General features: G+C 36.1%; 1 protein-coding gene across 1 annotated transcript; it reads left to right on the top strand.

The window, feature by feature from the left end:
• Positions 1-38,854: 38,854 nt before the first annotated feature.
• Positions 38,855-64,506, top strand: LPL (lipoprotein lipase). The gene is made up of 10 exons (XM_030312484.2): positions 38,855-39,163; positions 46,408-46,577; positions 51,029-51,208; positions 52,710-52,821; positions 53,579-53,812; positions 55,043-55,285; positions 57,248-57,368; positions 58,568-58,750; positions 60,545-60,648; positions 63,013-64,506. Exons 1-9 carry the CDS (start codon positions 39,076-39,078, stop codon positions 60,609-60,611), a joined length of 1,398 nt encoding a protein of 465 aa, XP_030168344.1. The 5' UTR covers positions 38,855-39,075; the 3' UTR covers positions 60,612-60,648; positions 63,013-64,506.
• The last annotated feature ends 7,583 nt before the right edge of the window (positions 64,507-72,089 follow it).

The following is a 72,089-nucleotide window of genomic DNA, read 5'->3' as shown; positions in this document are numbered from 1 at the left end:
AAATGTCTATACTTCCCAAAGCCGTCTACAAATTTAATGCAATTGCTATCAAAATACCAGCAGCATTTTTCACAGAACTAGAAAAAACAATTCTAAAACTTGTATGGAACTACAAAAGACCCTGGAATAGCCAAAGCAATCTTGAAATAGAAAAAGCAAACCTAGAGGCATCACAATTCTGGACCTCAGGTTATATTACAAATCTGTAGTGATCAAGAGGTATGATACTGGCACAAAAGCAAACACAGATCAATGGAACAGAATAGAAAACCCAGAATGAACCCACAGCTATATTTCAATAGATCTTCAACAAAGCATTCAAGAATATCCAATGGGAAAAAGTCTCCTCAACAAATGGTGCTGGGAAAACTGGACAGCAACATACAAAAGAATGAAACTGAATCACTTTCCTACACCATATTCAAAATTAAATTCAAAAGGGATTAAAGAACTAAATGTGGAACAGGAAACCATCAAAATCCTAGAGGCATTTATTTACATTCAAGGTAATTATTGATAGATATGTATTTATTGTCATTTGTTACTTGTTTTGTGTTGTTTCTGAAGATTTTCTCTGATGCTTTTTTGTCTTTCTTTCATGGTTTGACAGTTTCTTTAGTGATATATTTGGATTTCATTCTCTTTACTCTTTACATATTATTAGTGGCTTTGATTTGTGGTTAACATTAGGTTTGTATATAACCTCTTCAGTGTATAGCAGTCTATATTGATGTGAGTTTAAATATGAACACATTCTTCACTTCTCCCCTCCCCACATTTTAGGTATGTGGTTTCAAATTTTACATTTATTTTGTGAGTTCCTTGACTGATTTTTTACAGAAAAATTCATTTTTAGTCCTTTGGTATTGCCTACTTTCAAACTGTCACTCTTCCTTCCACTTGAAGCATTCCCTTTAGTTTTTCTTACAGGATTGGTTTAGTTGTCATGAACTCCTTTAGTTTTTGCTTGTCTGAGAAAGTCTTTATCCCTCCTATTCTGAATGTTAGCCTTGTTGGATAGATCTTGTAGTGTCCTGCAGTGGTGCTTCAGTGGGTGTCTCCAATATACACTGCATGTGCTCTGCCTATTGTGTCCTGTCTGCTTTATCCTCCAGGCAAGTGATCTGAAGAGGCTCTTTTTGCCTGTTGTGGGCAGTGTTTTGTACTTGGCCTGGATGTAGTAAGTTTTAACTAGGTGTGCTCTTTTCTGCTTGTGAAATGAGACCTGTTGCCACCACCACTGGAAGCAAAGTTCTGCAAAACTCCCTTGGGAGTGTGGGCAGGGGTTTGGGCTGATCTTCTGAGGGAGGGGGCCTGCTTGTACTGGGACTGAGAAAGGTATGACTGGGAAAGGTAGTTTCACAAAAGCAGAGAGTGGGGGAGGGGAGGGCTTGCTCTAAGCATGTTAGGTAGCTAATGAAATAGTTGTGCTGTTTCCCACAGGTGGCTCTGTGTTTATGCTGAGGGGTGGGGGAGGCAAATGGTGCCCACCAGTTCCTTTGTTTCTGGAGGGCTCTCTCTGAATTCTGCCTTTCTGGGACATGAACTGAGAGCAACAAAAAACCTCCCTACTGTGTGTCTCAGCTGCTCTTGAGATTGCTGTCTCTAGGCTGTGTGTTCCCAGGCTGTTTTCCCTGCTTTCTCTCTCAGAACAATGTCCTCCAGGCCCTCTCTGAGCCAAGCTTACTGACCTTTAAGACTCCAGGCTTTAACCTCTGCTCTCTGCCAGAACTCACAAACTTTGGCCCCTTTCACTTTCCAAGCCAATTTCTATGGATAATCATCTATTCTGTGCACTTCTTTGTATGCCACTCTGTCTTTCATACTTCTCCACGACTGCAGCTTCCTCCCCACCACAGTGGCCATGATTCATTTATTTCCCAAACTGTGTCTCCACACTTCTGACCCTCTTCAATGTGGCCTCTTCTCTACTTGCAGTTGTAGAGTTTGTTTGTCAATCTTCAGGTTGATTTCTGGGGAATTTGGGATGATTAGATAGTCACCATTTGTATTCATAGGGCAAGGTGAGCCTAGGGTCTGCCTACTGCACTGCCATCTTCTACTCCTCTCTCTGTGTCTTTTCATTGGAGTTTTTAGTCCATTTACATTTAATTATTGATAAGTATGTACTTATTGCCATTATAGAAAAAATGTTTTCTCGTTGTTTTTATGGTTCTTCCCCCCATCCCCTTTTCTTCTTCTATTGCTTTCTTTTTGTGATTATAGAAATGTTATAATGTTATGTTTGGCTTTCTTTCTCTATATATTTTCTGTATCTATAATAAGTTTTGGGTATGTGGTTGCCATAAGCTTTGTATATAACATCCTAAGTAAATAGAAGTCTACATTAATCTGAAGGTCATTTGGGGTTAAACACATTCTACAAACGTTTTTAAAAGAAAAAGGAATAAAACAGGAACAGAAAAAAAAACCTTCTTTTTCTTTTCCTCTTTTCTTTCCTTTTCACTCCTCTCCACATTATATGTATAAATTGTCATACTTTACATCATTGTTATATTTTTTATGTCTAATAGTGGGCATTTCTTTTCCACTTAAATTATCCCTCTTTACATTTTATGTAATGCTGGTTTAGTGGTGGTAAAGTCTTTTATCTTTTGTTTGTCTGGGAAACCTTTTCTCTCACCTTTAAATCTGAATGATACTCTTGAGGGTTAGAATATTCTTGTAATCTTTTAAGTACTTTGAATATATCATTCCACTCCTTTCTGGCTGGCAAAGTTTCTGCTGAAAAATCAGTTGATAGCCTTATAGGCTTTTCCTTGTAGGTAACTTTATTTCTCTCTTGCTGCCTTTTGTTAATTTGTTTGTTTTTCTAATTGACTTTTTTGTTGTTGAACACTTTAAAGTAAGAATAATGCTTTGACCTTATGGTTTACCTTTTAATTCTCAAACCATCAACACCTGCCTGCCCTGGAAACAAGTACATTTCTCTAGGGGAAACAATCATAGAGAGTATTATATGATTTAGTCATGGTCAAACATAATTTCAGTGGCTAGGGAGGCATAGCAGGATATATAACACTATATTTTTACACGAGAAAATATCCTAATGTTTTTTTTGAAAATTTGACATATATTGTTATTTGCCAATATTATAGTTCTCAGTGTAAGACTTTAAAATGTATTTGAATAGCTGGTGTCACACTGTTATTATAAATTGATATTTTACACCTTTATATTTTTCCATGTTAATAAAAAGCTTGCCATTATATCTTTCTTTTCTTTTTTTCCAAGAAACTCACATATAATTTTGAACATTTGGCAGATTGATTATTTGATTAGATCATCTTCTACCCTCTCTGTCATTTTCTTTACTTTTTTTTATTATGATAAGTGTACTTTTTAATACCCATCACTTATTACACTCATACCCTCACCACCTCTGCTCTGGTAGCCATCAGTTTGTTCTCTATAATTTTTTCTTGGTTTGCCTATCTGTCCATCTCTCTCTCTTTTTTCCTTTGCTATTTTAACTCTGAAATTCCACATATGAGTAAAATCATGTGGTGTTTTTTTTCTCTGTCTAATTTCACTTAGCATTATACTTTCTAGCTCAAACTATGTTGTTGCAAATAGAAAGATTTCATTCTTTTTAATTTCTAAAAAATGTTCATTTACTTTTGAGAGAGACAGAAGAGCGAGTGGGGGAGGAACAGAGACAGAGGGAGACACAGAATCCGAAGCAGACTGCAGGCTCTGAGCTGAGCACAGAGACTGACATGGGGCTCAAACTCATGGACTGTGAGATCATGACCTGAGCCAAAGTGGGATGCTCAACCGAGCCACACAGGTGCCCCAAGATTTAATTCTTTTTAATGCTGAATAATATTTATTATATATCCATACCACTTTTTCTTTATCCATTTATCCATTGATGGAGAGTGGAGTTGTTTCAATTGTTTGGCTTTTGTAAATAATGCTGTAATACACATAGCAGTGCATGTATCCCTCTGAAGTCATGTTTCTGTATTTTTTGGATAAATACCCAGGATTTGTGATTACTGGATCTGCTGTTTTTAATTTCTTCAGGAACCTCCACATGGTTTTCCAGTGTTTGCACCTGTTTGCATTCCCACCAACAGTGCAAGAGTGTTCCTTTTTCTCCATTGTTTTGTATTTTTGATTTTGGCCATTCTGATAGGTGTAGGTGATATCTCATTCTAGTTTTGATTTGCATTTTCATGATAATGAGTTATGTTGAGCATCTTTTCATGTGTCTACTGGCAAGGTCAATGTCTTCTTTGGAGAGATAACTGTTCATATCTTCTTCCCATGTTTAATCATATTATTTCTCTTTGGGGTTTTTAGTTGTATTGGTTAATTATATATTTTGGATACTAACCCTTTATCAGATATGTCATTTGCAAATATCTTCTCACATTCAGTAGGTTGTCTTTTAGTTTTGTTCGTTGCTTCTTTTGTTGTGTAGAAGCTTTTAACTTTGATGTAGCCCCAATGGTTTATTTTGCTTTGTTTCCTTTGCCTCAGGAGACATATTTTAAAAAATGTTGCTAGGGTTGATGCAAAAAAAATTTACTACCTATCTTTTTCTAGAATTTTCATACTTTTAGGTCTCATATTTGGTTTCTAACCCACCTTGAATTTATTTTTCTGTATGGTCAAAGAAAGTGGCCCAGTTTCATTCCTTTGCATATAGCTGTCCAGTTTTCCCAGCACAATTTGTTGAAGAAGAGTTTTTCCCCCATTGTATATTCATTCCCCCATTGTTGGAGATTAATTGACCATATCGTTATGGGTTTATTTCTGGGTTTTCTATTCTGTTCCATTCATTTATGTATCTATTTTTGTGGCAGTACCATACTGTTTTGATCACTACAGCGTTGTAATATGACTTAAAGTCTGGAATTGTGGTGCTTCCAGCTTTGTTTTCTGTTTTCAAGATTGTTTTGACTTTTATGGGTCTTTTTTATTTCCACACAAATTTTAGGATAGTTTGTTCCAGTTCTGTGAAACGTGCTGTTGTATTTTGATAGGGATTGCATTGAAAATGTGATTGCATTGGGTCATATAGGCATTTTAAGAATATTTCACCCATGAGTATGGAATGCTTTTTTATTTCTTTGTGTCATCTTGGATTTCTTTTTACAGTGTTTTATGTTTTTCAGACTGCTGGTCTTTCACCTCCTTGGTAAGTTTATTCCTAGATATTTTATTGGTTTTGGTGCAGTTGCAAATATGATTGTTTTCTTAATTTCACTTTTTGCTACTTATGCACTTACTACAACAAATTTGCACATTGATTTTGTCTCCTGCGACTTCACTAAATTCATTTATCAGGATGCTATATAATAATAAATTGGACAGCCAGACAAGAAAATATAAAAATTGTAAATATTTATGCACTAAACGTTACAACTCTAAAACAGTTTACAACAAATATAAAGAAAATTATGAATAGTAATATAATAATAGTAGAAGACTTTAACACCCCACTTACATCCGTGGTCAGATCATCCAAAGAGAAAATCAACAAGGAAATAGTGGCTTTGAATGACACACTGGACCAGATGGATTTTACAGATATATTCTAAACATTCCATCCTAAAACACCAGAATACACATTCTTGTCAAGTGCACATGGAACATTCTGCAAAATAGATCACATATTAAGCAAGAAAACAAGTCTCAACCAATAAAAAACAAAAAATCAAAGTCATAGCATGCATCTTTTCCAAACACAACAGTATGGACCTAGAAATTAACCACAAGAAAAAAATCTATAAACACCACAAATACATGGAGGTTAAATAACATGCTACTAAACAATAAATGGGTCAACCCAGAAATCATGGAAGAAATAAAAATTACATGGAAACTAATGAAAATGAAAACACAACAGTCCAAAATCTTTGGACTGTAGTTACAAAATGGAAGTTTATAGAAATACAGGCCTACCTCATGAAGCAAGAAAAAGCTCAAATAAGCAACCAAACGTTCCAGCTAACGAAGCTAGAGAAAGAAAAACAAAAAAAATAAAAACTCAGTGAAATGAAGGAAGATATAAAGTTTAGAGCAGAAATAAATGATATTGAAACTAAAAATATAGTAGAACAGATTCATAATACCAGGAGCTGTTTCTTTGAGAAAATCAACAAAATTGATAACTTCTAGGCAGACTCATAAAAAGTTAAAAAAAGGAGAGACTCAAGTAAACGAAATCACTAATGAAAGAGGAAAAATAACAACCAACACCACAGAAATACAAACAGATGTAACAGAATATTATGAAAACCTACATGCCAACAAATTAGACAACTTAGAAAAATGGATAAATTCCTTAGAAACATTTAACTTAACAAAATTGAAGCAGGAAGAAGTAGAAAATTGAAACAGACCAATTGCCAGCAAAGAAATTGAATCAGTAAAGAAAAACCTTTTAACAAACAAAAAGTTCAGGACCAGATGGCTTCACAGGTGAATTCTACAAAACATTTAAAGAGGAATTAATACCTATTATTCTAAGACTATTCCTTTTCAAAAATTAACAAGGAAGGAAAACGTCCAAATTCATTCTATGAGGCCAGTATTACCCTGATATCAGAACCAGATAAAGACACCCTGAAAAAGAGAACTACAGGCCAAGACCTATGATTAACATAGATGCAAAATATTCAACAAAATACTAGCAAACTGAGTTCAACAGTGCATTTAAAAAATCATTCACCATGATCAAGTGGGTTTTATTCCTAAAATGCAAGGTTGTTCAATATTAGCAAAACAATGTGATCTGTCCCATAATATAAGAAAGGATAAAAACCATACGATTCTTTTAATAGATTCAGAAAAAAAAACATTTGAAAAAGTACATTGATTCATGATAAAAACCCTCTGCAAAGTAGGTTTAAAGGGAACATACCTCAACAAAATAAAGATCGTGTATAAAAAACCCATAGCCTACATCATACTCAATTGTGAAAAACTGAGATCTTTTCTCTTAAGGTCTGGAACAAGACAAGATATCCACACCCGTCACTTTATTTCTTTCCTGTTGCTTTTAAGACTCTGTATTTATCCTTAATCTTTGACGTTTTAATTATTATGTGCCATGGTGTGGACCTCCTTGGGTTCATCTTGTTTGGAACTCAGTGCTTCTTTTACTTGGATGCCAATATTCCTCCCTATTTTATAAAAGGTTTCAGTTATTATTTCTTCAAATAAGTTTTCTACAACTTTCTTGTTTCTTCTGGGGCCCCTATAATTCAAATGTTTGTTCACATGATGTTGTCCAAGAGGTCTCTTAACCATCCTCATTTTTAATATTTTATTTTTATTTATTTGAAAGAGAGAGAGAGAGAGAGAGAAAGAGATAGAGAGAGAGAGCACATGCCAAAGTTGGGGAGGGGTAGATGGAGAGATAGAAAGAATCTTAAGCAGGCTCTGTATCAGTGCACAGCCTGTCACAGGGCTTGATCCCACAACTCTGAGATCATAACCTAAGCTGATCAAGAGTCAGGCACTCAACTGACTGAGCCACCCAGACACCCCAATTATTCTCATTTTTAAAGTTCTTTTTTATTTTTGCTGTTCACCATGTGTATTTTCCATTACCCTGTTTTTTAGAATGCTGATAAGTTTTTCTGCATCCTTTAATCTATTATTGATTCCCGCTAGTGTGTTTTTTATTCTAGTTATTGTACTCTTTAATTTTGATTGGTTCTTTTTACTATTTTCTATCTCTTTATTGACAGACTCAAAAAGATAGATCTATCTAACAGCTTATCTCTGTTTCATTTAGTTCTTTTCCTGAGATTTTTTTCATGTTCTTTCTTTTGGAGCATATTTCTATGTCTCCCCTTTTGTTTGACTTCCTGTGTTTGCTTCTAAGGATTCAGGAATTGATATGTTCTCTTAAACTTGAAAGAATGGTCTTGTGTTTGGTGTCCACTATGTAGAGTGCATGTGCTTGGTGACTTTTGCTGTCTGGCTGGAGCTGTGACTGTATATGATACTTACTCTTAAACTTTGGCTTTATACAGAAAGAAGAAAATAATAGTAGTAATAATAATGATAATAATAAATGAAAAAAGAATAAAATAAAAATAAGAGAATAAAAAGGTTTCAAAAAATAAGAAAACAGCCAACTAATCTTTGACAAAGTAGGAAAGAATATTCAGTGGAATAAAGACAGTCTCTTTAGCAAATGGTGGTGGGAAAACTGGACAGCGACATGCAGAAAAATGAACCTGGACCACTTTCTTACACCATACACAAAAATAAACTCAAAATGGATGAAAGACCTAAATGTAAGACAGGAAGCCATCAAAATCCTTGAGGAGAAAGCAGGCAAAAATCTCTTTGACCTTGGCCACAGCAACTTCCTACTCAACACGTCTCCAGAGGCAAGGGAAACAAAAGCAAAAATGAACTATTGGGACCCCATCAAAATAAAAATCTTCTGCACAGTGAAGGAAACAATCAGCAAAACTAAAAGACAACCAACGGAATGGGAGAAGATATTTGTAAATGACATATCAGATAAAGGGTTAGTATCCAAAATCTATGAAGAACTTATAAAACTCAACACCCAAAAAACCAAAGAATCCAGTGAAGAAATGGGCAAAAGACATGAATAGACACTTCTCCAAAAAAGACATCCAGATGGCCAACTGAAACGTGAAGAAATGCTCACCATCACTCATCATCAGGGAAATACAAATCAAAACCACAATGGAATACCACCTCACACCTATCAGAATGGCTAACATTAACAACTCAGGCAACAGCAGATGTTGGCAAGGATGCAGAGAAAGAGTATCTCTTTTGCACTGCTGGTGTGAATGCAAGCTGGTGCAGCCACTCTGGAAAACAGTATGGAGGTTCCTTAAAAAACTAAAAATAGAACTACTCTATGACCCAGCAATTGCACTACTGGGTATTTATCCAAGGGATACAGGTATGCTGTTTCAAAGGGGCACATGCACCCCAATGTTTATAGCAGCACTATCAACAATAGCCAAAGTATGGAGAGAGCCCAAATGTCCATCTATGGATGAATGGGTAAAGAAGATGTGGTGTATATATACAATGGAGTATTACTCGGCAATCAAAAAGAAAGAAATCTTGCCATTTGCAACTACATGGATGGAACTAGAGGGTATTAAGCTAAGCGAAATTAGTGAGTCAGAGAAAGACAAATATCATATGACCACTCATATGAGGACTTTAAGACACATAACAGATGAACACAAGGGAAGGGAAGTGAAAATAATATAAAAACAGGGAGGGGGACAAAACATAAGAGACTCTTAAATATGGTGAACAAACAGAGGGTTACTGAAGAGGTTGTGGGAGGGAGGATGAGCTAAATGGGTAAGGGGCATTAAGGAATCTACCCCTGAAATAATTGTTGCACTGTATGCTAACTAACTTGGATGTAAATGAAAACAAAATTTCATGCCATGTAAATTATATCTCAATAAAAACTTAATGGACTTGAAAAAAATAAGAAAACAGGAAAGAAAAAAAAAGAAAAGAACAAAACCAAAAAGAACACAAATTAAATAAAACAAGACAAAGTTTAAAAATAATAGATGAAATAATGTAAAGAATTTTTTAATTTAATTAAAAAACAAACAAAAATATGAAAATACCATGGCTTATATTCTGTGTCCCAGCACCACTGATTTTATATAGATAGATAGATTAGATAGATAGATAGATGTATAGACAGATAGATGATAGTGGCAACTGTGTAATGGTAATGTAAATGGTGTTAAATGTATAAAGGAAACATAGTATCTAGGATTCAATTCATATGAAATTAAAGATGGGTGATGCCATATCTGTTTTGTGCAGTGATTCATCATATAGTAAGATTCTTTTTTAAAAATGTTTTTATTTATTTTTGAGACAGAGAGAGTACTAGTGGGGGAGGGGCAGAGAGAAAGGGAGACACTGAATCTGAGGCAGGCTCCTGGCTCTGAGCTGTCAGCACAGAGCAAGGTGGGGCTCAAACTCGTGAGCCGTGAGATCCTGACCTGAGTGGGAATCTGATGCTTAACCAACTGAGTCAACCAGGCACCTCTAGCAAGATTGTTATATTAGGTTCATACACAACACTACATGTATAGGCTAAAAACTAGAAAGAAATTACTAAGCTATTGGTAGATTTGCAAATATCCAGATATTTAATGTTATGTAGACAACTTATCTGAATAACTTCTATAAACTCTTGTAATGTAAACAAATTAGAAACATGAGGTGCTATGTTACTGAAGAGTTATTTGTCTCCCAACTACAAAACAAACCAATAGCACAAAAATAATAGATTTTCTTATAGATACCCAGGCAGTGAAATATATTACACAAAAACAGGTTCTTTTTACATCTTTCTATAATATGTCTTCCCAAAACATGGGCTGATCCCCACTGAGACGTAACAAATTATAGAGACTTCACAAGATCATTTATCCAGTTCCCTATCTTAAGCCAAAACACTGTTAGTGGAATTTTTAGATTAAAATTTTGACCATTAAAAAAATCAACCCTGGGGCGCCTGGGTGGCGCAGTTGGTTAAGCGTCCGACTTCAGCCAGGTCACGATCTCGCGGTCCGTGAGTTCGAGCCCCGCGTCAGGCTCTGGGCTGATGGCTCGGAGCCTGGAGCCTGTTTCTGATTCTGTGTCTCCCTCTCTCTCTGCCCCTCCCCCGTTCATGCTCTGTCTCTCTCTGTCCCAAAAAAAAAAAAAAAAAATCAACCCAAATTTGTAACATTTAGGAAAATGAATCCTATTTGATTACATCTCCAAGGGCAAACATTTTTATAATAAAAAATTTTAAGCATAGAATAATTTCATAGGCATAGCAAAACAGCAATAAAATATGAGTGCTCTTTGTAAAGCTCAAAGAATGTAAAACCAAAACCTAAACCTAAAACAACAACTAAACAATCTTACTGCCTGTTTAAACAAATCCGTAAATGTACATGCAGTGCAAACTCTGCTTACCGCAAACTAAAAAAGCAAAGACACAAAAAATTGAGACCACATTATTCGCATATAACATAGTCTTCACTTCTTAAAAATGATGCTATATTCTAAAATCAACAACACAAGAAACAAGTGTTGGTAAGGATGTGGGGAAAGGAGAGTCCTTGTACACTATTAGTGGGAATGCAAACTGGTGCAGCCACTCTGGAAAACAGTATGGTAGTTCCTCAAAATGTTAAAAATAGAACTATCTTTCAATCCAGCAATTGCACTAGTAGGTATTTACCCAAGAATTAAAAAATAGTAACTCAAAGGGCTACATGCACCCCAATGTTTATAGCAGCATTATCTACAAGAGCCAAACTATGGAGACAGCCCATATGATGAATGGATAAACAATGGAATATAGAATGGAATATTACTTAGCTATAAATGGGATGAAATCTTGCCATTTGCAATGTTGCAGATGGAGCTAGAGAGTATAATGCTAACTGAAAGAAATCAAAGAAACACAGATACCATATGAGTTCATTCTTATGTGGAATTTAATAAACAAAACAAATGAGCATATGGAAAATATAGAGAGAAAGGAAAACCAAGAAACAGGCTCTTAACAATAGAGAACAAACTGATGGCTCCCAGAAGGAAGTTGGCTGCAGGGATGGGTGAAATAGGTGATGGGAATTAAGGAGTGCACTTGTTGTGATGAGTACCAGGTGTTGTATGGAAGTATTGAATCACTATATTGTATAACTGAAACTAATATTACACTGTATGTTAACTAACTGGAATTTAAATAAAAACTTAAAAAAATGATGCCATATTTCTAATGGAGAAAAACATTAAAATTCCAAACAATTTTCTTTCTCTGTCTTATTTAAAATAATTGAGATGTTTAATCTTAGAGGCTAAATAAGCACCCAGCAAGTATAGATGATGTTGAGAAGAAAAAAAATAGATTTGGGAATAGAGTACATTCCCACTTTCTAGGAAATCCTCTTAGCTGTGCTATCCTACTTGAGTTTATTCTAGAAATTTGAGGTTTTGATTATTTGTATTCACCAGTTACTTTTCAAAAAAAAAAACAAACAAACAAACAAAGGACGGAAAAATAGCAATGCTGTAACATGTTCAGCCACATCATATATGCCTACAATGTCCTGGTATAGGATTCAATCCAGGGAATGCCACCTGTCACTTAAATCCAGACCACTGGACATTACAATTTGAGCTGCCAGGAGCACCTGAGTGGCTCAATCAGTTAAGCATTCAACTCTTGATATCATTTCAGGTCATGATCTCACAGTCATGAAATTGAGCCCTGCATGGAGCCTGCTTGGGATTCTCTCCCTTTCCCTCTGTCCCTCCCCTGCTTATGCTCTCTCTCTCTCTCTTTCTCTCCCTCACAATAAACAAACAAACAAAAACAAAACAAACAAAAAAAAGAGAAGTTGATATTCCAAAGCATTAAAGAGACAGAGGTTACAAACTGGTTGTCAAATAATTCTATAGTCTTCACATTTTCAAATAACATCTAAGCATATGCCCTTCAGAGCATCTTAAAGAAAATATAAGTAGGAAGCCAAACATCAATAAAGATTGTTTCCTGATTGACTCTTCTAAAATAACACAAAAGTATTAGATCAAAAGGAATAGCTCTCCTATAAAACTTCAGGCTTCAGGAAATTCACAAACACAGAAATATAAGATAAAAAACATGAACATAAGGGAAAGGAAGCAAAAATCATATAAAAATAGGGAGGGGGACAAAACATCAAAGACTCTTAAATATGGAGAACAAGCAGAGAGTTACTGGAGGGGTTGTGGGAGGGGGGATGGACTAAATGGGTAAGGGGCATTAAGGCATCTACTCCTGAAATTATTGTTGCAGTATATGCTAACTTGGATGTAAATTAAAAAATAAAATAAAGTAAATCACACAAAAAAGTAATAAAATAGCATGTGCATGTCCAAAAAGAAGAAGAAGAGGAAGAAGAAGGAGGAGGAGAAGAAGAAGAAGAAGAAGAAGAAAGAAGAAGAAGAAGAAACAGAAGAAGTGGCAGAAGAAGAAGAAGAAGAAGAAGAAGAAGAAGAAATGTAAGAACTCTGGGGTGACTAACAAGCAACATAATGCATTGTTCCTTCATTTTCATTGGTAAATTCCTGTGCAGAGAAGTGGCCTTGGGATCTAGATTCTGAATTCATGTTCTGGTGCACTTCTTAGAGCTATGACTTTTGAAAGGTAAAGTTCTGAACGTTAGGGAAAGTTCTTACATGTTGCCATAGTATAAACTAGGCCAGAACAATTCTGAGTTTGCTTTTCACTAAGATGTCAGTACAGTTTCAGAAATACCATCAATTTGAATAAACATAATGTGAAACTTATTTCTTGTTATTACTTTTAATTATTAGCTTTGAAAGTTTACTTTTGAGGTGCAACATAACATTTCAAAATACTACTATGTTATACTTTAGAAGGAAGGAACATCAAGAAGCTGCAAATAATCCCTAAACTCAACACATATATAGCACTCTTCATTTTACAAAGTCCTTTAAAAATGACCCCATTTGACTTCAAAACACCCCTATGAAGGGGGTAGGATAGGTACTGTTATCTCGTTTTTACAGATTGAGAAACTGAGAGTCTCATACTGTTTAGGTAAGTTGTCAGCCCCTAGTTCATAATGTAAGTAGAAAAATAAGAACTTGAAATTTACCCCCTTAGCAGCATGGAATATCAATGATCATTTTATCTCACTTTCCTTATTAAATAATAATAGGAATAGCAATAGTAGTAGTAGTAGTAATAGTAGTAGTAGTATAACAATAATAATAACAATTTTAAAAATAATAAAGCCTTTATACTTGACCTCTGTTAGCTTTTCTTTTGGTTCTCCTAAGCCACAACTAATTTTAGACTTTATTTAGTGCAGGAAAATTATAATTTCCCTTCAATTCTCATTAAAATATTGCACAGAAAAGCTATTATCAACAGAATTTTTATTGAGGATTTGTGATGTGGTCAGTAATGGGATAATAAATGTTTAAGATAACAAGCTGAAATTTTCCATTTTACTTATGTGACAGTAAATATTCATATATATAAAAGTATGTATAATGTTTGATACATTTATATGCATCAAGATATGTAGGTGAAACACACAGGCAACTGGATCTTTCACTTTTTCTAGATATTTTGGCATTTTACAGAAAGATTAAAGATTTAGAAGAAAGAACTAGAGAGATCCAAGATCAAAGGAAAAAAATAAAACTACTATTTTGAATCCTCTGTTCTTCACTGTGGATATTGTTCTAATGAGAAGAACTCTGGGCTTCCAGGCAAGAGAGACAGATGGTAGTACCAGGTCCACCCCAATAAATGTCTTTAGGAAATTCATTTAGTTTCTCAACCTCTGAAGTTGGTAAATGTAAGTATGGACTCTTATCTGGAGGACAAGTATGCTCAACAATCTTAAAAAAAAGGCACTAAAATGAAGAAAGTTGTTAAGGGTGAGAAATCAGTTGGGATAGGGAGGGATTTTGAAAGTAAAAAAGAGTGAAAACAATTGCACTTAAAACAATGCAACAGAAAAGGTACTTCACTTTCCTTCCATGGGAGATCCCAGGGTCTTGCCTCTTTGTGACCAGCTCCAAGCTTAGCTTCTCTGGATGATAGGGATTTTTATTGTTGTTACGTCCAGATATGTCTTCAAGGTCTGGTGACTAGTGACTAAAAATAAATTTGATTATCTTCACTCATCCTGCTTCCTCCTCAACAGACACACACACATACACACACACACACACACACACACACACACACACACACTAATATACCTAATCTATGCAAGAAAAAAAAAACCTTCAGTGACAATTTACATTTGGAAAAGAATAATAGGAAATGTGGAGTTATCCTGTGTTTGACTTCATATAAACTGCTTGACGGGAATAGCAAGGACTCCCTGCTATGCTGATAGAGACAGCTTCTTGGTCAGCTAATCTGACTACTTTCTGTTCTGCTTTCTTGTCTTTATTGAGATATAACACAAACCATACCATTCACACACTTAAAATGCAAATTTAAAATTTTTTTTTCAACGTTTTTTATTTATTTTTGGGACAGAGAGAGACAGAGCATGAACGGGGGAGGGGCAGAGAGAGAGGGAGACACAGAATCGGAAACAGGCTCCAGGCTCCAAGCCATCAGCCCAGAGCCTGACGCGGGGCTCGAACTCACGGACCGCGAGATCGTGACCTGGCTGAAGTCGGACGCTTAACCGACTGCGCCACCCAGGCGCCCCAAAATGCAAATTTTAATGGTATTTTGTATATTCACAGATCTTGCAACCATCACTACAGTCAATTTTAGAATATATTTATTGACTCAAAAAGAAACTCTGTACTCTTTAGCTGTCACCTCTCTTTGCCCTGCCCTCTCTAATCCAAATGTCTTTTGGTGTCTTTCTCTTATTTGGTGTTCTTAGACACATCTAAGTTAGTACTTGTAAATGATTCTTTCTGGGGGTTAGCAATAGTTTAACACTTCACTTGTTATTAATGTCAGTGGCAGGGACTTAAAGATTCTTAGGTTCTGAACAATAGAGTAAGTTGTTGGCAATAAAATCCCCTTCCTAGCCTTTAGCTCTGTTTGTATTTGAAAGCAGTTACAAATTTAGAAACCTTTTTGAAACCAGTTCTATTTCAATTTTTAATTAAAAATTAAATTGTTGGTGGAGCCAACATGGTGGAGAAATAGGAGGATCCGAAGCTCCTTTGTCTCTCAAGCAAAGCAGCGTTGGGGCCAAAGGACTTTGAACTCCAAGAGTCGAGGAGGCAAAGACACAGAGTACTTCCAGGGACCCATAAGGACAACCTGACAGGCCAAAAGTGTGTGATTGCAAACTGGGAGAGATAAAATGAAAGAGAGGAGGAAGCCCCTTCTGCAAAGAGACAAAGGGAAGAGAAAGAGAGGCTCGGGAAGCATAGGACTGTATCTGGACAAAAGAAAAAATATTTGCCAACAAACTGGACAACCTGCAAGAAATGGACAAATTCCTAGACACCCACTTACTACCAAAACTCAAACAGGAAGAAACAGAAAATTTGAACAGACCCATAACTAGTGAAGAAATTGAATCAGTTATCAAAAATCCCCCAACAAATAAAAGTCCTGGACCAGATGGCTTCCCAGGGGAATCCTACTAGACATTTAAAGCAGAATTAATACCTATCTTTCTCAAGCTGTTCCAAAAAATAGAAATGGAAGGAAAGCTTCTAGACTCATTTTATGAAGCCAGCATTACCTTGATTCCCACACCAGACAGAAACCCCACAAAAAGGGAATTACAGGCCAATATCCCTGATTAACATGGATGAAACAATTCTCAACAAGATACTGCAATTTGAATTCAACAGAATATAAAAAGAATTATTCACCATAATCAAGTGGGATTCACTCCTGGGCTGCAGGGCTGGCTCAATATTTGTATATCAATCAATGTGATACATCACATTTATAAAAGAAAAGATCAGAACCATATGATCCTGTCAATAGGTGTAGAAAAACATTTGACAAAATACAGCATACTTTCTTAATAAAAACGCTCAAGAAAGTCAGGATAGAAGAAACATACCTAAACATCATAAAAGCCATATATGAAAAGCTGAGAGCTAATATTATCCTCAATGGGGAAAAACTGAGAACTGTCCCCTTGAAATCAGGAACATGACGAGGATGTCTACTCTCACCACTGTTGTTTACCATAGTGTTGGAAGTCCTAGCATCAGCAATCAGACAACAAAATGAAATAAAAGCATCAAAATTGGCAAAGAAGATGTCAAACTTTCACATTTAGCAGATGACATGATACTCTATATGGAAAACCTGAAAGACTCCACCAAAAGACTGCTATAACTGATACATGAATTCAGCAAATTCAGGGTACAAAATCAATGTAGAAAAATTGGCTGCATTTTTATACACCCATAATGAAGTAACAGAAAGAGAAATAAACTGGTCCCATTTACAATTACACCAAAAACCATAAAATACCTAGGAATAAACCTAACCAAAGATATAAAAGATATGTATGCTGAAAACTATAGAAAGCTTATGAGGGAAATTGAAGAAGACACAAAAAAATGGAAAAACATTCCATACTCATGGATTGGAAGAATAAATGTTGTTAAAATGTCAATACTACCCAAAGCAATCTACACATTCAATGAAATCCCTATCAAAATTGCACCAGCATTCTTCTCAAAGCTAGAACAAACAATCCTAAAATTTGTATGGAACCACAAAAGACCCCGAATAGCCAAAGTAATATTGAAGAAGACAACCAAAGTGGGAGGCATCACAATCCCAGATTTTAGCCTCTACTACAAAGTTGTAATCATCAAGACAGTATGGTATTGACACAAAAACAGACACATAGACAATGGAATAGAATAAAGAACCCAGAATTGGGCCCACAAATGTATGGCTAATTAATCTTTGACAAAGGAGGAAAGAGCATCCAATGGAAAAAAGACAGTCTCTTTAGCAAATGGTGCTGGGAGAACTGGTCAGCAACATGCAGAAGAATGAAACTAGACCACTTTCTTACACCATACACAAAAATAAACTCAAAATGGATGAAGGACCTAAATGTGAGGCAGGAAACCATCAAAATCCTAGAGGAAGAAATAGCAACAACCTCTTTGACCTCAGCCGCAGCAATTTCTTGCTAGACACATCTCCAAAGCCAAGGGAATTAAAAGCAAAAATGAACTTTTGGGACCTCACAAAGATAAAAAACTTCTGCAAAGGAAACAACAAAACTAAGAGGCAACCAGCAGAATGGGAAAATATATTTGCAAATGACATGTCAGATAAAGGGTTAGTATCCAAAATTTATAAAGAACTTACCAAACTCAACACCTGAAAAAATGAATAATCCAGTGAGGAAATGGGCAGACGACATGAATAGACACTTTTCCAAGAAGACATCCAGATGGCCAACAGACACATGAAATGCTCAGCATCACTCATCATCAGGGAATTACCAATCAAAACCACACTGAGATACCACCTCACACGGGTCAGAATGGTTAAATTAACAAATAAGGAAACAAATGCTGGTGAGGATGTGGAGAAATGAGAACCCTCTTGCACTTTTGGTGGGAATGCAAACTGGTGCAGCTGCTCTGGAAAATAGTGTGGAGGTACCTCAAAAAATTAAAAATAGAGCTACCCTACAGCCCAACAATAACACTATTAGGAATTTATCCAAAGGATACAGGAGTGCTGATGCATAGGGGCACATGTACTCCAGTGTTTATAGCAGCACTTTCAATAATAGCCAAGTTATGGAAAGAGCTTAAATGTCCATCAACTGATGAATGGATAAGGAAAATGTGGTTTGTATACACAACAGAATACTACTTGGCAGTGAGAAAGAATGAAATCATGCCATTGCAGCAACGTGGATGGAACTAGAAGGTATTATGCTAAGTGAAATAAGTCAGTCAGAGAAAGACAGATATCATATGTTTTCACTCATTTGTGGAACTTGAGAAACTTAACAGAAGACCATGGAGGAGAGGAAGGGGAAAAAATAGTTACAAAAAGAGGGAGGGAGGCAAACCATAAGAGACTCTTAAATACAAAGGGTATTTTATGTATTTCTTTCTAGCCTTTGTTGCTTTTGGTCTTTCTTCCACATTTATTTATTTATTTATTTATTTAAAAAAATTTTTTTTTTCAACGTTTATTTATTTTTGGGACAGAGAGAGACAGAGCATGAACGGGGGAGGGGCAGAGAGAGAGGGAGACACAGAATCAGAAACAGGCTCCAGGCTCTGAGCCATCAGCCCAGAGCCTGACGCGGGGCTCGAATTCACGGACCGCGAGGTCGTGACCTGGCTGAAGTCGGACGCTTAACCGCCTGCGCCACCCAGGCGCCCCTCTTCCACATTTAAAGGGTCCTCTTTAATACTTCTTGCAGGGATGGTTTAGTGGTCACTAACTCCTTTAGTTTTGTCTGTCTGGGAAACTTTATCTCTCTTCTATTCTGAATGACGGCCTTGCGGATAGAGTATTCTTGGCTACATATTTTTCCCCTACAGCATGTTGAATACATCATACCACTCCCTTCTGGTCTGCCAGGTTTCTGTGGAGAGATATACTGCTAAACTGATTTGTCTTCCCTTGTAGGTTAGGGATTTCTTTTCCCTAAAAGAAATGGCTTCAGGATTTTTTCCTTATCTCTATATTTTGTAAATTGTACTATGATATACCTTAGTTTGGTCAGCTTTTGTTGAATTTGATGGGAGTTCTCTGTGCTTCCTGGATTTGGATGTCTGCTTCTTTCCCCAGATAAGAGAAGTTTTCAGCTATAATTTTGTCAAATAAACCCTTTTCTACTTTTTCCCTCTCTTCTTCCTGGATTCCTACAATAGGAATGTTATTGGGCTTTATGGAGTGGCTGAGTTTCCTTAGTTTACATTTTAATCCAATACTTTTCTTCCCTCTTTTCAGCTTCATTATTTTCCATAATTTTATCTTATATATCATTGATTCCTTCTCTGTTTTTTCCATCTTCATTATCATTGCATCCAGTCAGTTTTGCTTCTTGGTTATAGCATTTAAAATTTCAGCTTGACTTGTTTTTAGTCCTTTTATCTATGCAGAAAGTGATTCTCTACTGTCTTCTTTGCCTTTCTCAATATAGCTCGTGTCCTTATTGTTGTTTTAAATTCTGGTTCAGACATACTACTTCTGTTCTGATTAGATCCCTGGTCATGGCATCTTCCAGTTCTTTTTTTTTTTTTTTTTTTTTGATAAATTACTCTGTCTTGATATTTTGCCTAGACCTGTGGTAGGTAAATCTGTTGTGTTTCCTGCTTTAGAGAATAATGGCTATGATCCAATACTGTCTTGAACATGGTGCTTTAAGAAGTGTTTCAAAGTGTGCACTCTGCTGTTGTGTTTTGGCTACTCCTTCCCTCAGGTCAGTCCCCTGCAGTTTCTCCTTGCCTGCAGTGGGAAGTGTTTGGACTTTGTTCACCATGTGGCAAGTTTTAACTATGTAAGTTTTGGTCTGCTTGTTAAAAGAGGCTATATGCCATTTCCCCTAGAGCTGAAGCTTTGCAGCACTCTATGATCAGTAGACTTGGTGGATGTGAGGGGTTTGTGCTGGTGTTCTAGGGGAGGGGCCTACTGTGCTTGTTTCAGGCAGACTTGTCTAAGAAAGATGTGCCCCCTCTTTGGGGATGCTGTGCTGCTCACTAAGGTCAGTTAGTGCTGGTGCGTGGGAAGAAAATGGCATGGACCCACTTGCTCCCCCCTGGAGTAGAGAGGTCACACCTGTCATTTTTCAGGAAGCCATCACAGAAGAGCAAACAATCTCCACTTTTTTGTTCCCAGCTTCCATCGGATCCCTGGCTTCACCCTATCAGTGTCCAAGTTGTTTGCCTTCCAGGCAGCACAGTTCTCCTGTGTTTTATCTCAGGCGTGTGGCTGGGTTTCAAAACTCTAAATTTTAGAGACCCGACATAATGTAGACCTGCAATGATCCTCTGGTCTTGCCACGCTGTGTTTCACTCCAGTTTGTCCCAGAAAAGCAGTTGAATGACCATGTAGTGATTTGGAGTTTATGGTAAAGCACAGCAAAAAGCTGCACCAAGGTTTGCTGTCATATGCTAATGAACAGGGTAGCATGTTGGCACCTGCCAACTTTTTGTCCCCGGAGAGGCCAGTGACACTTCTTCCAAATGCACTCTAAGAAGGGAAACTGTAAGAAACAGACTTTTAACTATGGGAAACAAACTGAGGGTTACTGGAGGGGGAGGTAGGTGGGTTAAATAGGCGGTGGGTATTAAGATGGACATTTGTTGTGATGAGCACTTGGGGTTGTATGTTAATGATGAATCACAAAATTCAACACCTGAAACTAAAAAGAAAATTAAAAAAAGGCAATAAAAGCAAATAAACAAGTGAGACTACATCAAAATAAAACCATCTGCACAGCCAAAAAGACATTTCAAAATGAAAAAGCAGTCTATAGAACGGAAAAAAGTATTTATAAATCACATGTTTATTATGGCATTAATAAACAAAATATATAGAGAACTCATACAATTATAAAAAAGCAAGCAATCCAATTAAAAATGAGCAGGGGACCTGAATAAACAGTTTTTCAAAGAAGGTATAAAGATGACCAACAGGTGCATGAAAATATGTTCACCATCTCTAATCATCAGGTAAATGTAAATCAAAACCACAATGAGCTATCATCTCACATCTGTTAATATAGTTATTATCAAAAAGACAAGAGATAACAAATGTTGGTGAGCACGTGGAGAAAAGGGAACCTCTGTGCCTTGATACAGCCATTATGGTAAACAGGGTGAAAGTTCCTAGAAAAATTAAAAATATTTACCGTATATGATCCAGCAATTTTACTTATGTGTATTTATTTAAAGGAAACAAAAGCATTAACTCAAAAAGGTGTATACACTCATGTTCATTGCAGCATTATTTACAATAGTCAAGACATAAAATCAACTTAAGTGTCCACTGATGAATAATTAACAAAATATATATATATATAAATTCATATACACACAGAATATTATTCAGCTATACAGTGAAAGAAATCTTGTCATTTGCAACAAAATGAATGAAACTTGAGGGCATCATGCTAAGTGAAATAAATCAAACAGAAATGCAAATATTGCATGATTTTATATAAACCAAAAAATTAAATTCATAAATACAAAGAACAGAAGGCGGCCAACTTCCAATTATGAAAAATAAATAAGTCCTGGGGATATAATGTACAATGTGGTGACTATACTTAATAATACTGTATTGTCTATTTGGAAGTTGTTAAGAGAATAAATTTTAAAATTCTTACCATGAGAAAAAAAAATTAGTAACTATGTGTGGTTATGGATGTTAACTAGACTTATTGTGGTGACCATCTCATAATACATACAAATATCGAATCCTTATGTTGTATACTTCACACTAATATAATACTATAAGTCAATTATATCTCAATTAAAAATATAAAGAAAGGGCTAAAAATGATCTTATACAAACAGAATTAAAGGAGGAAAGTCAGCTGGGGTGCCTGGGTGACTCAGTTGGTTAAACACCTAACTCTTGATTTCAGGTCAGGTCATGATCTCATGGTTTGTGAGATCTCATGGTTGTGAGATCTCTCTCTCCCTCTCTCTCTGCTTCTCTCTCTTTCTCTCTCTCTCTCTCTTTCTCAAAATAAACATTTTTTTAGAAAAAAGAAGAAAAAATAAGGATTGTGACAAGATGAATAGGAATGCTGAGGAAGAGGTCGAGGTTGTGAAGATAGTTTTAAAAGAATAAAGAGAAAATAGGAATGAGACAAGAAAATGCTGAGGAAGGAAAAAAGACATAAATGAATTCTTGAAATTGAATTGATGATACAGAGAGAGAGAGAGAGAGAGAGAGAAATGGAACCAGAGGGAATAAAAATCAAGTGTGAGGTGGGGTGGGAGTAGGGGGCTCTGGGGAATTACAAGGCTGAAAATACCAAGTGTATTAGCAAACAGAGAAAAATGTTGAAGAAAAAAGATTTGGAAAAATTGGGTCTTAGATATACAAAACTTATAAGCTTATTTAAAAATTAAAAATACCATGTCTTATAAGGGGAATAAAGGAGACTTTCTGCTGAAAATAAAATAAAAAATATAAGAAAGAATATAAGCTTATTTAAAAATTAAAAATACCATGTCTTATAAGAGGAATAAAGGAGACTTTCTGCTGAAAATAAAAATAAAAAATAAAAATTAGCAAAGCATTGGGCTTTTGAGTTGTAGTTCTGATATGAATAAGTTTGGTGGCAACAGGCAGGACACTGCTTGATGGCTTGGTTTTCTCATTCAAAAAATAAGACAGGATATCAATCTCTTATAATCCTTTCAACACCAAAATTCAAAGAAGTAAACAGAATAAAGTAAAAATTTAAGAATATACATATGACTTTAGTGTTTGGAGTTCACTGAGCTTATTTTTTTAGTTGATATTTAGATGATGTTTGAAAAGCATCTCAAGAAAATGCTCACAGATGCCATTTGCCGACTATATAGTGTGGTGGTATATGCAGACACACTGGTAGAGTTGAACATATGATTTAATATTTCTGGCACTGTTCTGTCATTATACTGTGTATATTCCTATATCTAGAGGGTCATTTTCTATAACTGGCTATCAGTTTCTATAGTTGGTCAAGATAAACTTTGGGTCATTTCTAAGTTCAGAATTAGGGATGAGGAGTGTAACATATAGAAGTGCATGGTTTCTTATGTGGAGATAAAGCAATTGCAAGTTGGGAGTAAGTAAAGGATTGATAAAGAGCCAAGAAGAACAAGGAGGACAGCCAAGTTGAAGGAGTAATGGTGCTCCTAGATGCATTTTTGTAAGTCTTCCAAGAATTTGACTAGATCTCAAAATAATACACTTTTTTTAAAATTAAAAAATATCCCTTGGTAAATCCTAGGAATTTTTAATATATTTTTTATATTCCTAGGAATATTTTTAATTTAAAAAAAGTATATTAACTTTTTAAAAATTAAAAAATATCCCTTGTGTAAATTCCTAGGAATTTGTAATATTTTTTTATATTCCTAGGAATATTTTTTTAATTTAAAAAAGTATATTATTTTGAGATCTAGTCAAATTCTTGGAAGACTTGGGGCGCCTGGGTGGCGCAGTCGGTTAAGCGTCCGACTTCAGCCAGGTCACGATCTCGCGGTCCGGGAGTTCGAGCCCCGCGTCAGGCTCTGGGCTGATGGCTCAGAGCCTGGAGCCTGCTTCTGATTCTGTGTCTCCCTCTCTCTCTGCCCCTCCCCCGTTCATGCTCTGTCTCTCTCTGTCCCAAAAATAAATAAACGTTGAAAAAAAAAATTAAAAAAAAAAAATTCTTGGAAGACTTACAAAAATGCATCCAGGAGCACCATTACTCCTTCAACTTGGCCATCCTCCTTGTTCTTCTTGGCTCTTTTTCAATCCTTTACCTACTCCCAACTTGCAATTGCTTTATCTCCACTAAAGGGATACAGGAGTGCTGATGCATAGGGGCACTTGTACCCCAATGTTTATAGCAGCACTTTCAACAATAGCCAAGTTATGGAAAGAGCCTAAATGTCCATCAGCTGATGAATGGATAAAGAAATTGTGGTTTATATACACAATGGAATACTATTTGGCAGTGAGAAAGAATGAAATCATGCTATTGCAGCAACGTGGATGGAACTGGAAGGTATTATGCTAAGTGAAATAAGTCATACAGAGAAAGATACCATATGTTTTCACTCATTTGTGGAACTTGAGAAACTTAACAGAAGACCATGGGGGAGGGGAAGGGAAAAAAAAAAGTTAGAGAGGGAGGGAGGCAAACCATAAGAGACTCTTAAAAACTGAGAATACACTGAGGGTTGATCGGGGGTAGGAGGGCAGGGAAAGTGGGTGATGGGCATTGAGGAGGGCATCTGTTGGGATGAGCACTGGGTGTTGTATGGAAACCAGTTTGACAACAAATTAATATTAAAAAAAGAAAAAAAAATTGTGTTTGTCATTTCAAAAAAATAAAAATAAAAAATAAAAAATAAAAAATAAAATAAAATAATTAAATTAAAGCAAAAATAATTTTTCTTTTTCTTTATCATTATTAATGTTTTTGTAATCAGTTGCATTTGAAATATAGTTTTTGAGATAAACTTGACAAGAAAGTCAGCAGTATTACCAAAAAAAAAAGAGAGTTCTTAAGTGGCATGAGTTCAAAGCTTACTGTAATTTTACAATAAAGGCAGTGTAGTCTTGGAATAAGTGTAGACAAAGAAATTAAACAACAATTTGTAGAAACCAGACATACCAGATCAGTTGATTTTCAGAAAAGGTGCCAAAGGGGATAGAATAGTCTTTTTTAACAAATGATGCAACAATTTAAGAAATGATACAATAATTTAATATGCACATGGAAAATAATAAAACTATATATTTATCTTATAAAATTATAGATTATAGACATTAATAAAAAAGTGAAAACTATGAACCTTCTATGAAACTACATAGTAAAATATCTTTGTAAACTTCCAGTTGGCAAAGAGTTCCTCAAGAAAAAAAAAAAACTAAATAAGGAAAAAGAAAGATAAATTGGAATTCATTAAAGTTAAAACCTTCTGCTCTTCAAAAAAAAGAAACTGTAAAGAATATAAAAAGGCACACTACAAACTGAGAGAAAATATTTGTAGTAAGTATGTCTGATAAAAACCTAGTCAGAATATATCAATTTAATTCAATAACAAAAAAGATCAACACAATTTTAAATTAGGCAAAATGCATGAACAAAGGATAGCCAATTGTCAATAAGCACATGAAAAACATGCTCAAAATCATTAATTATCAGAGAATGTAGAATACAACTATGTCACATCACTCTATACACTTGAATGTCTAAAGCTTAAAAGACCAAATACATAAAGCATGAGAATATGGAGGAATTGGAATTCTCATAACTAGCTGCTGGCAGTCCAAAATGGTACAACTATATTGGAAAACAGTTTGACAGTTTCTTAAACAACTTCCTATGATCTAGTTATTTACTAGTTATATACCCAAGAGAATATATATATGTGTGTATATATATATGTATATATATATATGAACATATATAAATATTCATAAAAGCCTTATGTGTAATAGCAAAACCGTGGAAATAATCCAAATATCTACCAACAGGTGATTAGATAAACATGAATTCATATTTCTACAGTGAAATATTACTCAGCAATAACAAGGAACAAACTACTCATATACAAAATAATATGCATGAATCTCAAAAATATTAGTTTGACTGAAAGAAACAGACATGATAGAGTGTATACTCTGATTTCATTTATATAAAATTGTACAACGTTTGAGACAACTCTCTGCTGTGATAAAAATATTCTATATCTTGATTAGGGTGGTCAAAACCTATTGGAGAGGATTGACACAGCAAAATGGCACAGGAGGAAACTCTGAGTCCTCGTACTTCCATGAAGACATTAAGATACAATCAAAACCTTGCTAAAAGAAACTAATAGGAGCTCTGAAAAATAGTTACAAGTCTATAGCAACCAAGTGAATACTCAAGAAAAAAGACACATTTAAATTAGTAGGAAATTTTGTGATGTTTTGCTTGCCTTTTCCCTATCTCCTCTTCCACACGTTCCATGTGGACAGGCTTGGTGTAGAGGAGGAAGCAGTCCAATTCCCAGTTTCCTCCCTTGAAGTGAAAGGAGTAAAGCAGACCATATTTGGAAGATTCTAACCTATATGGGGGCAGTCTGAAGAACTGCTCTCTTTTTCTTCACTCATATCTCAGGCAGAAGGCTCAGGAAAACTAATGGGAGACTTAAACCCAGATGCCTGGGGCAAGAGATTACAGATGAAGACATATGGTAGACCACTGAATGCAGCAGCCCAGTTCCCAATCCCTCCTTTGAACCAAAGGAAGCAGAGAAGATCTTGTTGTATTCTAACCAGAGGGTTTCACGAAGGACTAGTTTCAGTTTCTCCTAACTCAAATCTCAGGTAGGGACAAGCATCAGTAATGTTTTAGGAAGACTAAGACTCACAGACACCTGGGGAAAGGGATTATGGATAAATGCACAACAATAGAACATCCAAGAAGAAAATATGAGGTAAGACTTGATACCTATTACGATGGCTATTATAAACTAAAATTAAACTAAACTAATCCCAAACAGAAAATAACACGACTTGGTGAGGGTATGAGAAATCAGTACCCTGTGCATTGTTGGTGGGAATGTAAAATGATGCAGTTTCTGTGAAAACAGCATGACAGTTCTTCAAAAAAATTATAGGACTACTGTGTTATTTAGCAATTCTACTTAAAGGTATGTATATATTCAGAAGAATTGAAGGTAAGGACTCAAATAGATATTTATACACCAACAAGTTGAAACAACCCAAATGTTCATTGATGGAAATATGCATGAAAAAAATGTTGTATATGCGTACAATGGAATATTATCCAGCCTTAAAAAGGACAGAAATTCTGACACATGCTACAGCATGGATGAACCTTGAAAGCACTGTGTTAAAAGAAATAAGCCATAAAAAGATAAATATTATATGATTCCACTAATATGAAGGACCAACAATAGTCAAAATCACAGAGAAATAAATTATAGTAGTGGTTACCAGGGGCGGGGGAGAAGAATAAATTGAGAGTTATAATTTAATGAGTACAAAGTTTTGATTTGGGTTGATGAAAAAGCTCTGGAGATTCTTAGCGGTGAGGATTGCACAACAATGTGAATGTACTTAATACCACTGGATTGTACACTTTACAATGCTTATAACTGTGAATTTCATGTTATATGTATTTCACCACAATTAAAAAAACTCATTGAGTAATTTTGGTGGGCTTTGAGCTTTAAGCATGATCTCTAGTTGCCTAGTGTATGGCCTGGGAATGATTAAGACAGAGGAATATTGCCTCCTGGGTACCAGGCTAGATGGAGGAAATATGGCTCTAGATTGGTTAGTTTGCATTATCAAAGGCATGTCCCCAGCTGGGTCTTTTGCTATTTCTAAGAATTGGCTATCCCAGTGAGGGGCAGTCTCTCCTCAGCCAGAAATATTAAGATGCCCAAACATCATAATACACAGAAAATTAAAAATATATATGATACAGACACTTACTGAACATTTCACTTAGCAGTGGCAGAATATTCATTCTCCTTAAGTGAACATGGAATAGGATATACCATATGCTACACCATAAAATAAGTCTCAGTAAATTTAAAAGAATTTAAATTATACAAAGTATGTTCTCTGACCACAGTGGGATGAAATTAGAAATAAATAACATATGGAAATTCAAAGAACCTAGAATAACCATACCAAGGTTAAAATACAGAATAAAGTTAGATGATTCACATTTCCTGCTTTCAAACTTACTGCAAAACCATAACAATCAAGACAATATAGTACAGACTAGAAGACAGAGATATAATCAGTGAAATAGAATCAAGAGTCCAGAAATAAATCTTCACATTTGTGGTCAAATGATATTTTTAAATAGGTTTGGGGAAAGAATAGTCTTTCCAACAAATGTTGTGGAGCATGGGATATCCATGGTCAAAACAATAAGCTGGGGCCTCTATATGACAGCATACATAAAAATTAATTCAAAATCGATTACAGATCAAAATGTAAGAGCTAAAACAATAAAACTCTTAGAAAAAAACAGGGATAAATTCTTGCAAACTTGGAGTAGACAACAGTTTCTTAGATATGACAACAAAAGCACACATTATAGAAGATAAAAAATACATAAATTGGACTTCATCAATATTAAAAACAACAACAACAAAAATATGTGCTTCAAAGGACACCATCAGGAATGTGAGGAGACAATCCACAGAACTGGGAAAAAAATCACAAATTATATATGTGATAAAGAATTTATATGTAGAATACATGAAAAAACTCTTATACCTCAATAATAAAAGACAAATGATCCAACTGAAAAATGGGCAATAGATCTGAATGCACATTTCTCCAAAGAAGATATACAGATGGCTAGTACGCACGCAAAATGATCCTCAACATCATTAGCTATTAGGTACATGTAAATCAAACCTACAATAACACTTCACACTAACTTAGATGTCTATAATAAAAAAACAGATAATAATGAGTGTTTGTGAGGATATAGAAAAATTAGAACCCTTATACACAGCTGGTAGGAATGTACAATGGTACAGTTACTTTAGGAAGTTATCTGGCAATTCCTCAACTAATTAAACACAGGGTTACCATTTGACTCAACAATTCTACTCCTAGGTAAAAACACATGCATGTCCATACAAAAACATGTATCCATGGATGTTTATAGCAGCATTATTCAAAATAGCCAAAAAAGTTGGAACAATCCAAGTGCCCATTAACTGAAAAATGGATAAAATGTGGTATATCCACACAATGGAATATTATCTGCCATAAAAAAGGAATGAAGTACTGACACATGATTCAACATGATGACAAAACCATATGTTATATCATTCCATTCATATTAAATACTGAGAATAGGAAAATCTATAGAAATCAAAAGTATATTTGTGACTGCCTAGGGATGAGGAGCTTGGGGGAAATTGGGATTGACTGCTTATAGGTTTGAGGTTTGGGTTTTAGATGATGGAAATGTTCTAAAACTGTGGTAATAGTCATGGAACTCTGTGAATATACTAAAAGACATTCAATTATTACTTTAAATAGGTAAATTGCGTGGTATGTAAATTATATCTCAAAAAAGCTGTATCTTTTTTTTTTTAAGATAGTAGGAAGGGTGGTTACAGGTAGCAGAACGTTACCAGGATAGGTAGAAAAAAGCAATGAGATACAAGTCATTGGGAGGTGGGCAGGGCTGCCATACGGTAGGTATGAATGATGCAGAAGAGACAACAACATTTCAGGTGTGAAGCACCTGCAAGTTTAAATTTTAAACTTAACCAGCACTAGCAATGATTGAAGGTGGACCCATGAGACTTTAAATGAGAAAGGAGAGAATACAGGAATATCCTAGTCTGTTCTACCACTGGGTAGAGTCTTAATGAGCATGATGATGAGCATATTATATCTGGAAGCTCTATTTTCCTAAGGTTTATACCAGGTTTCTCAGTGTCAAAATTATTGACATTTTGGGCTGGATAATTCTTTGCTATGTTGAGTTGTATAAAGATGTTTAGCAGCATTTCTGGCTTCTACCCACTAGATGGCAGTAACACCGCCCCAGCCAGCTTTCTTGACAAAAATGTCCCCATACATTACCAAATGTTGCCTGTGGGCCAAAATCACTCTTGGTTGAGAACCTATTTTTTTTTTTTTTTATGTTTATTTATTTTTGGGAGAGTGAGAGAGACAGCGAGTGGGGGGGGGGGGGGCAGAGAGGAGAGGAGACACAGAATCTGAAGCAGGTTCCAGGCTCTAAACTGTCAGCACAGAGCCCTACTGGGAGATTGAATTCAGAGACCATGACCTGAGCTGAAGTCTGAGGCTTAACTGACTGAGCCACTCGGGCACCCAGAGAACCTGTGCTATTACATGGCTTTAAAGGGTAGGAATAAATGCTGTACTGGTAAATATTTAGCCTACTCTCTTGGTGAAAAAAACAAAAAAAAACAAAAAAACTTTGTACTATTTGCCAATTTCTGTGGTGTAAATACTCCCTTAGTGGCTTATTTAAAGCTACAAATGTCATCAACCTACTTACATAATTCCTAAAGATTTAACAATCAGCTTTAGCAAGCTGATATAAGTCTGTTTCAGCACATTACAGATAAGGATTCACAGTTCTTGAGTGAATAGAGCATTCCAGCTGAGACTGCTGATGACAGTGATCCCTGTGCCAGGATCCTAGCAACCAGGAATAGGCCCAGAGTTCCCACTTTTGTGATCTCCTCTCCTTTCACTGTGGACTTCGCCACCTAGTCTCAATCTTCTCTATCAAGATCCAATGAGATTTGCTTTCCTTGGAATTTTTCACTAAATCTACTACAGCCAAGTCCAAGATGGAAAAGTCTGCATTCAGGCAGGATTGAGATGATGAGATTGCCTATTTTCTCCTGGCCAGTCAAGCAGACAAACTGGGTTCATGGCCTCTAGAGAAAGCCCTTAATAATGTGGACTCAAGGTCCTGGCAGATTTATACCCCTCTTTCAATGCTATTAGGTAATAAGTCAACTGGGTTGACCTGTAGCTTGAAATAGTCCAAAAAGTGCATCTAGAGTAGGGTGTGTGCACTGGTTTGGGATGGTTGTGCAGAATTTTGGGCAAGGGTCAATTAAATCTCTATGTAGTGAGAGGACATATGGCAATTGGTGTGTGAAGTCAGAGAATAAAGCTTTTAGAAATAATTCCGAAGATCAATTTGCGTGCTGACTTTCCTGGTGGTTCTTTGAGAATTGCCCAGATCTAAGCAAATTCTCAATTCTGACTATGATGACTTAGCCTTTATAATAGTGAAGACTGTTCACATTTCTCACAATGTATTATTATTAAATCGTTTACATATCTTGAACAAAAAGTATTAGAATTGATACTGAACAACATATACATATTTTTTACCCCAATTTTATGTAATTTTAGCTTCACAAACAAGGGAACTCTAAGCTAAAGACTAATAGAATAATAGCTGATAAATTATATTATAGTCCTTTTTTAAAAGTTATTTTTAAAGTAATCTCTATACCCAACATGGGGCCCAAACTCACAACCCCAAAATCAAGAATCACATGCTCTTCTGACTGAGTCTGTCAGATGCCCCTATATTATAGTCTTTTTATTGGTCTTTTTATTTTTCAAATTAATTTTTAAAATTTAAATCTAGGTTAATTAACATATAGTGTGATAATGGTTTCCAGCAGTAGAATTTAGTGATTCATCAATTACATATAACACCCAATGCTCATCCCAAGTGTCCCCCTCCTATGTTTATCTGTTTCTTAAATTCCACATGAGTGAAATCATATGATACCTGTCTTTCTCTGACTGACTTATTTCACTTAGCGTAATACATTCTAGTGCCATCTACATTGTTGCAAATGACAAGATTTCATTCTTTTTGATTGCTGAGTAATATTCCATTATATATAGGTGTGTGCATGTGTGTGTGTGAGTGTGTACACACACACACACACACACACAATACACCTTCTTTATCCATTGGTCAGTTGATGGACATTTGGGCTGTTTACATAATTTGGCTATTGTTGATAGTGTCGCTATAAAAACTGGGTGCGTGTGCCATTTTTGAATCAGCATTTTTGTATTCTTTGGATAAATGCCTGGTATGTACTGGAAAACATATACATAATCTTTGATAAAATAGTACTCTAACTCTACTAGTGATGACAAAAAAAATCATAAAAATGGCAAGGTTAGTTTTTTTTAAGGTTAGTTTTATACTAAAATATCAATAGAAGTAGGAGAAAAAAATCACTTATAAAATTATATTGATTGCTATAACGTATCTAAGTCATGTAATAAAAGTTGAAAGCACTACCATATAATTGCAAATATTTATGACAGTGCAAGCTCAGATAGATCCTCTTGATTTGGTTCTGATTTGCATTTCCCTTTACTTCATTTGTGAATGGCATTACACTGTCATGTTCAGTAATCCATAAGTTTATTTAATTTATCCTTTTAATTATGGATTTTTTACTTAACTATTTTGCTAAAGAAACTAGAAAATAAATTTTAAGATAAATATGAATGCCTTGCAGTATGTACTGATTTTTGTCTTTTAAACTTTTCTTTCCTTTCTTTCTCTATTCATCATTGTTCGTATAAATGCTTGATTACCTATGATGGTACCCAACTCTATGTTAGTGCTAAGGAAACAGAAGCTATGATTGAGATTTCATCCTCAACTTTGTGAGGGCATAATCTCATGCAATTAATAGACACTAAATAACATCATATTATATGTATAATACTCAATAAACGAATACTATTTTGCAGCAAAGGAGGTCATGACAAACTCTCAGAGGGAAATCTGGGAGACTCTGTAAATAAAGAGCTACTTAATGATCTGGCATCCTTCAAAGGCTTAGAAATAGAGTTAGTTACCATTATTACTCAGCAATTCTACTCCTCCATGTATACCCAAGAGATTTAAAGACATACTGCTTATACAAAAACTTGTACATGAATGTGTATTAGCAGCATTACTCATGATGGCCAAAAAGTGTGAATAACCCAAATATTCATTAATTGATACATGGATAAATAACATATGTTATATGCATACAATGAAATATTATTTGCCAATGAAAAGAAATGAAGTACTCACTCTTGTTTCAACATGAATGAACCTTGAAAATATTATACTAAATGAAAAAAGCCAGCCACAAAAACCACATATTGTGTGATTTCATTTTTATAAAATATTTAGAATAGGTAAAACTATAGACACAGAAAGTAGCTTAGGGTTGGGACTGGGGGAGGGAGAAGAGGGGAATGGCAGTTAATTGGTACAGACCTTATTTGGACATGAATAAAATGTTCTAAAATAGGTCATGTTCACACAACTCTGTGAACATACTAAAAACAATTTAATTGTATGTTCTAAATGGATACATTGGATGACACATGACATATCTTAATAAAGGTATTTTATATTACATTAGTCATATATGAAAAGCTCTTATAGTGGCACATATAGCAAGTGCTACATGAGAACTAGCGTTATTATTTAAAATAAAAATTAAAATGAGAAACAATTTTTCACATTCCAGGTTGCTAGAGATTAAGTAATTCAGTAATACATAGTGACGGCCGGAATTTCCACAATCACTCAACTCTCCTACACTGTAGGTAGGAATATAAATTTGTGCAGTTTCATTAAAGTACAAGTTGCTTTACTTATTAAGATGATAAATATTCATACTTTTTTACTCAATAATTTTGAAGAATTTGTCTTTTTTTCATTATAGCCTAGCTTATATTATCAAAAGATCTAAATAACTGTGAACAATGCCTTGTTTAACAAATGATGGTACAACTATGTAAGAAAAACTTATATGGCCATAAAAATTTTCAAACAGGGAACTCTTCTTCATAAGCTCATCTATAAGTCACATATTAAATAAAAAAAAAATTGCAAAACAGTGGTTATGGTGTGCTCACATTACGGTAAAAAGATGTGACTTTGTAGATGAATAAAACATACATATGTACACATTTATGCTTGTAAATGCATAGACTTTTCTAGAAAGGTAAACAAGAAAGGGAACTGCTATGGGTAGTTGCTTCTAGACAAAGTATGAGGTCAGAGAAAGATTTTTGTTTGATTGCACACACTTTTGGACTGCTTTAAATTTTTTGTCTTTTGTGGTTTTATTTTGGTCAAGAATATATTACATTTTTAAATAAAAGGCTAATTAAAAGGAAGAACCAAAATATATGAGGCCAGCAGAAAGCTCCAGTCAGAAAAAAGTTGTCCTTCATTTCTCTAACGCAAATAATTTGGCTTAACTAGACTAGATTATGACAACAAGTTTCATAACTACAAAATTCAGTAAAAATTAAAAATAAAAAAAAAATCTTGTTGTCTCCCCCATTTAGCACTGTATTATCTTTTACTCAGTGTTATTAATTCACCCAACAACTATTGACCAAGAACCTCTTAACTTCCCAGCGCAGTTTGGTGCTGTGGGAAGTACCACAGAGGTAACAAGAACAATACTTTCCTTCATGTTACATATAATTTAACAAAATAAACAAGAAAACCTCAAGTAATAAAAGAGCCTAATGATTACTCAAGTCAATTCTGCCTGAAGGCCCTTGAAAAAGCTTTTTGGAGATGTTAGTGTCACCAGGAAGTCAGCAGGGGGCACTTCAAACATATCTTGTGCTGAGTCTGACTTAGCTCACTTTCAGCTTAGGGCTTTGATGTTTTGTCTGAAGTTACCTCAGAATGTGAAGCCCTAAGTGAAAAACACTGGTGGTCTTACATATTCAAGTCATGAACTAAGTCTCAAAAAAGTGTTCTTTTATTTCCTACATGGATTTAAATTTTAAGTTTTCTTTTTTTGAAAAAAATTTAAAATAAAACTACTTATAAATGAACATGGATTATAAGTCCAGTAGGTTATTTGTGGGGACATTCCTTTTTTGTTTTTTATGACCTGTCTTCTAGAAAAGACTTACATCCTTCTCCCCTTCAGCCAGTCACAGTTCTGCTGTGACAGCATCTATCTGGTATGTTCTGATGTGTCTCCCTCAACATAAGGCCTTGTTCCAAGACATGCCATTGAAATGCATTGGCTTTTGTTATTGTTATTCTCTCTTTCTTTTAAAAATTATCTTTTATTTCTCTTCTGAACTTTATTTAGAAAAATCTTTTAATGCTAATGTTAAAGCATTAATGATTTTAATGATTTATTTATTTTTATTTTTATTTTTTTTTTGTTTGTTTGTTTGCTTTCTTTTGTGTTTAGCATAAGGGAAGGGTAGAATATCCCCAACTCAAGAAAACGAAAATCCTTAAACTGTGTCTGGATTATTTAACACCATACTTCTATTGTTTGAATCAATTCTTTCCACACTCCACAATTCCTTCACCCCAAAGCAAAGAAAGTAACACTGGTTCCTTTATTCAAACCTGGTAAAGGAAGGAGACAGTAGCAAATTGGCTAAATATAATATTTATTTGTAGTTTATATTTTTGAAAATACAACATCCACTTTACCAATGGAGAGCTATACTCTCTGAATTTAGCCATCTTTTGAACTGCTACTTGGAATTTCTTCAAAATAGCTTTGCTAGGTAATAAATAAAAGAAGTCTACAAGACCAGCATCCCCACTTAACAACTGCCCAGTAGGACAACTCCAGTCTCAGGCACCACATCCCAGACCTATGATCTCAACTTCATCCTCACTCTCACTGTCACATCACCATCCTTGACAGATGCAACTTGTACTCCTCCCTGTCTACAATTTAATGGTTAAGTGGCACTGGAAAAGTCTTTTATGACCATTTTTGGTTAACATTTTGGTTTTATTTTTTCTTATTAAAAGTCAGTAGACTTCAAGTACTTTTTGTATTTATAAGTTTATATTTATATATATTTATTTATTTAAATATATTTATATATATTTATTTTCATTAACCCAGTTCTTTTCTACATTAAATGTAATTTTTGTGATAGAGACCAGATCTACTTCAGTATAGATGTTCTTTTAGACCCTAGACATTCCATCATATTTTAATGTAACAAAAAATATGCAAAAAATATATGCCTTAAATTATGCATGTACAACAAACATCTGCTTCTCAGTCTTTCCTAGCTTATAATTGCAGCATGATTAACATATAACCATCAAATACATTTTTTTCTTTCTTGGGATTGCCAAAGAAAAAAACGTATTTTATGACTTGTGGTTACTGTTATTTATTCTTCCTTGAGTTTCATCTTCCCTCAACTGTGCAATGGGAATATTATTAAGTCCAGGGTATTTTTTTGTAGTGATTAAACACAGAAAGGGTTGTAAAATGCTCAGTGTGTGCAAATAGCAGTCCCTTAATCTAAATAATAGAGGATATGCAGACAGAACTTCACTACTGGAGTTTCTGGTCCTTTTTTTAGGTATGCCCATTGAACTTTTTATTTACATTATTTTAAACTTATACTAGGAGCAAGCGTCGTGCTGTTGAGTGCTGGTTTGTCAAACGTTTATAAAAAGTTTAGCTTTTTTAATCTGAAGCTTTTAAAATCTGTTATAAAGGAAATGCCAATTATGGAAACAGTCATGCGTCATGCTATGGGTAATCAAATAACTTTGCTGACGTTTGGACTAGGCATTTCACTGAGGGACTTTGCTAACATGTGGAGACCAACTTGGGCCTCCTCAGAACAACTCAGGCCTTGAGAACAGCCAATCAGGAGAGCGCGTTGCCACCACACCCACCTGTCCACTGCTTGTCCACTGATTGGAGCCAACTGTCTCCTTTTTTACCAGGCTGAATTGCTATGAGTTCATTCTTCCTGGAAATCTCTGCAACTCTTGTAGACATGCAGCATAACAGCACAGGCCGCTCCAAATCTGGTGTCATGTTTATTTTATTTTATTTTATTTTATTTTATTTTATTATTTTATTTACTTATTTTTTTTAAAGTATAGATTGAGAGGTGAAAGCACTTCATTTATTTATTCTTTCCTTTTTATTTTTTTTCCTTCCCCTCCCCCATGGTCTTCTGGTAAGTTTCTCAGGATCCACATAAAAGTGAAAACATATGGTATCTGTCTTTCTCTGTATGACTTATTTCGCTTTAAAGGTAAATTTATGGAGGGTATGTTATTGTTCCTAGGAAAGGAGAAATATTGAGCATCCCAGGAAAGATATTCTAAAGGCAGTTCACAGTTACCAGATGGATAGGATAAGCGTGCATCTGAAGATGAGGTACAAGAGTTCAATTACAATGCAATTCCCTTTAAGTTTCTAACCACCCCCCCACCCTCAACACACACACACACACACACACACACACACACACACACACATGCCTAAAGGACTTCATCAGTAATTCACCTTCTCTCTGAAACTGATAGTCATACTTACTGACTCAGGCAGCTTCTGCAGAGTGCCAAAAACCAAATTGAATGGGTAAAAAAAAAAAAAAAAAGTTTGGTGAGGGGAAAAAAAGTCAACACCCTATTTGACGGAATTGATTAGTCTTTTCCAATGTAGACACCTAACAGATTTGCTTTTCATTTGTATGGAAAAGATGTTTGTGAAAACAGAAGCAGTAAACTAGATAGCCCAATTTCTCCTCCCAAAATAAAGCAAAGAAGGAAGGCTAAGCTAAAAGTACACTGCCTGAAAGAAAGTGAAAATTTCCCATTGTTAACTCTTCCCCTGTGTCTCACTCCCACCTTTCAATACTACTATTCATCCATCCCTCCAGTGCTGAGCTCTACTCTATTTATGTGGAATCTGCTATTTTGCTGTCATCACCCATCACATTTAATTCACATGTTAGCCTGGAAATTCACTATGGCAGGTCAAATAGAAGTGCAGTTACTGAGCACTGACCCATATGCTAATGCAAATTCTTTACATATAGAAAGATATTTGAAAGTATTATGAACATTTTGGTGAAAAAAATATGCAATATGATTTCATTATTCTTATTTTACTTGCATACCTCAATACAACATTTTTTAAATGTCTATTTATTTTTCAGAGGGGGGGGATGGGCAGACAGAGAGGGAGAACACAGAATCCAAATCAGGCTCCAGGCTCTGAGCTGTCAGCCCCAAACGTGGGGTTGGAACTCTGGAACCATGGGGATCATGACCTGAGCACAAGTGGGATGCTTAAGCCACCCAGGTGCCCCAATAGAACATTTTAAATAGTTTTATTAAGATGTAATTTAGGTACCATAAATTTAGGTGCATAAACAAGTCAATGTTTTTAGTATATTTAACTAAAACCATAATGTAATTTTAGAATATTATTTATCACCTTCCCCCCAAAACTCCTCCACTCTTCCCCATCTCCAGGCAAACACTAATCTACTTTGTTTCTAAGATTTGCCTATTTGTGGATATTTTATATAAATGTGTTTTCTATAAACACATACAATATGTGTTTTTCTTTTTTTTAAAATGGGCTTCTTTCAGTTCACACGACAATCTAGTTTTAAGTTGTTTGACCTCAATATTCTGTCTGTGAGGATAAAATGTCATCCTTGAATTCTTTTATGAGTTTGAGGATTGGGTATAATTTTCATGACAGAAAACTTAAAAACTGGTTAAAGCAAGAGGGCTTTTCTGCGCCAGGTATGTTAATCCATTTTGCCAATGTTAATATACAAGATTGTGCAAGCATGAGCCACGGAACAATGTGTGTCCATGGATCCCTAAATTGACATTGTCCGGGAGAATTTTGGGGGAAAACAAACAACAACAAAAACACTGCAAGTCACAAACAGGATCCATTAAAAGACAAGTGTAGTTTAAATACTTATGAAATGTAGTTTAACAGTTTAATTTCCCATCTTTGGAAAACTGGTGACTGCAGAGTATTTAACATAAATCCATATAAATTTGTGTTTCGTGGATAGGGGGCCTTTCTGAGCTAGAATCCTTAGGAAAAGCAAATAGGAACTTTACAGAGAAAGTAAATTCTCCCTTCTGCCCTTTCCCCCTCTTTTCTCTGGCAGGGTTGATACTCATTACAGTTTGCTCAAATACTTGGAAGAGAATTTAGAGCCCTCCCCCCAACTTCTGATTTTAAAGCCAATAGATGATGAGGTTTATTTGCATATTTCCAGTCACATAAGCAGCCGTGCAGTGGAAACAGTGTCAGACTCCATTCTCCCTTCTCCTCACCAGAGGGAACCTGCAACTTCTAACTGCCCTGCCCTCCGTTTTAAAGGGCAACTTGCCTCACGCTGAACCGCGCCTCCAGCCTGCTCCCGTCTCAGGCTCAGCTGGTCCAACACTGTTCGCGCTCCTGCCAGAGCCCTGTAGCTCCTACAGAGAGCCCTGCCCGGAGATGGAGAGCAAAACCCTGTTCCTGATGGCTCTGGGCATATGGCTCCAGAGTCTGACCACCACCCGTGGATGGGTGGCTGCCGACGACAGTAAGTTTTGCGTGTACACTCCCCTCCACCTGCAGACTTCACTCTGTGGCCACTTCCACAAGTTACAAGGATGGGAAGGAGGAAACTGAAAGGGGTTGCAGAGGCACCCTGGAAACTTTCCTAGCCAGAGCGCCAGGCCGGGAGAAGAGTCACTGGGCTGGGATCCGGGAGGGGCAGGGAGGGAATTCTCCCTCCGATCTTGCTAGAGTCTTGCTGGAGTCTTTCCCTCGTTGATCCTTCCGATCTGGCTGAGGCCATATTTCCGGGTACGTAGGCTCAGAGACGAAGAGTAGCGGGTAGCATGAGGGGCGGACAAAGAGAGGTCGGAGGAAGGACTTAAATGGTGGAGATCCATAATAACTCTCTCGCATGCGGGCTCTGGAATGAAAGGCGCGCGGGTCAAGGTGACCCTGGCGCAGCCGCGACCCGGGCTCCGGCCTTCGTGAGCACCGACAGAGTGGCGGCTTCTGTAAGAGAAGGCCACGAAGAGGAGGGGAAGAAGCGTTGTGGGTATCTTAGAAGCACCGGGCACCAGCTCTCTGCCTTGACAGCGTAGTGGGAGACTGAGTCGCGTAGGTGGCAGCGAGTCCTGCTGTGCCAGCACCTGCACCCCTTCCGGAGCTGGGAAGCTCGCCAGTTTTCTTTCTTCTTTCTTTTTCTTCTTTCTTCTTTCTTTCTTTCTTTCTTATTTCTTTCTTTCTTTCTTCTTTCTTCTTTCTTCTTTCTCTTCTTTCTCTTTCTTCTTTCTTTCTTTCTTTCTTTCTTCTTCCTTTCTCTTCCTCTTTCTTTCTTTCTTCTTTCTTTCTTTCTTTTCTTTATTGAAGAGGGAGAGAGCGTGCATGAGTCGGGGAGGGGCAGAGAGAGGAGACGTAGAATCCCAAGCAAGTCCCTTTCAGCTTAGAGCCCCACGCTGGGCTGAACTCAGGAACTTTGAGATCATGACCTGAGGGGACTGAGACACCCAGGCACCCCTCCCTAGCTTCCATTCTTGCAGATGCAACTTTTCTTAGCACCCAGAAAACCTAGGGAAGAGTTGACCCTCCTGATAACGTGTCGCAGGGACTAGCTGTCTGTCGCCACTGACTTGGGGGTTACGGGTTTTGCAATTGGCTACCCTTAATGTCCTGGGAACTCAGTCCTGCTCTGACCTGAGAAGCAGCTGCTAGCAGTGGGGCTTCAGGGAGTTTACCCTTGAACCTCAGTCACCACCCTGGAGCCCCTGGCTTGCTAGGGTTAAGGTGCTACAGGAGAGATGTGAATTTCTTTATTGTAGGGAACACACAGGCCCAGCTCCAGACCCTTCCACTATGGAGGCAGCAGGCCTGCCCTTGAACTTTGGTTCATCTAATATACAACAACAACCAAAAACCAACTGAAGCAAGTTATAAAAGGAGGCAACATTTTTTTCTCTCTTCCCTGGTAAAATTGCAGTTAGGTCAGTGTCGCTTGGATGTGCTCTCAGGTAGCATGTCCACAGACGTTCAAGTTATAGTTAAGTTTGTCCATTGACTTTTCAGTTGAAAGTTTATTTCAGCAGTGTGTTGTGATAGAACATTTTTGTTAGGGTTATTTAAAAAAAAGTAGATTTCATTAATATGATTGAATAAAAAAAGTATCTTTTCTGTCAGATCAGTTTAAGAATATTGGAGGTTCAATTAGAAAGTCTTAAATATCTTATATAGTGTCATGTTCCCTTCATAGTTCCAAGAAAATGGTAGGAACAAACTCCAAATTCTTATTTAAGAAAATACACCATGGTGTGATGTTCCTTTTACCATAAACACCCGAATATGTGTTGTCCACAGTTTGTTTTTGCTGGCTCCTTAGCAATTCATGACCCTAAATTCCTGGTCTAGTCAGTGTCACCTCTCTGGTTTTTAGATTCCTCAACTCTAAAATGAGGAGTTCAGACTGCACTCAAAATTCTCTTAGGCTGGGGTGCCTGGCTGGCTCAGCCGATGGAACATGCAACTCTTGATCTCTGGGTTGTGAGTTTGAGCCCCACATTATGTGTAGAGATCACTTAAGAAAATAAATAAAATCTTGAAAAAAAATTCTTGTAAGTGCCTCTAATTCATACTCTTTGATTTAAGTAGACACTTTGTGACTGATGAATTAAATTGGATTTTAACCAACACGTGCTTTTCCTGGCTGTAAATGTATTAAGGGAAGAATCATTTTTAAGTACACTTGAAATTAATCCCTTCTATCCTTCCCTCCCACTCTCACTCCACCACCCCCCACCCTTTATATTATGCCTCTCCCATCACAGCAAATTTCCACCCCTTTTCTCCTCCAAATGAATTCATCTAGGAATGTAAGAATTTCATAGCCAAAGGATACAAGTGTGAGAGAATGGTAAGCAGCACCTTCTCTGGGCTCTGACTTTACTTATTCTTGATTTTTTTCTAAGATGAAAGTAAGGATATGAGGCACTGCCCTCAGGCTCTTTGTTCTTGGAGCCACCTCAGTCTCTGCAGAGCCTCATTAGGAAACTTGAAGAGCTAAGCAAGGAGCATATGGGTCAGTGCTCAGTAACTGCACTTCTATTTGACCTGCCATAGTGAATTTCCAGGCTAACATGTGAATTAAATGTGATGGGTGATGACAGCAAAATAGCAGATTCCACATAAATAGAGTAGAGCTCAGCACTGGAGGGATGGATGAATAGTAGTATTGAAAGGTGGGAGTGAGACACAGGGGAAGAGTTAACAATGGGAAATTTTCACTTTCTTTCAGGCAGTGTACTTTTAGCTTAGCCTTCCTTCTTTGCTTTATTTTGGGAGGAGAAATTGGGCTATCTAGTTTACTGCTTCTGTTTTCACAAACATCTTTTCCATACAAATGAAAAGCAAATCTGTTAGGTGTCTACATTGGAAAAGACTAATCAATTCCGTCAAATAGGATGTTGACTTTTTTTCCCCTCACCAAACTTTTTTTTTTTTTTTACCCATTCAATTTGGTTTTTGGCACTCTGCAGAAGCTGCCTGAGTCAGTAAGTATGACTATCAGTTTCAGAGAGAAGTGAATTACTGATGAAGTCCTTTAGGTGTGTGTGTGTGTGTGTGTGTGTGTGTGTGTGTGTGTTGAGGGGGGGGTGATTAGAAACTTAAAGGGAATTGCATTATAATTGAACTCTTGTACCTCATCTTCAAATGCATGCTTATCCTATCCATCTGGTAACTGTAAACTGCCTTTAGAATATCTTTTCTGGAGAAGTGTCTATTCATGTCTTTTGCCCATTTCTTCACCGGATTCTTTGTTTTTTGGGTGTCGAGTTTGGTAAGTTCTTTATATTTTGGATACTAACCCTTTATCTGATAGTCATTTGTAAATATCTTCTCTCATTCCTTTTTGTAATGAGAGGATTTGTAAATATCCTCTCTCATTGCCTTTTAGTTGTGCTGATTGTTTCCTTCGCTGTGCAGAAGCTTTTTATTTTGATGAGGTCCCAGTAGTTTATTTTTGTTTTTGTTTCCCTTGCCTCTGGAGACGCGTTGAGTTAGAAGTTGCTGTGGCCAAGATCAAAGAGGTTTTTGCCTCTTTATCCTTGAGGATTTTGAGGCTTTCTGTCTTACATTTAGGTCTTTCATCCATTTTGTGTTTATTTTTGTGTATGGTATAAGAAAGTGGTCTCCAGGTTCATTCTTCTGCATGTCGCTGTCCAGTTTTCCCAGCACCACTTGCTGAAGAAACTGTCTTTATTCCATTGGATATTCTTTCCTGCTTTGTCAAAGATTAATTGGCCATACATTTGTGGGTCAATTCTTGAGTCTCTATTCTGTTCCATTGATCTGAGTATCTGTTTTTATGCCTGTACCATACTGTCTTGATGATTACACTTTTGTATTACAGCTTCAAGTCTGGGATTGTGATGCCTCCTGCTTTGGTTTTCTTTTTCAAGACTGCTTTGGCTATTTGGGGTATTTTCTGGTTCCATACAAGTTTAGGATTGTTTGTTTTAGCTCTGTGAAGAATGCTGGTGGATGGAACTAAAGCGGATTATGCTAAGTGAAATTAGTCAGTCAGAGAAAGACAAATATCATATGACTTCACTCATATGAGGGCTTTAAGACACAGAACAGATGAACACAAGGAAAGGGAAATAAAAATAATATAAGAACAGGGTAGGGGGACAAAACATAGATACTCTTAAATATGGAGAACAAACAGAGGGTTACTCGAGGGGTTGTTGGAAGGGGGATGGGCTAAATGGGTAAGGGACATTAAGGAATCTACTCCTGAAATCATTGTTACAGTATAAGCTAATTTGGATGTAAATTAAAAAAAATAGAATTAAAGAAAAAAGAATATCTTTTTTGGGATGCTCAATATTTCTTCTTTCCTAGGAACAATAACATACCCTCCATAAATTTACCTTTAAAGCGCTTTCACCTCTCAATCTAATTTCATCTCTGTGAGTTATTATCCATGTTAAGTAAATACCTTGTCTTTGTTTATACACTTAGAATTTTAGCTATTTAAGAATTTAGAAATAAAGATTACATAGTCAAGAAATACATTAACTTGTAACTTGCCTGGTATCCAAGTCCTACCTTAGTGCTGAATAAGGCCATCTGATGGGAACAAGTCAGAGTGGTTACGTTGCTATGATAAGTTGAATTCAGGATGGAAGCACTTATAAAGGAATATACCTTAGGCAGCCCCCTTCCGACTACCCTAAGGTAGCTTTAATTTCTAAGGGGATCTGATAAAAAAAGATCTTTATCCCCTTAGAAAGATAAGTGCAGTCATTAATATCATTTTCATGTATGGAAATCAGTAATTCCCTTAGTAACAATTGAGTCAAATCACTTCATCTGTCTGGCAAGAGCAATTCTAGTGTATATTGGAACAACTAAAAGTAACAGCTGGCCCATATCAATTGTGTGAAAAGATAGGCTTGGAAAGTACATTCATCTTTAGGATGCTGAGACACTCTTACAAACACCAGCAGTGTGAAAATTTCTGTCAGAATGCCAAAGAGAAAGAAAAACTGACTAAACACTAATACCATTTATGATGATGTATAGAACTGACATAGAATTGAAAACAGCACATAGCATATAGAGTGGTGCAATCTTCCTGTCAAATGCTTCATTATGCTTTGTGTAACTTAAAATAAAAACTAATCTCCTTGAGAAGTGAAATAAAAGTCTCCAAATACAAATTTGTTTGAGAATGTATGAATTTCCTTTTTTTTTTAAATGTAGAAGTTATGTACCGAACAGGAAATGTTGGTAGTGGAAAATTGGACCTCTCAATGGGCTATGCAGATAATCTGTATAGAATCTATGAATTTAATAGACTTTTTCTCATGGAAATTCACAAAACTAGCCTTAATAATTTCTGAGAATATCCTTAGTTATTTCAAAACCACCAGCAACTCTAGGGCCATCATGTTGCATAACTCTAGGGGAAAATAGACCAAAGTGAGTGGCATCCTCTGGAGCTATGTAAAGCAGTAGTCTTAAATAACAGTTTAACAAATAGGTGGTGGGTGGGATATGTCTGCCAGGTCACTTGGATGATTTCTACTTTGAAAAGATTGATAATCAAATATGTTAAAATAAGATTATTGAGGAGGGATGAGTTATTTGATGTGGAGAGATGAGACAAGGTGAAACTAATTTAGTTTGAAATTTTCTAAAGTGCTTCTTAACAATTAAAAAAAAACTTCTTGGGTATTTAGAGCAGAATAAGATTTAAAAATCTACATTTTTTTCTACTATCAGGCAAATAATAAGGCCATCAGAGTACTACCTGGTTAGGAAGGAAAAGGAAGACCTGCATCTTCAAATAAGATGGAAGGCCAAGTGTATTTTTGATGGGTGAATGGCTTTCAAGTGCAATTTTACTATCTGTAAATAAAAAAAGCCTTAAATAGCAATAGTTTACCACACTCTCTTATTTGAATAAATTATCTTAGAATGTTCAGGTGCTAGAGATGAGAGAGAGAGAGGGAGAGAGAGAGAGAGAGAGATATCAACTTGTCACCTATAATGAATGACTTAGCAAGTAGCCACAATATGCTTTAGGAATTTTAGAAAATAATTAAAAGGAAAAAGTTGACCAGTACTCAGCTAGCTACATGAATACCTGTATATTCATTATACCATATCATTCTTGTTTTTATTTTGGCCTGGTTTTTGCAATGTTATTTGAAATTACAGATTTTCAGCATTTGAATTGTGAAAAGAGTAAATTTAGATTAAGAAATTAGAAGTACCAATTATTTATCATCTGAGTTTTAAGTAGAGGAATCTAAAATCTACAAATTATTACCATTTTATAGTAAATAATTTTTAATTTTTTTCTTGACAAGAAAGTAAATAATTTCCCCTAATATAACCTCCCTTTGATTGTGTTTGCTTTGTAGAAGAGTTTGATTTTATTTGCAGCAAAATTTATTTCAAGCATTCACTGTGGTATTAGATGAAGGTTTATCAAAATTTAGAGTTATTGTCAAGAGATTCAAATGGTAGGCTGAAGTTTATTTCTCTCCTTATTCACTTTGGGATTGACTATGAAGAATCAAAGTGGATTCTTTCCCAAACCTGCTTTGCTGTAGTTTTGTAACTACAAAGCTATAAGCTATGACTTTGTGTAAAAGACAGTAAAGACATAAGAAATAATAGAAAAAAATATTTGGGTAAAATATTAACCAGCTCCCACATAGTATATGCATTTTTGAACAACCCACTAAATGATTTTTCAAAAATATTTTTAACTGAGGTACCTTGCTATGGGGGTGGGAACAACTTCATATAAAAACTTCCTCAAGCTTCCAAATTTTCTTACTGCTATTATTTTTTAAAGTTATGTTATTGCAAAGGAAACAACCTTTTCTCAAGCCTATTATACAACATTTTGGGAAAAGCATTATGTTGATATAATCCAATATTGAAAGAGGGTGAAAAATAATATATGAAATAAGTGGAATTTTACAATGCAAGAGCCATGAGCCAATGTTCTTTAGAAGAATGAGTTTTGAATTGTAACCAAGAGACCTGGATTCTGGTCTCTGTCAACTTCTATTACTAATGGAGAATTAGTCGTTCTCTTGCTTAACTGACTGAGCCACCCAGGCACCCCAAGTCATTCTCTTTCAATCTACATTTATTAAAAAAAATAGAAATAAAAATATCATTGGTGGTAGTTGCTTATAAACCTAAAACATACCATAACAACAAATAAAACAAACAACCCTCCAATTAGCCACCTATCCAATTTTTCCTTTTCAGGAATTACAGGAGGAAGAGATTTTATAGATATCGAAAGTAAATTTGCTCTAAGGACCCCTGAAGACATAGCTGAAGATACTTGCCACCTCATTCCTGGAGTGACAGAATCTGTGGCTAACTGCCACTTCAACCACACCAGCAAAACCTTTGTGGTGATCCATGGCTGGACGGTAAGACAGTCTTTTTAGAAAAGAGATTGGGGTGACCCAGGCATCTTGACCCCGTGATGAGTTGTTGGGAACCCCGTGATGAGTCTTCATATATCCTGTACTTCTGCTTGCTTTCCTATGGCCTTACTTCATTTTTATTTAAAAAAAATTTTTTTTAATGTTTATTCACTTTTTGAGAGACAGAGCATGAGTGGGGGAGGGGCAGAGGGAGAGGGAGACACAGAATCCAAAGCAGGCTCCAGGCTCTGGGCTGTTAGCACAGAGCCTGGTGCCGGGCTCAAACCCATGGACCGTGAGATCATGACCTGAGCCACCCAAGCGCCCCTCCTATGGCTTTACTTTAAACTTGAGTACAGGCAATTCTGGCTCAGGGTGGGATTATGGAATCTAAAATCACAGGTTCATGAGTATTTTCCCCCAGATAGTGCCTACCTTCATTTTACCACAGTCCCTAGTTGGTGCCCTTGAATCAGCCATTCTTGTGAGTTGGGAAAACAAGGCTTTGCTCACCTACAGAGCAGAATGTACATTTTTAGTTTAGGAAACCAGTACACACCTGGTATGATCCTGATTCATGTAGCACATTGCCAAAGCACATGCTTTCTTAAGGGAAACAACCTGTCAGAGGGAGGAGAGGGTTAGAGTGGAGTGAGGAAGTATTGATTCTGGCTCTGGCTTTGCCATTCTCCAGCTCTGTGAAGTGACTGATGCTACTTCTTCTTATCTCTGGGCCTCAGTTGACTGATGTGTAAGACAAAGAGGTTAGACTAGTTGTCGCTCTACTTCCAACATTCTCCAATTGTAAACTTTAGGGAACTTTTTTTTATAGATGACAGAGGGCTAGCCAGGGAAGTGTCATGCAAAATGATTAGAAAAGGTGAAAACTGTGGTTACATTTAAAGAATGTGAATAGGTGATGTGGATTAAGGAGTGCACTTGTGATGAGCACCAGATGTTGTATGGAAATGTTGAATCACTAAATTTTACACATGAAACTAATATTACACTGTATGTTAAGTAACTGGAAATTAAATTAAAGCTTAAAAAAAAGAAAACAACAACAAAATAATGTGAATAAAGTAGTACTCTCTAAATATGTGGCAGTCACTTTACATGGTTCAGTTCTTACTTAACTACTTCAGTTGGTTTTTAATATTTTAAAACCCCAGTTAGCAGATTTCATCTTTTATATAAAAAAGAGTTATATAAAATGGGACGTTAAAGAGAAATTATCTTTCCATTATGTCGGAGCTTGTGAATATAGTAAAGATACTAAATATATCCTAATGAGATGAATTAGAGAAGGATTGATAGACTTCTAGTCTTGACTTATTTTCCTGTGTAACTTAAGTACCATTCTTATTAACAATATAGGATAATTGCTATAACTTTATGGAGATGAAGGCAACTACTAACAGAATTTAGATGGATGTTTATTTTTTAAACATCTATTTACTAAGTTAACATAAATTACATATCTTATGATAAAATTATATATTCAAATTATTAACATGGATCTTTTTATATTTAAGAGATTCAATAAGAAAAAGTAATTGTTGGTAGTTTTAGAGATGTTTTGATTGTATATAGAGTTTTAATACCTTTGTAAAAAGTATAATAAGCTTAATAAAATTTTATATGGCACAATAAATTGAATGTCTCAGACCTCACATTCTTATCCCCTGAGAGAACTTGATGCTTTAAGAATTTTTAAAAAGCATAGTTCCTTCTCATGCAAAGATGACATAACTAACCCAGTATCAGTATATAGTGCCAATTTCTATTATGGGTCCTTCTGCCCACTAAACCCACCATATTCTTCATATCATCTGTCCTGACATTTTGAGTGCCTGAGCTCAGAGGCTAGGCCATTGGCTGTGGGACTGACTTTCATCATAAAAAGCTAGCTGGTTGGTCTATTCAGTAACTAATCTAGCCATAGAAAGGCTTCAGTTCAACTGTGAATCTGAGAATCAAAGATTTAAAAACTTTGTGCTGATTTAAGGAACCTTAGAAAAAAACCCTAGAAAAACTTTTTAGAGTTAAAGAAAGTTTCTTTTACACCCCTTTGTTCAGGGGTACTTACAGCAGTATTTCATGTTGAATTAAAAAAGAAAGGAGTATCTGTTGGGATGAGCACTGAGTGTTGTATGGAAACCAATTTGACAATAAATCTCTTATTAAAAAAATAAATAAATAAAATAAAATAATACAAAAAATAAAGTTCTTCCTATGATTAAAAAAAGAGAAAGGAGTAGATTCATTTTTAGACAGTTAATAAAAGTATCAGTCACTGTAGGAATAAGTTGGGTTTTTTGCTCTTTGATAGATTGCTTAACTTGGAAACATTGATAGTATGGAAAAACTTATAATAGGAGCTTAGAGCAAGCAAGATTTTTCTGCCTTATCTGAGGTAAGCTGTTCAGCAACTCAAGGTCATAAGACTAAGGGAAATGGGGAAATTCTTTAGTTTTGCCATGGAAAATACAAAAGAATGCTTAGCATGTAGTATGCTTAGGGCACATCCCAGAAAGCTGTTTAGACACAGCTGTCCTGGAGCTTTGCCACCTGCTTAGGTTTCATAGACCAGTGCACTAAGCACAGAGTTCTCATTGTGGTAGGAGGCCCTCAGGCCAGCTGAAAGGAGGAGTGGTTAATGTTTCATTCTGAAGAACTGACATCATCCTCTCTTGAAAGGCAGTTGAAAAGTGTGGCAAACCCCCAACCACTAAGAGAGGAGAAGAGAAGACAGGACCAATTCACAGGAATTTGAGGCTAGGTCGGTGTTCTAGCCTGTTTCCTCAAAGACCCAGACTGTGCTTAGACTTAAAGCAGCCTCACCGAAACATGTTCAAAGAAGGTTTATTAAATGAGTTTCTAATGAGCCAACGTCACCTTTGTACCTTTTTTTCTTTTTTTTTTCTTTTCCTCTTTATGCTTGAAATGGCAATAGCTTTAATTATATCACTGCAGGTAGACTGGAAGTCAGAATGGTTGCAAGAAGACATTTATGAGGTGGTGGGTAACTTCAAGATCATCTGAATCCAACTCCTTTGTTTTGTAGGTGTCCTAAAAGGTTAAAACAGTGCCTACATTCATAGAAGTAATTATTGGAAGAGCTGGGACTGGAACCAAGATCTCCTGAGTTTCAGGCTTGCTTTTTCCTACCACAGCAATGAGGTGAAAAATTGTGCAGTTGTTAGTGTCAGGAGTGAAACAAGAACTCAGGTTTTGATAGTTTTAGTCTAGAGAATAAAGTAAACAAAATGGAAGCATAAATCTGAAAGAATCCACCATATAAGATCAAAGTTCCAAATGAAGCCCACTGGTTTGGGAATTCAAGACTCCTATATTTGCTTTTGGAATTATTCTAAGAAGAATATAGGTTTTATAGATTTCCCTTCAAAAGCTGCCTTAAACATATATTTCAGAACCTTCTTTGTTGAGTACGTGTTTGAGTAACTTTTACTATGGCTACAATATGATTTCTATCAGGTCATGGTAGAGGTGGGGAGATTTGGGGATTTGAATCAAGTTACTGCTACATGCAGGCTCATGGAAAGATGGTGGAGAATTTTATAATGTGCTTTTTTAAAAATGTGTTTTGATTATTTTAAAGTGTGCATCTTTGCAGAAGTGTCTGATGTCCTCTCTGAAAGCATAAATTAAAATTTTACATAAAAAAAGTTAATGTGAGAACTCTATAGTTCTTTTGACTTTGAATTTTGGGGCTTTCTTAAACAAGAGATAAAGAATTACAGTTGGCAGTCTCCTTATCTCCAAACAGAGCCAATCTAATTTGAGAAATTTGACTATTAAACCTCATTAATTTCCACTCTGAAAATTAAGAATTTGAGAGAACTGTAAAAAAAAAATCTGAACTGAAACTGATCATTTTCTTATGTATTAACAAACAGATTGATAAATAAATTTACCTTCTGTTAGAATTAGCGTGCTTAAAACTTTTTTTCATCAGCACATCAAATGTTGTATGTAAATAAATGACTCTTAAGAAAAAAAGAGTGCATTCACATCCTCCAAACTAATTTTGTTGGGAATAAGTTATTAGCCTAGTTGAAAGTAATTGAATTAAATTATTATAAAATAGTCTATAGCTCCAGTGCAAAATTTTAACTTATTCAGATTGATCTTTCATATAAATTACTGGTTTTACAGAATCATAAACCAAGCTTTTAAAAATTGGTGGTGTAAACCCTAGTCTGCCATTCCTCACCTCAACACCCTCCTTTGGCATACTCAAATTTGCCTCATAAAGGGGAGTCACAAGTCTCTGAACACTGTTTTGCATAGTTTGAGTTTTCTTCCTGAGTTAATGGACAGCCTTTCAGATTTGTTTGTTTTCTTTCCATTCAGCGTAAGTATATTAGGCTGTCATATCTATAACAAGTTGTATGTGGGTATTTTAAGGAAGCTTGCATCATCCTTTTCAGGTGACAGGAATGTATGAGAGTTGGGTGCCAAAACTTGTGGCTGCCCTGTACAAGAGGGAACCAGATTCCAATGTCATTGTGGTGGACTGGCTGTCACGGGCCCAGCAGCATTATCCGGTGTCTGCAGGATACACCAAGCTGGTGGGAAAGGATGTGGCCAAGTTTATCAACTGGATGGCGGTAAGATTGGGGGAAGAAGCCTTACATGTCCAAAACAGATCTCTTGGCCAGAGTGGGACAAATGGCTGGTCTTTGTTACTTTTCATCTGGGGCAATTCAAATCTTCAGAATAAGCATGGTTATTTTTCAGCCAGAAAGCAGTATTATGATAAGAATGATAAAACTGTAAAGACAAAGCATAGTCCTGCCCTTCCCTATCGATATTCTCATAGTGAATAGATCTGGTGAGACCAAGAAGTGACTGGGCAAAACAGACAAAAACTTGTTATTTCAGGGCAAAGGGAAGATGTCAGGTTCAGCCAAATCCTTCCTTACCAGTTGACTGGCACATGGAAATGTTATCTTGGCTTTGACCCATTAGAATACCAATCTCTTTCATGAAAGTATTAATAATACCTATTGCTTAGTGTAGATTAAAGATCCAGATTTTTGTTGAGGCCTAGGGGAGTGATGGATTTGAGCTGGGAAGAAGCTGGCAAGAAAAGTCTGTAGATATGAGATGGCTAAGGGTCAGCACTTCTGACTTAGCTGCCACTTTTATTCACTTTTTTCCTGAGGTCATCCTCTGAAAATTATCTTTGAAATGTATGTTGGCATTGGTTGAAAGGAAGCTAATACTCTGACAGGGCCAAAATATTTAAGCCAGATATGTGGAGGTAAAAAATAAGCTGTGTTTATTGGACTGACTGTTAGAAGATAAAAGTTCTTGGGGTACCTGTGTGGTTCAGTCGGTTGAGTGTCCAACTCTTGATTGTAGCTCAGGTCATGGGCCCAGGGTTGTGGGATTGAGCCCCGCATTGGGCTCTTGCCCTGAGTGTGGAGCCTGCTAGAGATTCTCTCCCTCTCTCTCTCTCTCCCCCTCTCCCCAACTTAAGCACACTCCCTGTCTCTAAAACTAAAGAAAAAAAAAGATTAAAGCTCTTTTCTTGACTCTTTTGCCTATCAGGAAAGTGAACCTGGGAAAATCAGATCACCTGCCTCGACCTCAGGCTTATTATCTATTGAATAAAGAGGATGGACTATATGTGTCTGCGATCCATTCCTGCTATAATATTTTCTGGTTTTAAGACATTTCCTGGCTAACTTAAAGAATAAAGTGATGTAGGGTATTTAGAGTAGGGAATACTGGCTTAAAGTTAAATATATATTTAATATATGTGTGTGTATCTACATATAGATACACACACATATACATATATCTACATATAAATATACAGCTATACATACACATGTACATGCATACATATATTTTCAGATAAATGAAAATTCATATTTCCATACATTTCAATATCAGATGTATGGAAAAGTTTGTAACTTAAATATGTTGTTAAAGAAAGAGAAAATCTCAACACTAAAGTGTTTCTTTGATCTATACCACAAAATTTAAATAAGTAGAATTAATTTTCAGTATAGCCTGCATTTCCAAAACAATATTTTTCATTTAGTTTTGATCTTTTGTACAGAACTGTAAGAACCCCTTTTTTCTTTTTCTCTTCCAAAGGAGGAATTTCACTATCCTCTGGACAATGTCCATCTCTTGGGATACAGCCTTGGAGCCCATGCTGCTGGCATTGCAGGAAGTCTGACCAATAAGAAGGTCAATAGAATTACTGGTAAGAAAGCAGTGCCAGTAGTCTATCACAGAAGAGTCGAGATGCCTGTCATTTGGAAATAGAATAAAAATGTCAAATATATCTATATGTGTGTGGTGTTCCTCTCTGCTTGCCAAGCCATTTGATTATATTATGGGAGCACTTTTTTTTCTGGAGAAGGAGAGAATATGGGCACTAGCTGTCCTAGACATACCACCTACTGTCAGAAGAAAGATAGAGCAGAGTTAAGCACAAAAAGCCCAGTGGTCTCTGGGAAGCTCATTTCCATCCTCCTGGGCTCTGTGCTTTGGTGTTATGTATGTCACATTTCACATCAGTACTGGGATAAATGAAAAAGGACCAACACCAGAGCCTGTTTGGAAAAAAGAAGACAGTCAACCAGGGCAAAGGTAGTAGATGATTTGGCATGCATAAAGAAAAGGAACAAACTCACCACTCTTTGAAGTCCTTCTCAACAGGTTCAAAAATAATTTACAAAAGGAGATCTAGCTGTTCTGAATGAAACTGCTATTTAATAGCAAGTTTCAGAGACTCAAATTCCTTTCAGAAAGAGCTAAGCCTACTTCTATGACTCTCAGTAACTTAATGATCCAATCACTAGGATAAGGAGCTAATAAAAATCTATGTGACTGCCAGTTACATTCAAATGATGAACAATCGAATGCCAAGGTGACATTAGCATTGTCTAATGCTAATGGAGACTAAAATTAATGGGAATTAAAAAATATGTGAGGTCTTTTTTTTCCCCCTCATTAAGGACTAGATCCAGCTGGACCTAACTTTGAATATGCAGAAGCTCCAAGTCGCCTTTCTCCTGATGATGCAGATTTTGTAGATGTCTTACACACATTCACCAGAGGGTCACCTGGCCGAAGTATTGGAATCCAGAAACCAGTAGGACATGTTGACATTTATCCTAATGGAGGCACTTTTCAACCAGGATGTAACATTGGGGAAGCTATCCGTGTGATTGCAGAGAGAGGCCTTGGAGGTAAATATGATTTAGAAGTTAATTAAACATAAGTGTTGTTCTTAATTCTTATTGACCCAGTCTTCTACCCATTCCCCACAAGTATGCAATGTGTATGCAAATGTGTATGTTAAAGTATACACATTTAGCCAAGATAATTTCTGAAGAAGCTATCATATTCAGCATAATCGCCTTTATACCTTAGTACTTCCTTTGATCAGATAGACAACATTTTTTTTTCTTTTATGTATTATATTATAGACTACAATACTGAGTGAGTGAGTACTGAGCTTCCAGAGATAAAAGAAAGAAAGGTGAGATCTATACAAGAAAACTCCATTGCCTTGGATAATAGCAGCATAAAATGACTTCTGGCACATGTTGTTATATTCTGAATATAGTTTTGAAACCATAAGGTTTATTTTGAATTGATTGAAAATAAAGGGCATGTTAATTAGTCCAAATTAATTTTGTTAGCCTTTTAGAGAGAAAGTAAAAATAAGAAACAAATCGCCATTCTCTAAAAATAAATATTCCAAAATTTAAAGAAGAAAATATAATTTAATATTGTCTTAATATTTACTTCAGTAATCATGTTTGTGTTAAATTTATAATTTGTTTTAAGGGATCTTTGCATCCTTTGTGGGCAATTAAACTTACCTGTAGATATTGACTATAGGTCTTTTGTGCACATGTTATAGGACTTACAGCATAATGCTACTATTTTTAATTGTTATAGAAGCTTATGGTAATAGATACACTTTTATTACATTACTGATTATTTCTGTGATTCATTTAATGCAAAAATCAGTAGTGACACAACCTCCAATATACATAGTATCTATGTTAAAATACTATTCATTTAGTAATTCTGCCTTTTGTGATATTGTTTCTAGGTCCATGTAGAAGTATTTTATGTTTTCAATATAAAAGAAGGATGTGACAAACTGGGGGAAGTCAACTTCTGCCTTGAATGTCCTCTTACTTAGATCCTCATAAACATACAAATATAAGACAGCAGAAAAGTCAAAAGTTCTCTGCAAATTTGCAATTTTAACACTCTTAGAGATAGGTAAGAAACTCCCATCAAGAGTACCTCCTTAAATAGGACTTACATCAAGGAGTCATAGGACTAGATTCTTAGGTAATTTTATTCTGACACCACATTTAACTAGTTTTAGACATGTGAGATGAAACACTCATTGTGGACTTTCATGGAATTAAATTTTCTTTTTGTCTCTTGTTCTCCAGATGTGGACCAGCTAGTGAAGTGTTCCCATGAGCGCTCCATTCATCTCTTTATTGATTCTCTGTTGAATGAAGAAAACCCGAGTAAGGCCTACCGGTGCAATTCAAAGGAAGCCTTTGAGAAAGGGCTTTGCCTGAGTTGTAGAAAAAACCGTTGCAACAATTTGGGTTATGAGATCAATAAGGTCAGAGCCAAAAGAAGCAGCAAAATGTACCTGAAGACTCGGTCTCAGATGCCTTACAAAGGTAGGCTGGAGAATGTTGTAAATGAGGAAAATCAGTTTGATCATATTTTTTTATCACACTCATTGCATCACATGTACTGAGTCTGTCCATTACAACAGAAGTAGTGCAATGATTTTATTAAACCCTGAACCCTCACTGTATTTCTGTTGCTAGAGAGGGAGTTGTACTGGTCCATTTTACTGAAGCTCTCAATTCACATTGCCAGTAAGGCCCAGGGTACAACCTGCATTAACCTCTGTAATAGTCTTGCCACCCTTCTCTGTAATTGTGACCATTAGCATGGGCTAGCCCATTAGAACCAGGCTCAGAGCTCGTTTGAAACCATCTATCTATCCAGGGCCAGAAAACCAAGGCCGAGGAGGCCAAATCTAGCCCCTTACCTGCTTTTTTAAATAAAGTTTTATTAGAACACAACTACACACATTCATTTTTTGTTTTTAATTGACTAAGGGTGATTTTGTGCTACCACAGTTAAGTAATTGGGACAGAGACTGTATGGCCCACAAAGCCTAAATTATTTACCATCTGGCCCCTCACAGAAAAGGTTTGCCAACTCCTAAAGTTTGCTTTAGGCAAGAGCTATCTGTATTTTAAAATTCAACTATTCCTGGGAGAGAGAATATACCAAACCTGTAAGATATTTCCATTTTGTCATTAATTTGTTCCCAGGTGAATTTCAAACTTGGCAGCTTATTTAGAGCAAGATTTATACAGATTGAGGGGAGACAAGAAAGGAGATAATTAGGTAAATCTAGCAAGAGGAACTAATCCAGAAAAGCTAATTTATGTGGAGTCCAGGGAGAAGTCCAGGGGAAGGGATGATACTGAAATACAGTTTTCCAAGGTAAAAATGTATCTGATAGAGGCACCCACTTGTAAAGTGTGTTAGAACTTCTGTAGAGGTGCATTTGGTTGCCCAGAGGTTTAGAGCAGCAATAGTTCAAGGAAACCTTTTAAGCAACGAGGAAACCCTTAGTTTCCCTGACTTTTCAGAATGAGAAAATGTGTGTGAGGTAGAGAGGAGGGTGGAATCTTTTGGAGACCTGGTGGGTATTACTCATCCCCAGGCATCCTGCTCAGTGCCATGCAGTGCTCCATCACTGTTCTTGGGGTCACTGCAGCAGTATCAACTTCTCCTGCTCTGGTTTATGGTGAGTCCTGCAAGGGCTCCACTGAAGAGAAACAGTTTCTCTTCTACTCGTTAGTAGCTGTGTGTTAAGCCTGCTGTGTTTCTTATCTCCTTAACCTCCCTCCATTCCATCTACACAGGGGTTTAGTAGAGATAGAACAGGGAGGAGATGATGTAGAAGTTCAAGTACTTGCTTCCAGAAGCTCTGCCAAACACTTTAAGAACTGGCAGTCTTATAGCCTCACTGATGATTCAATGAATAAGTTTTATTGTGAGCCTGCTATAATACCTACTCTGTGCTAGATGATGGGGGGATAAAGAGGATAAACATGATCCTCTGACCTGAAGGAATTTACACATAGGGTAGAGTGTCAGACATACTCATAAAGCATGAAAAAACACAATCACAGTGTTCCATTAACAAATGCCAAATATGCTTTATACAGATATTCAGGGACAAGATGGCCAAGGAAGGGTATAGTTCATGAAGAAAGAATCATGTGTAGTTTGGTTTCTTGATTTGATTTCCCTTGTACCCAATCAAAGATGACTACAATCTAGGGCTGCTTGACAATTCAGATATACCTAGATTCTTCCTATGCACTGAAATCACACTTTTCTAAAAAGGAGTGGAATTCAAGGCCTGAAAATTTGAGTAACAAACACTGTGCAGACGTGAAGAAATCTTTCCAAGCCACAGTGATGGTTGTGTGTGAGCACTTCTTGTTTAATCACTAGTGAGGTAGTCTGTGGTTCTGAATTGCCTGCTTATTTGGGGGCTGTGATGTTTCCATAAAAACTGATTAGCACTTGTTCCAATTTTTTCCTTATAGTCTTCCATTACCAAGTAAAGATACATTTTTCTGGGACTGAGAGTGATACACAGACCAACCAGGTCTTTGAGATTTCTCTGTATGGCACTGTGGCTGAGAGTGAGAACATTCCTTTCACCCTGTGAGTAACCACTTGGCATTATCTCCAGCATGTGGGTTAATCATGGCACTGCTAACTGCCTTTGGTCCCTAGAACAGAAGAAGAGTAGAAAAAGAGATATTCAACAGAATTTTTAAAAAGTGTTTTATTTATGCAATTTGAGAGAGAGAAAGAGCATGAGCAGGGGAGAGACAGAGAGAGAAGGAGAGAGAGAATCCCAAGCAGGCTATGCACTGCCAGTACAGAACCTGACACAGGGCTCAATCTCACAAACTGTGAGATCATGACCTGAGCCAAATTCAAAGTCAGATGCTTAGCCAACTAAACACCCAGGCACCCCACAACAGAATTTTTTTTAAAAAAAAGCTTTATGGAGACACCTGGGTGGCTCATTCGGTTAAGCGTCTGCCTTCGGCTCAGGTCATGATCTCGCGGTTCCTGAGTTCGAGCCCTGCGTTGGGCTCTGTGCTGACAGCTCAGAGCCTGGAGCCTGCTTCGGATTCTGTGTGTCTGCCCCTCCCCTACTCATATTCTGTCTCTCTCTCAAAAATAAAATAAACATTAAAAAATTAAACAAAAACTTTATGACAAAAGATATTCACATTGTGCATACAATAGCATAAATTAGAAATAAATAAGTACCCAACATTGAGGCAATGGTTAAATGAATTGTGGTTTAATAAGTCACTAACATCTATCTAGTTTCTAAAACCTATAATTATAGAAAAACAGGTAAAACATGGTGAAAAATGGAAGGTAAAATATGAAGTAAACAAAGAAAGAATAGAAAATTGTATGTATGCTATGATTGTAACCAAGTAAAAATGTTCACATAGCAGTACAGATTCAAAGGGGATATATGAAAATGAATATAATGTCTCTGAATGATTCATTTATGGATTTTTTCTTAAGAATTGTATTAAATAGTTCACACTTTTAGTGTAAAAGTAAGAATAGATTAAAAGGGTGTAGATGTCTTTTAAAAGTCACTAAATGCCATTGATCTTCATCTGGAATATTTTTTTGGACACTTTTTGTATTTTTAAGATATCTCCCAAACAACAAAGCTATTTATGCCTTGAGAGGAAGAAAAATGAAAAAAAAAAAAAAGCAAAAAACAAAACAAAACAAAACAAAAAAACAAAAAACAAAAAAACAAACCCCCCCCCCAAAAAAAAAAACCACACAGAACTAACCAAATATGCTGATTTTTTATTCAGGCCTGAAATTTCTGCGAATAAGACATACTCCTTTCTAATTTACACGGAGGTGGATATTGGGGAACTGCTAATGTTGAAACTCAAATGGAAGAGCGATTCATACTTCAGCTGGTCAGACTGGTGGAGCAGCCCTGGGTTTACTATTGAGAAGATCAGAGTAAAAGCAGGAGAGACTCAAAAAAAGTAAATTAAATCAATTTCTTTCCCATTCACGTTACGGCTTACCCTGTCATTACCTTGGGAGGGTACTCTTGGAGCCTTCAACGTTCAGGTGGAACTTTAGTAAGCTTTGTATTTAAAACTATATCATCTAGATAATTACACCTATAATTTGGGGGAGGAGTGTTCTTTTATTATCATTACTAGGGAAGTAATAGTATTTCTGAATTTCATGAAAGAAAACATAAGCCCTGAACTGGTCACGATTATTGGACCGAGAGCTGAGATGAGGATCTCAGCTTCTATTTTAGCACTGTTTCTTTTTTTCAATATATGAAATTTATTGTCAAATTGGTTTCCATACAACACCCAGTGCTCATCCCAAAAGGTGCCCTCCTCAATACCCATCACCCACCCTCCCCTCCCTCCCACCCCCCATCAACACTCAGTTTATTCTCAGTTTTTAAGAGTCTCTTATGCTTTGGCTCTCTCCCACTCTAACCTCTTTTTTTTTCCTTCCCCTCCCCCATGGGTTTCTGTTAAGTTTCTCAGGATCCACATAAGAGTGAAAACATATGGTATCTGTCTTTCTCTGTATGGCTTATTTAACTTAGCATAACACTCTCCAGTTCCATCCACGTTGCTACGAAGGGCCATATTTCATTCTTTCTCATTGCCACATACTACTCCCTTGTGTATATAAACCACAATTTCTTTATGCATTCATCAGTTGATGGACATTTAGGCTCTTTCCATAATTGGCTATTTTTGAGAGTGCTGCTATAAACATTGGGGTACAAATGCCCTATTTTAGCACTGTTTCTTGCAAGTACAAAACAGTTGTGGAAAGAACCTCAGAGATGTCACTTTGACATTCAAAGATTAAAACCAACATCTTCAAGAAGAATGAGATTCCAAGGTATCTTCATCCATCTCCCCAACCCCACCTCACATATATCTATAAAGAAATTGAATAGAGAGCCCCAGGGATTTAAAAACTTGTACACTAAATTTATAGGGATTTTTGCAAACTATAGTGTTCCATTATTGGTAATAAAAATGACTCTTAGTGAAATAAGTCATACAGAGAAAGACAGATACCATATGTTTTCACTCTTATGTGGATCCTGAGAAACTTAACAGAAACCATGGGGGAGGGGAAGAAAAAAAAAGTTAGCGAGGGAGGGAGCCAAAGCATAAGAGACTCTTAAAAACTGAGAATAAACTGAAGGTTGATGGGGGGGGTGGGAAAGAGGGGAAAGTGGGTGATGGGCATTGAGTAGGGCACCTGTTTGGGATGAGCACTGGGTGTTGTATGGTAACCAATTTGACAATAAATTTCATATAAAAATGACTCTTTAAATTAGGATTGATAAATTATTTCCCTCTGGTCATTTTCTTTTATAACAACAAAACAAAACAAAAAGGAGGTTGTGGATGGAGAGGCTCTGCAGAGCATTTGTTTCTCTAACAGGGCCAGTTGAAGGATGATTTGTGAATTCCTTAATGTAGATACAAAGAAGTGGTAAAGTGGATCTTGTATTATCTCATGGTGAAAGCCTTGTGATTTTAAGGTTGCTCCAAGCTGTCCAGATTGACTACCTTTATTGCTGAACTGTGATTAGGCCCTCAAATAACCCTATGATTCAGATGTATTGCTGACCAGAATGACCTAACTTTAAACAGTGAACTATTAGAAATATCAAAACAATTAATCAGACTGATCATGTAGGATTTAAAGATCCTTGACCAAACCATATATTTGTGAACAGTTGTTTCTATTTTCCCTTATATGTTTACATCCATTTTATTCTACAGGGTAATCTTCTGTTCCAGGAGAAAGTATCTCATCTGCAGAAAGGAAAGGCATCTGTGGTATTTGTGAAATGCCATGACAAGTCCCTGAATAAAAAGTCTGGCTGGTGAGCATTATGGACTAAAGCTCTCTGGATATCCTGAGCTTGCCCTCTGAGGGACACTGCTTCATACATTGCTCTTCATCTTAGACTAAAGACTTGCACTGATTCTTGTTAGAATCTTCAGGTGGTCTTTCTTAGCCCTTCCGTATTTACACATCAGACTTACCCATTTACTTTTCTCAATACTTCCTCTTTTTTCTTCCTCTTTCTGTTCTTTTATTTTACTTTTTGGGCTGCCACAAAATCTTCACTGCTGCATTTTCTGTATTGTATCTCTGCTAACTTTATGGATCCCATATACAGAGCATATGACACAATAGTTATAATCATGGCTGAGGGTGTAGCCCCTCCCCAGATGTACCCAGGGGAGCAAAACATCAGCTGCAATACATAGTCCTTCTTTTTTTTAAGTTTATTTATTTTTATTTTGAGAGAGAGAGAGAGTATGCGCATGCACACACATGCAAGAAAAAGTGGGGGAGGGTCAGAGACAGAGGGAGAGAGAGAATCTCTGTGCTGACAACACAGAGCTCCATATGCTGTTAGCATGGAGCCCCATGTGGGGCTTGAACTCACAAACCCTGAGATCATGACCTGAGCCGAAATCAAGAATCAGATGCTTAGTCAACTGAGCCACTCAGATGCCCTCACATAGTCCTTCTTGATGCTCCAAGTGGCAGCAGACTCTAGGACAGAGAGCCAAAAGGGCAGCCATCAAGTACCCATCTCAAAATCACCAAAGATGGGGAGCTAATGGAGTTAGAATTCAAGAGACGGTTCTCTTTTCTATCTCAAAACAATCCCCTGGCCCTTACCTACATGATCTTTAAGACTAATCCACATGACAGTTGTCAGCCGAATCTTTCTAGAGTGTAATATTAAGTGGAGATTCACATGTGACCTTTCCCAGCCCCTCCTGAATTCTCACATTATCCTACCTTAATTTCTCTGCTCATTCTCCTGCCAGATTCTGAGTACTAATGGGTTAAAGTAAAAGGGGAGGAAACTTTGATCATGTCATACAAACCAGTGCACAAGAAAAGAGGGGAAAGGCTAGGCACAACATAATCCTGATGTAGGAAAACACTTACTTCTGGTTTGTCTTCTCTCAGTTACATTTATAGAAAAAAGTACAGAATGAGAATTTCCTAATCAGAAAATCATATTAAAAACCCTATAGGGAATATCTCTATTATTGTAATTTCTATTTTATGATGTAATTATCCATGGGTAATTATGGATTATATATAGATTAGGAAAAAATAGGCAAAAAGAAAATACAATCACTCTGACTCTCTCCTCCAGGGACAACTCCCAATTAACATTAAATGTATATTGTTTTAGACCTTCTCTATGTATATATAATATTATATATTTTTCATTTTTTACAAAATAGAATTATGACATACTTTGAACGATAAGATGAAGCCACTTTATGAAAACATTAATGTAAGAGCACTCAAGATAAATTTGAAATAGAGTAGTTAGTTAATGGTATCAGCCAGGCAGAATAACTGAATATTTACCTAAGTGGAGACTGTTCTACTCAGAGGCTCATTGCTTTGTTTTCCCTCATCAAAAATCTGAGACAATTTCACATTTACTTTAACTTTTAGAAAAGGAATCCTATATGAAGCTTTAAACATGCATTTATGTCACATACAAACATACACAAAATCACATATACTTATATGTTCTCCCCAAATCAAATACAACTTTAAATCTCTGTGTAAATGTAAAAGCAAAACCTGAAAGATTAGGAAATATCTCCAGCTATTTTAAAAGTATTTCTGGCCATACTATTTATATAAGTCACAATAATATATCTGAGAAAATCTAAGGGTACATTCCTTATCTGATAATAAGATTACTGAGACCACAGATATTTAGGCAGCTGTTTTTATACATCTAAACTTTATGCGGAAGTAATTATGAACAAGGCTTGTAACATTCTGCAGTTTTTCTCTTCTGTGACTATATTAATCAAAAGTTCTCTGTCTCTTTTCTTCTGATAAAACTCTTCAGAAGTCTTATTCCTCAAGAAAAGAAAATAATCAGCCATTTCATTTGGCAAGTTTTAGAATTAAGAAATCTTAAATCATATCTTGTTGAAATCATTTGGTTCAGTCCTCTGAAAATGATAGTCCTTATTGGGATATAGCTAAGTAGGTATTAGAGTGTCTTTCATTCCTACAAGCCTGCCATTATCCACATGTGATCCATCGTCCACATCTTTCCTGGGTATATATTCACAACCTTTGTTCTGATCTTCCAGTTGAATGCTTTATATCATGAAGGTGGGAGGAGGGATGATTGTAGAACACTAAAGAGGTAATAAATTGCTCCTTCTCTTCTGCTTTTTCTCAGAAACTGGGCAAATCTACAGAAGGAAGAACAGAACACGAATTCCATGAAGAATGGAGTAACTTTTACATCAGATGCCCAGTGCTTTGGATGTTTCAAAGACAAGTTCCTGAGTATTAATCCCAGCTCTGCTTTGTTATTTTAGGATATAATCTCAAATACAAAAAAAAAAAAAGTGACTATATTCAATTTGAAGGGTATAGTGGCCAAATAGCACATCCTCCAACATCAAAAGATAGCAGATTTGAAAATCACTGTTTTGTACTTTGAGAAGAATTGAGAGCCATTTGGGCCCATGGTAAAATAATAAACCTTCTTTATATAGTAAGTTTAGGTCAATAGCCTAAAGTTGAGTAGAATTTCATATTTTATTTGAAATTCTGCATTTTCTGGACTGATACCTTCTCAAAGTTTTCTCCAAGTCTGAATATAGAAAATGATTTTTTTTTTGGTGGCATGAGTTGCACCCATTAGTGCAAAATATGTGGGGGGTTTTTTTTTTGGTTTCTGTGTTTTCCAGGATTTAACCAGGGACTAGTGACTTGGAGAGAGGCAATAGAGATGAAGTTGATAAATCACTGAAACTTTAAAACATCCTGCAGTTGGTTGCATCATTTCTAAGTTACTAATTAAAAGAAATATAAAATGTAGATCAATTCAGTCTAATAGGCTTTTATAGTTTAATCTCTCCCCCTCCTTGTCTCAAGATTGTATTTTTAACAGCATCTTCTATGAGCCTGCTACTTGCCAGCTCCACTAATTTTAAACATGGGGAAAGAAAATGATACCACAATTTCATTATCAGATTTCTGAAATTGTTTTCATCAGTTTGGGGTCATTTAATATCTTATAAGCCCTATTCAATTTTAGGTTTATTCAGTCATGCTTTAGTCATTACTTTGAGGATGTCTCTTTCTTCCCTGGTTTTGATACGAAAATATGTGTTCAAGATCAAATTTTGAATCATGCAGTTTTAGACAAGGACCATTTTTACTAAGTAGGAGATGAAAAGTATATTCCATAAACAGTGGTTAAAACCATTATGGGCAATTAAAAGAATCCTCAATCGCCATAGTTACATGAAATGCCATGAGAGTTATTGTTTTTAACAACTAGTCAATAGTGAGTGTGAAACAGTATTATAAATTAGGTATCATACTTTCAGAATGATTTTTCTCTATATTAATATGAATTGATAAGAAGTTTAATATCTCAAAGGCTCTTGCTGGGAATCCAAACTGTAACGTGTGTGGATATCTTAACATATATTCACATATGAAGCCTGCATATGTGTTTATTATTCAGCATAGCTTGGAAAGTAAAAAATCAAGAGATATAGTATTGGACATATCGGAGTAGAAATTATTCCAGAAATGCCAAACTTCAGCCTTTCTTTTGAGAAATATAGTATGCCTATATAATAGTAATACAAACACTGTGATTAATGTCAGCCAACTTGGAATGAATTTTCTCTAAAATAAAATGTTGGAGATTTGTTGTTGTCTTCCCCCTTTATTGCTAATTCATTAATTTCCTGGATTTGGGTTTTGAACAAGGATACATAAACTTGAGAAAATATGGATCAAATCAGTGTATGGGCCTAGGAACTCTGACTTTTGCAGACTTCACTATATATGTATATTAACAATGATTTGGCTTTAAATGTTATTTATTAGCTGTAAATATATGTGTGTATAAGTAAAGGGAGATTATATATTGGAATGGCTGTGACTATCTGCGTTTATAGACAGGTGGTGCTAACTTTTGTACATGTCTTTATCAGTGATAGTCTCAATGAGCCAACTTACTCTGATGAAATAATACCATAAAGTAGGCTTCTTTTTTCTTTAAGGAAACTTAATTAACTATGCTCAGAAATGGAATCTGCTTTTAATAAAATTGACAAAATGTTATTTTAACACTAAGTCATTATTTTGTATTGTTTTAGTCCCCTAAATAGATATTTATTCTTAGGACAGATTCATTCAGCATATTTTTACTGAGTTAAAATTGCTGAGTAAAATTACTCTGCTTGGTGAAAAAAATATAGCTTCTAGGAATTACAGTGCACATTGTGTTTTATTTTTATATTTACATTTGTACAAAGCCTTAGAGATCCTTTAAACCAACTATAAAAGAAAATAATACAGATTTTTCCCTAAATAAAATACATGAATTTTACTTGTCTACACTTACTTTTTAAATAGTAAAATATTAGATTAATTTAAAAATTTTTGACCATTTTCTAGAATGAATTATTTTATTTCTGAGGTCTAATTATTACCTACAAAGTGAGTTTGTGCGATAAAATCAACTATTTGATATTGGAAGGTGAATTTTTTATAAACTTTTTTTGGGGAAAAGAATAACATACAGCCGTATATGCATCTACGTAGGGATTGCTTCTTAGTACAATCAGGAAGAATTTAATCTAGAAAACAATTGTTTCATTGGCCACTGACCCAAAATTTCATGGTTAGTTAGGCATAAGACCTTCTGGACTGGGGTCTCCCTGACAGGAAGAGATTCTCCAGTTTAAATTTTGCAAACAGCCCATCAATGCATATTGATATAACCAAAAAGACAAATAATAACAGGAGTTGGTGAGGCTGCAGAGAAATGTAAGCCTGCATATATTGCTGAGGGGAATGTAAAGTGGTGTGGCCGATGTGGAAAATAGTTTGGCAGTGTTTTGAAAAATTAATTATAGAGTTTAACCCATATGACCCACTGATCCCACTACTAGGTATACACCCAAGAGGAGTGAACCATATCTCCACAAAGCTTTAAACAAAATATTCATAGCAGCATTATTCATAAGAGCTCCAAATGGGAAGGAACCCAAACATCCATCAATGGGTGAAGACATAAAGAAAATGTGGTATGTTCATACAAAGGAATATTGTTGAAAAGTAAAAGAACAAACTGCTGATATCTGCTACAAATTGGGTGCATCTCAAACACTTTTGCTGTATGAAAGGACCAGATATGAAAGACTCCATATTGTATGATTTCATTTGTATCAAATCCAGAAAAGGCAAATTTATAGAGACAAAAAGTAGATTTAGCTGTTGCTTGGGAATGGGAGTTAGAAAAACAATTGACTACAAATGGATAAAGGATCTTTTTTGGGATGATGAAAATTAGATGGTGGTGATGAGTGTACAACTCTGTACTTCACTAAAAAATATTATATTATACACTTAAAGTAGGTGACTTTTATAGCATGCCTCAATAAAGGTCTTAAAAATGTATATGCATAGAACTGTGGGGATAGACACAACCACTTTACATATATAACTTATGAAAACTATAATTTAGGGGCACTCCCCTCTTGCCCTTACAGAAGGAATCTGCAGTGTTTATCTAGTATCCTCTAACACCAGCCTTGTTTATCCAAAGGCCCAACACATGGCAGTTTGTTATAAGTACACTTGATCTTAGCCAAAAGGCCGAGAAGTGATCAGTTTGGTTATAAGTAAACACTGCCATATCCTTGTTCTATTAAAGATGTTTTATTTTAGCCCTGATTCAGTTAGACATACATGGGCCCATTTATGATGCATTGATCATACTGTAGAAATGCTATCATAAAGATAACCATCCTCTAAATGAATCTTATTGGGAATTTCCTATATTAGAATGTCATCAAATACACATTTTTACAAGTAGCATCTTTTTAGGAATCACTTAATACAATATTCTCATTTTTTAGTTGATATAATCAGCTCAGAGAGGTTAAGTGATTTGCCTGATGTTATACTGCAAGTATACACACATGAAACTAGAATGGATTTTTACTGGTTAATAACTTATGTTTACATTATCTGGCCTCCCAAATACATTAAAATATGTGCTTAGGTTTAAATTTGCCTCATATACAGAGCACAGTTAATTCGCCATTAGAAGATACATTCTGGGACTTCTACTAGGATAAGATGGATTTACATTAATCCCATCACACCTTTTGTGACTATTGACACAGCATGCATGTAATGGTGAAGCTTCTCACTAAGTACACTCTCTACATGGATACCAGTAGTTAATTACACCTCAATTCTTTTTTTGTTATCACAGTATTGTACGCATAGAACTATGGGTCTGCAGATCAAACACATATATAGAACAACTGGAATAGTGTAGCAATTGGCCATTAAATTGGCCCTCAAAATTCCCATGCTTTGATATTCCCATCCTTGGGTAGTCACCTCCCACGTTGACCTATGTGAATAGTAACAGTTGGAAAAGGTACGTCATTTCTAAAAGGATGGCTATAAAAAGCACAAGCTCTGTTTTGGTTGTTCTCTCGTGCTGTCTCTGCTCTTGGGTCACTCACTCTGGAGGAAACCATGTTGTGAGTGTCCCTATGGAGAAGCCTATTGTAGTGAAAGACTAACACCTCTTCTCAGCAGCCACAAGAATAAACTTGGAAGACATACATATGGCCAACAGACACATGAAAAGATGAACACCACTAATCATCAGGAAAGTGCAAATCAAAACCACAGTGAGATATCACCTTACACCTGTCAGAATGGCTAGAATTAAACAGACAAGAAAAACAAGTGCTGGTGAGGATTTAGAGAGAAATGAAGCTTCGTGCACTCTTAGTGGGAATATAAGTTGGTACAGCCACTGTGGAAAGCAGTATGGAGAGTCCTCAAAATAATAAATATAGAAATACCATATGATCCAATGGTACCCCAAATGGGTATTTACCCAAAAAAGCCAAAAACACTAATTTGAAAAGATATATTCACCTCTATGCCATTGCAAAATTATTTACAATAGCCAAGATATGGAAGCAGCCCATGTGCCTACCAATAAATAAATGGATAAATAAAATGTGTATATATATATATATATATGTGTGTGTTGTGTGTGTATGCATAAAGAGATATATATATCACACACACACCATATATGTATACTATATACACAACCATATATATCTACCTATATATATATACTATATATATATAGTATATAGTATATATATACTATATATACACTATACTATATATACTATACTATATATAACTATATATACTATATGTATATACTATATGTATACTATACTATATGTATACTATACTATACTATATATACATAATACTGTATATATATATGTATATATATATGTGTATATATATATATATATATAGACAGAGAGAGAGTATACACACACACACACACACACACTGGAAACCATAAAAAGGATGAGATCTTGCTGTTTGCAACCATATGGATGGACTAAGCATATTGTGCTAAGTGAAGTAAGTCAGATAGAGAAAGACAAATACCATATGATTCACATATATCCAGAATCTAAAACCAAAACAAATGAATAAACAAACAAAAAGTAGAAACTTATTCATAAATACAGAGAACAGATTGTTGCCAGAGGTGAGGAGGATAGAGAGATAAACAAAGTAGGTGAAGGGAAACTGGAGGTATAGACTTCCACTTATGAAATAAATAAAGTCAGGGGAATAAAAGGTACAGCACAGAGAATATAGTCATTGGTATTGTACTAGTGTTGCATGGTAACTGATGGTCACTACATTGATGGTGAACATAGTATAATACATATGCTTGTCCAATCACTATGCTGTATACCTGAAACTAATCTAATATTGCATGTCAACTGTAATTTAAAAAATATTGTGTTTCATGTTACTTATAGTATTTATTATTCTTTTGATATCTTTTATGTCCTTAGTGATATTCTCTGTTTCATTTCTGATATTTCTAGTTGTGTCTTCTTTTCTTTGTCAGTTTTTATAGAGGTTTGTCAGTTGTATTGATCTTTCATTTAAAAAATGTAAAATTAAAAAAATTAAGTGAGGGGCGCCTGGGTGGCGCAGTCGGTTAAGCGTCCGACTTCAGCCAGGTCACGATCTCGCAGTCCGTGAGTTCGAGCCCTGCATCAGGCTCTGGGCTGATGGCTCAGAGCCTGGAGCCTGTTTCCAATTCTGTGTCTCCCTCTCTCTCTGCCCCTCCCCCGTTCATGCTCTGTCTCTCTCTGTCCCCAAAAAAAAATAAATAAACGTTGAAAAAAAATTAAAAAACAATTAAGTGATATGGGTCATATATTTTGCTTTCATAGTTACCTTAAACTAAAATAAGTATGGTTTTATAAATCTGTAACCTCCTAAGATATTTAGAGACAGATAGTTACAAATGTTCCAGACATAACCTCTCTTTTGTCATTAGGAAAGACTTTTGGAAAACAGAAGGAAACAGATGGATGCTGGAAAACAATTTTGCAAATTCTTAAAAGCTTAAACAAATGTCTACCATATAGTCAGCCTATCTACTCCTAGGAATTTACCAAGACAAATGAGAGCATACGTTCATACAGACTTGATAGGAATGTTCTTAACAGATCTATATGTACTAGCTGAAAACTGGAAGCTGCCCAGTAATTATCAACATGTGACTGTGTAAAAAAATTGTGAACTACTGATACACTCAAAAACATGAATGAATCTGAAAATAATTATGGCTGTGTGAAAGAAGCCAGGTAAGAGTACATACTGTATTATTTCATTTATCTAAATTCTGGTAATTTCAAATTAATCTATAATGACAGGATGTTGCTTAGTGATTATATATTCCATTTCAAGTTCTCCCGTCTTTGACCACTACTTCCTGTCTTTCTATCTAATCAATCTACTGTTCCCACCCCAACAATTCTTCAAATGTTTTTGAACCTCCAGTTCATTGATTTATATATCTCTTGCTTCCTTACATATTCTCACTTTGATCCTTACTCAGATTTTAAGGCCCAAGGTCACTTTTGCTCTACTACCCAAACTTCCAAGGTCCTTGCCATTCTGTCCCTGAATTGAACTTCCTACAGCAAAATGCAAACCCTGAATAAATCCAAATTATCACTTTCTCTTTTTTTTTTTTTTTGGGGTTTACTTTTTGTATTTTTATTTTATTTTATTTATTTATTTATTTTTTATGTATATGAAATTTATTGACAAATTGGTTTCCATACAACACCCAGTGCTCATCCCCAAAAGGTGCCCTCCTCATACCATCACCCACCCTCCCCTCCCTCCCACCCCCCATCAACCCTCAGTTTGTTCTCAGTTTTTAACAGTCTCTTGTGCTTTGGCTCTCTCCCACTCTAACGTCCTTTTTTTTTTTTTTCTTCCTTCCCCTCCCCCCTGGGTTCCTGTTGAGTTTCTCAGGATCCACATAAGAGTGAAACCATATGGTATCTCTCTTTCTCTGTATGGCTTATTTCACTTAGCATTACACTCTCCAGTTCCATCCACTTTGCTACAAAACGCCATATTTCATTTTTTCTCATTGCCACGTAGTATTCCATTGTGTATATAAACCACAATTCTTTATCAATTCAATCAGTTGATGGACATTTAGGCTGTTTCCTTAATTTGGCTATGTTGAGAGTGCTGCTATGAACATTGGGGTACAAGTGCCCCTATGCATCAGTACTCCTGTATCCCTTGGGTAAATTCCTAGCAGTGCTATTGCTGGGTCATAGGGTAGGTCTATTTTTAATTTTCTGAGGAACCTCCACACTGCTGTTTCAGAGCAGCTGCACCAATTTTGCAATCCCACCAACAGTGCAAGAGGGTTCCCATTTCTCCACATCCTCTCCAGCATCTATAGTCTCCTGATTTGTTCATCTTGGCCACTCTGACTGGCGTGAGGTGATACCTGCGTGTGGTTTTGATTTGTATTTCCCTGAATTATCACTTTCTCAATGACTGCATATGAACAGCAGAGTGTGACTGGAAACACACAAATATGTACATGAGAGTGCATGTGTGCAGGCACACATAGACACACACACACACACACACACGTCTCTGGTCACTATCTCGCTTTAAATTTGTCACCATGTCATTTAAAATGTCCCTTATGACTGCCTCAGTAATTCTACTACGTTTACAAACATTCTTTTACTCTCCCAGATGATTATTTAATCTCAACCCTCAATAACCTCCTCACTTCTTTTCACTCACAGCTGATGGCTTAGCTTCTTATTTTACTGAAGATACAGATGCAATCATAAGGAGAACTTCCATGTATTCCACTCCTCAATCTACCAATCTCCCTGCTACTATGTCCATGTACTCTGCTTTCTCTCCTGATATAAGATGTTTTCCCTATCCCTATCTAAGGCCAATTCCTGCATTGTATCTCCTGTGTATATTCATTGTATATTCCTGTGTATCTCCTACCCAGACATTGCTCTAATGTTGTCCCTGTTCTTTTCTGGCCCCTCAGTTTTTGCTTCTCTGCTAAATCATTTTTGTCAGCACAAAAGCAAACTATAAAAGTTTCTGCTTAAAAACAAAACAAAATTTCTTTGATCCCAGTCCATCTCTATTCTATGTCTTCCTTTAAGACAAAACTGTCTGATTTGTCTTTACTCACTTTTTCTACTCCCCCTTTCCTTTTTCAAAGTCTAATCAAAATGTCACTTTTATTCTACAACCTTACTCTTATTAAGATTACCATGATGGCTAAGCCCAATGGTAATTCTCCTCTGCTTACTTGATTTCCCAGCATAATTTGATCCATCTAGTTGCTCTTTCCTTGAAACACTTTTTCATTAATCTCTGGAACTATTTATTATCCTCCTCTCTCTACTTATCTACTCATTCTCAATTCCTCAATGAGATTGTTCCTGCTCATCTTCCTTACCTTTGTAAGTTTGAGTGTGCCAGTGTTTCAGTCCTCAGCCCTTTCTTCAAATGATCCTAATTTAGTTCCATAGCTTTAATCACCATGTGTCTGATGATGAATCCAAAACTTATATCTTCAACCTATATCTCTTTTCTAAATCCAGACTTGCATATACCCAATTGCTAATTAAATATCTCCAGTGGTGGGGGGCGGAGGGGGGTAGGGGGGTAGGCGGGGGGAGCACCTGGGTAGCTCATTTGGTTAAGCTTCTGACTTCAGCTCAGGTCATGATTTCATGGTCTGTGAGTTCAAGCCCTGTGTCAGGCTCTGTGCTGAAAGCTCAGAGCGTGGAGCCTGCTTCAGATTCTGTGTTCTCCCTCTCTCTTTCTGCCCCTCCCCTGCTCATG

The sequence above is a fragment of the Lynx canadensis genome, chromosome B1 (assembly GCF_007474595.2).
Source record: "Lynx canadensis isolate LIC74 chromosome B1, mLynCan4.pri.v2, whole genome shotgun sequence".
In the NCBI taxonomy this organism is placed as follows: domain Eukaryota; kingdom Metazoa; phylum Chordata; class Mammalia; order Carnivora; family Felidae; genus Lynx; species Lynx canadensis.
The sequence above is the reverse complement of the archived record's forward strand: the minus strand, read 5'-3'. Positions and strand labels throughout refer to the sequence as shown.

What these genes read in the sequence shown, in the direction of transcription:
- LPL (XM_030312484.2), top strand. Translation starts at nt 39,076, where the DNA reads ATGGAGAGCAAAACCCTGTTCCTGATGGCTCTGGGCATATGGCTCCAG. An exon ending in GAAGGTCAATAGAATTACTG is followed by an intron (nt 52,822 to 53,578) that starts GTAAGAAAGCAG and finishes CCCCTCATTAAG; the next exon opens with GACTAGATCCAGCTGGACCT. An exon ending in GAGAACATTCCTTTCACCCT is followed by an intron (nt 57,369 to 58,567) that starts GTGAGTAACCAC and finishes TTTTTTATTCAG; the next exon opens with GCCTGAAATTTCTGCGAATA.